Here is a 53,202-nt window from a genome sequence, read left to right as displayed (position 1 = left end):
GCCTCCTGTACCTAATAAAGTGGCCACTGTATTTCCACAAATAAAACAATGTGAGGTGTTTTACGTTTATGAAAAACGGTAACAATTCATGTATTGTACCCTAAAACACTGAACACAAAGTGCGGTGACAAAATTCCATGTAATATGTCATCACGTCAGAACAACCTCTTAAAGTGAATCCCAACTAATCGTCAGTAGTTGTGATTTCTGTATGTTTCCACCAATTACATTGTCGTACACAGTCCCCCTCAGAATTCACTAAAACTGGCATTGTGAGCCTGTCCGGAGATCGGATGAGCCGCCCGGCTCGGATCCCATGTTCCAGGGGTGGAGGAACCGCAGGTGTGTTGAGTATCGTAAGGGGGCCTCAGAAGATGTCGGTGGCCTCATGGAGGACAAAAACAAATGAGATGGAATGTGGGTCACCAGGAACCCAAGAGTGCTGTACACCATGAGGGAGGCAGGAATAGGTACAGAGGAATTGAATTTACTGTTGTTGAGAGTCTGACCAGACAGTCACTGTGTCAGGAATGAAATCACCAGGCACTCGTAATGGCTGCCCGGGTACCAACTCAGCAGAGGATGACTGCAGCTTCTCTTGTAGAGCTGTTCTGAGCCCCAGCAGGATCCACGGGAGATGATGATGCCAACACTCATCCATCGGGGAGGCCCTCAGAACAGCCTTTAAGCAGAGGTGAAACTGCTCGGGAAGGCCATTGGACTGCATTGATACACTGTGGTGTGATGTAACCTCACCCCGAGGTTCTGGGTCATTGCAGCCCAGAGGTTTGATATGAGTTGGGGATAGAGGTCAGAGGAAATATCAGACGGTGTACCAAACCGAGCGACCCAGGGTCTGACGAAAGCCTGAGCCACGTCTGTGGCCGTTGTCGATGCTGGAGAGATGACCCCTGTCTACCTCGTGGTGCGATCCACCGCGGTAAGGAGGGATGTGAAACCATGGGATGGGGAAAGCGGACCAACAAGGTCCACATTGACATGGTCAAATGTTGCTCAGGAACCTCAGACCATGCCAATGGCACTTGAACACGATGGTTAATTATTGCCCATGGGCTGCAGTCCAATCACGTACATCCTTCCGAAGGCCATGCCACACAAACTTTAGTGCAAACAGTTTCTGTGAGGCCTTCCGGCCCGTACATGAGAGGCCATGTATGAAGTCAAAAACAGTCCGTCTCTAGTTTGTCGGCACAGTGGGGCGAGGGTGACTGGTTGAGATATTGCACAGGAGAGAATCCTCTGCTTCCCCGAACCTAATGTCAGCAAACCACAGCCTGTGACTGTTGTTTACTAAGCCTAGAGCTTGGGGTCAGTAGCTTGTTTGGCTGCCATGCCGGCATAATCAACCCCTATGTGTATGGGCTCAATAGCTGACCATGACAGGCAATCAGCTACGGCATTATTTTTCCCCTTGATATGTTGTATATCAGTTGTGAACTCTGATATGTAGTCCAGGTGGTGTTGCTGACTTGCAGACCAAGGGTCTGATATTTTGGCCATCGCATGCACGAGGGGTTTGTGGTCAATGAACATTGTGAAATGGCGAACCCCTAGAAGAAAGTGAAAATGGCAGACAGCCAGATAGAGACTGAGAGGCTCATGGTCTAACATTCTGTACTTCCTTTCGGGCAGGAAGGAGCTGCTGACTGAAAAATGTGAGCAGCTGCCACACGCATCTGACCAACTGTTCGTGCCCAGCACCCACAGCATAGTCTGAATCAGAATGGGGAAACCCACAGGGACAATGTACAGACAGCAATGGAATTGAACTCTGAACTCTGTCACCCCGAGCTGTGATAGTGTTGTGTTACTGTGATGCCCCGGTCCAATCCAACACTGCAAACGCTGTTGATCGTTGCACTTTCTCACCATCAGGAAACTGCATTGAAAATCAGTTCCTCAAACCTGACCCACCATCAATGGGATCACGTCTGATCTGATTTTAACTGGAACTCCACAGGTGGCATAATGAGGGCAGAAAGTACAAAACTATTTCCCCATGGTGAAGCTGTCCACCAGTACGGGACCCACACTCAGTGGCCATTTTATTAGCTATACCTGTATACCTGCTCGTTAATGTCAATATCTAATCCACCAATCATGTGGCAGCAACTCAATGCATAAAAGCATGCAGACAGGGTCAAAAGGTGCAGAAGAGCATCTCTGAATGCAGAACACATTTTATGTGAAGTGAGTGTGCTACAGCAGCAGAAGACCAAGAACATACATTTCGTGGCCACTTTATTGTGTACAGGAGGTAACTCATAAAGTGGCCACTGGGTGTAGGTGATTGGACAAAAAATATAAACAAGATGGATCCAACACAACATCGCTCCTTGCTGTCCCCAGAGGCAAAATGCAGGCTGCAGATTTTCTCCACCACTTCCCCTCCATACATGGATGTTGGTGCATACGTGTAGTTTCCTGAGTGATAACAAACTTTTAGCAGCTAACAGTGTGAGAGTGGCACCTCCTGCCCTGGATGCAGTCATTTTCCAGCAAGCCCTCCCAGCAGCAGCTCTTTGAAGGGTAGGAGCAGTCAGTGGGAGATGTGGATGCTGTTAAAGTGTTTTCCACAGTACTCTAATGTCCTCACTCCCCATTCACACCATATCCTGTGTTCTCACTGTCCAGAACTGATCTAAACATCAGCCCAAGCCTTGAGCCCAGTTTCTGTAAATTTGTTGCTTATCTCTTCAACATCCTTCTCACAATGGTTTTAGAGTAGCAGGAACAAAATTAATTGCTTACTGTATGTTATTTGGACTGGGTGGTGACCATAGCCTTCATTTGTGGAAGGATGTTTTCTCGGTAAGCCCTCAATGTTATGGTCATTATAGCAGCATAAGGCCAAATGTCAGTCAAACAAATAAAACTCATTCAGGACTTCCATTTGGAAACTCCTCCCACAGTTTGAATCGTTCCAGCAGCTGGAACTCATTACTGAAACTCAGCAGGTCAGGTATGGAGGGGAATAGACAGTCGATATTTTGAGTTGAGACCCTCTCCTGGACTGGAAAGAAAAGGGGCATTACCAAGAATGTGGGGGAGGGGTGGGGATGGGAAACAAGCTGGCAGGTGATAGGTGAGACCAGGTGAAGGTGAAGGTGAGTAGTTGGGATGAAGTAAGAAGATGGGTGGGGGAATTGGTGGAAGAGGTAAGGGGCTGAAAAAGAAGAAAGAATCTGGTTGGAGAGGACAGTGGACCATGGAAGTAAGGGTTGGATGGAGGGGGATGAGAGGAAGGTGATGGGGAGGTGAGAAGAAAAAGGGTAAGAGAGAAACTATGGGAATGGAAGAAGAGTGAAAGAGGAAGGGGGAATTATATGAAGTTACCTATCCCCCTCCTCTTGCTTCCCATCCCTCCTTCTCTATTTTTCCATTCTGGTTACCCACTTGCCCCTTCTCCTCACCTGCACATCCCTCCCTCTTCTCCCTGTCTTCCTTCCCTTTCTTCCATGCTTTACCTTTCCCAGCTTGTGAGTTCATCCTCCTCCCCCACCTTCTTATTCTGGCTTCTTCCCCCTTCATTCCCAGACCTGATGAAGGATCTTGGGCCGATTGGGAGAGTTTTTCAATCTCCAATTGCTACAGTCAGAAGTTCCCACCTGTTTTAAAGGGCAACAATTATACCAGTGCCCAAGAAAATCAAGGTGAGCTGCGTTAACGACTATCGTCCAGTAGCACTCACACATATAGTGATGAAGTGCTTTGAGAGGTTAGTTATTGCTACAATGAACTCCCGTCCCAGCAACGCCCTGGACCCAGTGCAATTTGCCTATCGCCACAATAGTTCTACGGTGGATGTGATCTCATTGGCTCCTCATGCAGCCTTAGACCTACTGTTCAATACAAATACCTATGACAGGATGTTGTTTACTGACTACAGCTCAGTTTTTAACACAACTGCTCCCATTGTTCTGATCAAAAATCACCAGAACCCGGGCCTCTGTACCTCCCTCTGCAAATGGATCCTCGACTTCCTAACTGGAAGACCACAATCTGTGCAGATCAGAAATAACATCTCCAACTCGCTGACAATCAACACTGGCGCACCACGGGAATGAACGCTTAGCCGACTGGCCGACTCTCTCCACACCCATGTCTGTATAGCTGGGCACACCACAAATTCCATCTATAAATGGGCTGACGATACGACTTTTGTTCGCAGAATTTCAGATGGTGATGAGAAGGCGTACAAGAGTGAGTTTTATCAGCAATTTGAGTGGTGTCACAGCAACAACCTTGCTCTCAATGTCAGTAAGATCAAGGAACTGATTGTGGGCTTGAGAAAGGGTAAGGTGAGCTAACACACACGTCCTCATTGAGGGCTCAGAAATGAAAAGTGTGAATAATTTTAAGTTCCTGGTTGTCAATCTCTCTGAGGATCTGTCCTGGACCAAATATTTGGTATGTCATCAGAGACGTTCATAGATTGCTATAGCTGTACTGTGGAGAGCATTTTAACTGGGTTCATCACCATCAAGTATGGGGGTTGGGGAGCTAGTTCACAGGATCAAAATAACTGCAGGAAGTTATAAACTCAGTCAGCTCCAACATGAGCAATGGCCTCCGTAGTATCCATGACATCTCCCAAGAGAGATGCCTCAAAAAGGTGGCATCCATCATAATGACCCCCAGGTCATGCCTTGTTCTCATTGCTACCATCAGGAAGGAGGTACAGAAGCCTGAAGGCAAACAGTCAACAATTCAGAAATAGCTTCCTCCCTTCTGACATAGCTTTCAGAATGGCCATTGAACCATGAACATTACCTCACTACTGTTTTTATTTTTAATTTTGCTCTACTTATTTAATTTAACCATTCAATTATATACAGTATATGTACTTACTGTAATTCATGATTTTTTTTCTATTACTATGTATTGCATTGTACTGCTGCGGTAAAGACAACAAGTTTCATGACTTATACTGGTGATATGAAACCGGATTCTGATTTGAAACATCGGTTGTTTAGTCCCCTGCAAAGATGTTGCCTGACTTTCTAAATTCCTCCAGCATGCTTCGTGTCTTTGCTCAAGATCTCCAGCATTTGCCAAATCTCTTGTGTTTACTTGTTCTCACTTGTTCTGTTATTGTGAACCTCCACTCCTGAGTGACAGATAAATTCCTGTGGCTGCTAATTAACGAGTCCACCCTGCTCACACTGATCTATTCACTGGGACAGAGAGTGTTGACTTGGTGCACAGATCCTGAACAGGTGTTTGGAATTGACTGATAGTTGGGCCACAACTCCACAATGCCCAACTTTACACAAGAGATTCTGCAGGTGCTGAAAATGCAGTCAAACACACACACACACACACACACACAGGAGGAACTCAGCATTTATGGAGTGGAATAAGGAGTTAATGTTTTGGGCTGAGACTTTTATCAGGACTCTTGCTTTTAGACAATTTCAGGAAAAGAGTTTCATTTCCTTCTCCATTGTTGAGTCAGAGTGCTGGTGAGATTATACAGAGTATAAAACCCAGAGCTCACAGTGACAACTGACGAGGTGTGTAGAGAATGGGTCTCGGCAACATGAGCAGCTGCCTGCCTCTTCTGGGTAAGTGTTAGTTCTGGAATATTTCTCTTTCTGTCCCCGGTCCACTCTTTTCCATTCCTCTGCACTCTTCTCCCTCCCTGCCCTCCCCTCCCCCTTAACCTTCCTCATCATATTTCTGTTTCTTCTCCATTCCTTTCCATTTCCAATTCTACAACAGTACCGCCTTTTTTCAGCAGGGTTGCAAAAATCTATCCAACCTTGTCTTAAGTATATTTGAGCAGAGAATTCCACAGATTCACCACCTTCTGGGAAAAGCAGTTCTCCTCATCTCCGTCCTAAATCTACTCCCTCGAATCTTGAGGCTACGTACCCTAGTTCTAGTCCCACCTTTAAGTGGAAACAACTCTTCTGCCTCTATCTTATCTATCCTTTATTAATTTTATACGTTTCTATGAGATATCCTCTCATTCTGCTGAATTCCAGCGAGTACAGACCCAGGCGATTCGATTGGATTGGAAGTCAACTTGATCATAGAAGACAGTTAGTAGTGGTAGAGGGGTGTTATTCTGACTGGAGGTCTGTAGCCAGTGAATTCCACAGGGATCAAAGCTTGGACCTCAGTTGTTCATGATATATAGATATGACTTTGATACATACATGAAATTATGATGTAGTGGCTATTACAGAGACTTAGCGGGCACCAGGACAGGAATGGATTCTCAATATTCCTGGATTTCAATGCTTTAAAAGGGATAGAGCTGGGGAAAAAGGGGAGGGGTGTGGCATTACTGGTCAGGGATACTATTACATCTACAGAAAGGGTTGGTAATGTAGCAGAATCCTCCTTTGAGTCAGTATGGGTGGAAGTCAGGAACAGGAAAGGAGCAGTTAGACTATTGGGTGTATTCTATAGGCCCCCTGATAGCAGCAGAGATACCGAGCAGATTGGGAGGCAGATTTTGGTAAGGTGCAAAAATAACAGGGTTGTTAACATGGTTGACTTTAACTTCCCTAACATTCATTGCCAGCTGATTAGTTCCAAGGGTTTAGATGGGGCAGAGTTTGGTAAGTGTGTCCAGGACGGATTCCTGTCACAGTATGTTGACAGGCTGACTAGGGGAAATACCATGCTAGATCTAGTATTAGGTAACGAACCAGGTCAGGTCACAGATCACTCAGTGGGTGAGCATCTGGGGGACAGTGACCACCGCCACCTGGCCTTCAGCATTATCATGGAAAAAGACAGAATCAGAGAGGACAGGAAAATTTTTAATTAGGAAAGGGCAAATTATGAGGCTACAAGGCTAGAACTTGCAGGTGTGAATTGGGATGATGTTTATGCAGGGAAATGTACTATGGACATCTCGTCGATGTTTAGGGATCTCTTGCAGGATGTTAAGGATAAATTTGTCCCGGTGAGGAAGATAAAGAATGGCAGGGTGAAGGAACCATGGGTGACAAGTGAGATGGAAAATCTAGTCAGGTGGAAGAAGGCAGCATACATGAGGTTTAGGAAGCAAGGATCAGATGGGTCTATTGAGGAATATAGGGTTGCAAGAAAGGAGTTTAAGAAGGGGCTGAGAAGAGCAAGAAGGGGGCATGAGAAGGCCTTGGTGAGCAGGGTAAAGGAAAACCCCAAGGCATTTTTCAATTATGTGAAGAACAAAAGGATGACAGGAGTGAAGGTAGGACCGATTAGAGATAAAGGTGGGAAGATGTGGATGGAGGCTGTGGAAGTGAGCGAGGTCCTCAATGAATACTTCTCTTCAGTATCCTCCAATGAGAGGGAACTTGATGACCGTGAGGACAATATGAGTGAGGTTGACGTTCTGGAGCATGTTGATATTAAGGGAGAGGAGGTGCTGGAGTTGTTAAAATACATTAGGACAGATAAGTCCCCAGGCCTGATGGAATATTCTCCAGGCTGCTCCACGAGGCAAGGGAAGAGATTGCTGAGACTCTGGCTAGGATCTTTATGTCCTCATTGTCCAAGGGAATGGTACCAGAGGATTGGAGGGAGGCGAATGTTGTCCCCTTGTTCAAAAAAGGTAGTAGGGATAGTCCAGGTAATTATAGAGCAGTGAGCCTTATGTCAGTGGTGGGAAAGCTGTTGGAAAAGATCTGTAGAAATAGGATCTATGGGCATTTAGAGAATCATAGTCTGATCAGGGACAGTCAGCATGGCTTTGTGAAGGGCAGATCGTGTCTAACAAGCCTGATAGAGTTCTTTGAGGAGGTGACCAGGCATATAGATGAGGGTAGTGCAGTGGATGTGATCTATATGGATTTTAGTAAGGCATTTGACAAGGTTCCACATAGTAGGCTTATTCAGAAAGTCAGAAGGCATGGGATCCAGGGAAGTTTGGCCTGGTGGATTCAGAATTGGCTTGCCTGCAGAAGGCAGAGGGTCGTGGTGGAGGGAGTACATTTGGATTGGAGGATTGTGACTAGTGGTGTCCCACAAGGATCTGTTCTGGGACCTCTACTTTTCGTGATTTTTATTAACGACCTGGATGTTGGGGTAGAAGGGTGGGTTGACAAGTTTGCAGATGACACAAAGGTTGGTGGTGTTGTAGATAAGGTAGAGGATTGTCAAAGATTGCAGAGAGACATTGATAGGATGCAGAAGTGGGCTGAGAAGTGGCAGATGGAGTTCAACCCGGAGAAGTGTGAGGTGGTACACTTTGGAAGGACAAACTCCAAGGCAGAGTACAAAGTAAATGGCAGGATACTTGGTAGTGTGGAGGAGCAGAGGGATCTGGGGGTACATGTCCACAGGTCCCTGAAAGTTGCCTCACAGGTAGATAGGGTAGTTAAGAAAGCTTATCGGGTGTTAGCTTTCATAAATTGAGGGACAGAGTTTAAGAGTCGCGAGGTAATGATGCAGCTCTATAAATCTCTGGTTCGGCCACACTTGGAGTACTGTGCCCAGTTCTGGTTGCTTCATTATAGGAAGGATGTGGATACATTGGAAAGGGTACAGAGGAGATTTACCAGGAAGCTGCCTGGTTTAGAGATTATGGATTATGGTCAGAGTTTAAGGGTGCTAGGGCTTTACTCTTTGGAGAACAGGAGGATGAGAGGAGACACGATAGAGGAATACAAGATATTAAGAGGATCAGATAGAGTGGACAGCCAGCACCTCTTCCACAGGGCACCACTGCTCAATACAAGAGGACATGGCTTTAAGGTAAGGGGTGGGAAGTTCAAGGGGGATATTAGAGGAAGGTTTTTTACTCAGGGAGTGGTTGGTGCGTGGAATGCACTGCCTGAGTCAGTGGTGGAGGCAGACACACTAGTGAAATTTAAGAGACTACTAGGCAGGTTTATGGAGGAATTTAAGGTGGGGGATTATATGGGAGGCAGGGTTTGAGGGTCGGCACAACATTGTGGGCCGAAGGGCCTGTGCTGTACTGTACTGTTCTATGTTCTAAAACGTAGATGAGTGGGTTAGTAAGTTCGCAGATCATTCTAAAAAAGATTGGTATTGTTATGGATAGTGTAAAAGATTGCCAAAGTTTACACCAGAATATAAATGAAATTTCAAATTCAAACCCAAATTAAATTTATTATCAATGTACATATATGTCCTCATAAACAACCCTGAGATTTATTTTCTTACGGACATTAACAGCAAAAACAAAGAAACACAACACAATCAGTGAAAAAAACACACAAAACAAGATAGATAAATATTCAATGTGCAAAACCCAACAAATTGTTAATTGGTAGCAGATATGGACAGGACGATGTCAGGTGCAGTTTAATCCGGCGAAGTATGAGGCAAACAACAGGGATTCTGCAGATGCTGGAAATTCAAGTATGAGGCATTTCACTTTGGCACATCGAATGTAAATGGACAGCACACAGTTAATGGCAGGACCCTTAACAATGCCGATATTCAGAAGGATCTTGGGGTCTATGTCCATTGTTCCCTGAAAGAGTCTCCACGGGTTAATGGGGTGGTAAAGAAAGCAATTGGAGTGCTTGCCTTGCCTTTGAGGAATTGAGTTTAAGATTAAGGAAATTTTAACATGGAGTCTTGATCTGACGATCAACCTAATTTGACCTTGTGCTTTATTGTCTGCCGGTCAGTGCATGATATTTTTAATGTTATTCTGCAATCTGTTATTGTTTTCCCTCCCGTGACCTCAATGCACTGTTGTAGTGAAATGATCTGTAGGGTGACATGCATAACAAAGTTTTTTGTTGGAACTCAGTTAATGCGACATTAATACATCAACTGATCAGTTTACCAGCTGTGTAAAGTTCTGGTTCGGCTGCAACAGGAGTATTGCATTCAGCTCTGGTGGCTCTAGTCTGGGAATGATATGAGGCTTAGGAGAGGATGCTGAAGAGATTTGCCGTGCTGCTGCCTGGATTGGAGGGAGTGCGTGGCAGGGAGAGGTTGCACAAACTTTGGTTATTTTCTTTGGAGTGGCAGAGGCTGAGTGAAGGCCTGGTAAAAGTTGATAAGGTTAGAAGGGCATAGATAGAGCAGGGAGCTGGTATGTTTCTCCAGGGTCCAAATGTCTAATACAGGAAGGTGTGCATTTAATGTATTTATTGTGTGTGGGTGCGGGTAGGGAGGAGTTGAAAGAAGTTGTGCAGAGTTTTTAACACAAAGTAGGTGATGCCTGGAATATGGTAGGCACATGAGTAAGCAGAGAGGGATATGGACATTGTGTTGGCAGAAAGAAAGAGTTGATTTAATTGCTAGTTTAATTATTTCAGCAGAATACCGAGGGACCTGTTCGGTGGCAATGTATAGAAATAAATCCCGGGGCAGTTGAATGAGTCGAGAGTCCAGTAAAGGTATTCTTTGCCTACCCCTTTGAGCATCTTCTCCTGGTTGAAGGGGGAGAGGAAATCAGTGGACCAACCCTCTGAGGATGTTGGACCAGATCTCGGACGAAACGGACATCACTCTAAAAGGACCAGCCATGAATTCACGGTATTGTTCAGGGTAGATCACATGGGCCAGCATGTGGCCCAGGGGGTGAATGTTTTCTGGGTGAAGATGCTGGCATCTGTGCTGAGGGAGGAGACTAGACTTGAGCTTCTGAGGAAGTGAGAGTCAGCGGACCCAGGTTTATTCTTGATTTCAGGTACGGGAGTTTACAACGCTCGGCAGTATCTGAGCCAATGTTTGGAAGGTCGTCCCACAAACTGTGTGTGCATCCTGGCTGGATTGATTAGGCGAGAACAGTCTGTTAAAGGTACAGGCCAAGTCTCCTATTCCCTCTGGATCCTTGACTGGGGACAGAGCAGGAAGATGGTCAGAGATGGAGGGCCAGGTATAATTATCATACTGACAGCACAGGCTTGAAGGGCTGAATGGTCTCATTCTATCTTCTATGTTTCTATGAGCAGGAAGAACTATCATCGAGCATATCTTCCTGATCTGGTGATGAAGCCTCCACCATTTCCCCACCAGTCAGAAGAGCGAGTCACAGTCCAGATTATTGGGCACCTTGCACATTTTAGTACATTATGAGCTGCAGGTCTGTTAGTGGACTTTCAAACCCTGGTACCTTTGTCCCGGGACTGGCTCCTTCACAGCTTGAACCAGGCTGGACTCTCATATCCATGTCCCTCTGAAGGAATTCCATCCCAGAGCTCAGTCTGTGGTCTGCCCCCTCACATGCGTTTGACTGGATGTGGTAGAGGTAGCTTTACTCTGTATATAACTCATGTTGTTTCTGCCCACGATATACTTATGGGACAATGTGAAGGGAGCTTCATTCTGTACTTACCACATGATGTCCCTGCATCAGATGTGCTTGTGGTACATTGCAGAGGGAGATTTACCATGCATTTAACCCATGATATCCCTGCTTAGAATATGTTTGATGGGATGGCACAGAGGGAGTGTTACTCTGTATTTAACCCATGCCATCACTGCTCTGGAAGTATTTGATGGGGTAGTGTTGAGCAGGGATTCCAGACCCTTTTTTATGCTATGGAGCCTGACCTTTTCCCGAGGAGTCCATGGACCCCAGGTTGTGAACACCTGGTATAGAGGGAGATTTATATTGTGTTTAACCCTCTCCTGCCCTGTCTCCCTACATTTACTTTGTGACACTGAGTGGATGATCAAATCCCTGCCCTCATTTAGTTGCAGTTCTGAGCATATCCATTTGATCCTTGATCTGAATAAATGTCGGGAATGAGTATTATTCCAACTCTAACAATTGCTGGGTGAGTGGAATATGTTGTTGGGTTGGTGGTTCAAAGTTCAAAGTACATTTATTATAAAAGTACGCACACATTATAGAACCTTGAGATTATCTCCCAACAGGACAAAGAAACCCAAACACAAACCACATATATATATAAATAAAGGCTGCCTAACACCCAATGTGCATAAAAACCACATCATGCCCATAAAAAATAAAAGAATAAAAGCACCCATAAAAAGAAGACAACGTGCAATGAAAAGCAAACATCATGCAGACAGTAACCACAAACAAATAGCGTTTCTGAACTGAAATCTGTAAAGAGAGTCCCAGAGTCCAGCGCAGAGTCGAGTAAACGTTGTGGGGCAGCGATCAGAACCAGCTCATACCTCACCTTAGGCCTGAACTTCTCAATCCGTCCCGGTGCTGAACTCTCCATCCGAACAATGGGTTCTGCCATATGGATACACTGACTTTGCCTCCTTGATTCAGCCTTTAAATCTCCGTCCACACGTCATGTTCAGTCGTGTTGATACCGTCTGGTGCCTGGACCCTGTGGCTTCGATTCCCTATTCCTGACCTTTCACACTCTCTCACTGTCTTGCTGACGGGTCCGCCACCTCACCTCTCCTCAGTTCTGTCACATCGAATTGCCACCAAATCCAAAGGGAAGTTATAGACAATTACTTGTGATGATTGTTTTCCAGAACAAGTGTGGTTAACAATATTTAGTTGCTATCCTTGTTTCGTTAACCCCCAGACAGAGGTCACTGAGGTTCACCAGCACCATCTTAAACCGGAAGATACACTAAGATACACTCAGGAACACACATGGATGAAAGAAAAGTGGATGGTTATGTGGAAGGGAGGAGTTAGATAGTCCTTAGAATAAGTTAAAATGTCGGCACAACATTTTGGGCCGAAAGGCCTGTACTGTGCTATACGGTTCTTTATTTATGTCTAGCAATTCCTCGGTTGAGTTATCTTAGCATAAAAAGATTTTAAACTGTAAGGAGGGACTCAGAAACTCGGACAGCATCTTTGGAGGAAAGTAGACAGTCGATGTTTCAAGCCAAGACTGTCTTCATCAGGACTGTCTTGGCCCAAAATGTTGAGTGTTTGCTTCCTTCCATAGATGTGCCTGACTTGCTGAGTTCGTCCAGCATCTTGCGCGTGTTGCTCAATATTTCCAGCATCTCTTTTGTTTAATCTTTGAAGAGTTGAGCCAAGAACATAAGAATTGGTGTTTGCAGTTTTCCTGATGATGAGTTTGCTTCCTCCGACATCCCAAAATCGTGCAGGTTGGAGGTTAATTGGCCGTTGTAATTTACCCTGACTGTAGGTGTGTGGTAGGACAGAGTATGGGTGATTGGTCAATAGTTGGGATTGCTCTGAGAGCCAGCAGAGACTCCTTGACCCCTGTGCAAAAATAAGAGCTTTAAAGCTGCTGATTCTAGATATTTTCCCCACTCTTGTGAAACTCTCGGTCTGTCAGTAAACATTATTCATCAGCACATAGATAACAAACCACTTCTTCAAGTGAGGTTACTTGTAAAGGGGAACTACATATTTTTAAACTGAATATACTGTAAATATCTTATTTCATATTTTGAATGCAAGCATTCAAGCAAATTGTGTCCATGTACCCTCACTGATCTCCACCTCCTGTTAGACATTGGAGTATGAGATAGTACGAAGCAGACAACGTGGCCTTGGAATTACTCTGTGGGATATTGGGACTGATGGATTCCTCCTCAGCACATGCGAGCACATCAGAAAGAAGCTGGTGTACAGTTTTACTAAAGTTACTGGCAAATTAGTTTACATTTACATTTCGTATTGATCAATGCTTTATCACCTCACTGTCCCAACTCACTGCCTGTAATTCACCACTAAATGTCTCCAGCAGGAAGTGGAGAGCGGGCATTGCCACAAGAATTGTTTTCATGGGATACAGGGAACCACAATTCGGCGCTGCAGTGAGTAAATTGGGCTCTGATGGAATTTGGAAGCAAAGTCTGGGATTTCTTTTCACTTGGAGAGTCAAGAGCAAAGAGACTTAGTTACAAGAGATCCTGTCCAACAATCCTGAGCAAATTCAGAACCTAAATTCCTAAAACCTACAGGAGTCAGTAGTCATCCCTAGGCTAGAGGAGTCAGAACACTGGGTCACAGTCAAGAGAGGGAAGGGAAATGCCCGGATAATGGAGAGCACCCCTGTGGCTGTCCCCCTCAGCCACAAATCTTGTTCTGGATGCTGTTGAGGGGGATGACCTGACAGGGGACGCCCATGGTGACCGGGTCTCTGGCACTGAGCCTGGTGCTGTTGTGCAGGACAGAAGGAGGGTGAAGAGAAATGCGGTAGTTGTGGGGGATTCCATAGTCAGGGGAACAGACAGGAGATTCTGTGAGCCTGACAGAGATACCCACATGGTGTGTTGCCTCCCAGGTGCCAGGGTACGGGATGTCTTGGATCGGGTCCTGAATATTCTGAAGGGGGAGGGTGAGCAGCCAGTTGTCTTGGTACATGTTGGTACCAATGACATAGATAGGACAAAGGAGGAGGTCCTGAAGAGAGATTTCCAGGAGTTAGGAAGGAAGCTGAGAAGCAGGACCTCCAGGGTAGTAATCTCGGGATTGCTACCTGTGCCACGTGCTAACGAGGGCAAGAGTAGTCGGATCAGGCAAATGAATGCCTGGCTGAGAGACTGTTGTAGGGGGCAGGGCTTCAGATTCTTGGATAATTGGGATCTCTTCTGGGGGATGTATGACCTGTTCAAAAAGGACAGGTTCCACCTGAACCCGAAGGGGACCAATATCCTGGCGGGAAAGTTTAATAGAGCTGTTAGGGAGGGTTTAAACTAATTTGGCAGGGTGATGGGAACCAGAATGATAGAGCGGAGGAAGGGGAAAACAGAAATAAATCTAAGATAGTGAGCAGTAAAGATGTCAGGAAAGACAGGCAGGTGATGGGGCAAATGTGTAGCCATTGGGATGAGTTGCAGTGCAATAAAGTTGCAGTGAAATCAAAGCAAAAAGTATCAAATACTGGTCTTAAGGTGTTGTACTTAAATGCACGCAGCGTAAGGAATAAGGTGGATGATCTTGTTGTACAGCTACAGATTGGCAGGTATGATATTGTGGCCATCACTGAGACCTGGCTAAAGGATGCATGTCTCTGGGAGCTGAACGTCCAAGGATACACGGTGTATCGGAAGGATAGGAAGGTAGGCAGAGGGGGAGGCGTGGCTTTATTGGTAAGAAATGATATTAAATCATTAGAAAGAGGTGATATAGGATCGGAAGGTGCAGAATCTTTATGGGTTGAGCTAAGAAATCGCAGGGGTAAAAGGACCCTGATGGCAGTTATTTATAGGCCTCCAAACAGCTGCAGGGATGTGGACTACAAATTACAACAGGAAATAGAAAAGGCTTGTCAGAAGGGCAGTGTTATGATAATTGTGGGGGATTTTAACATGCGAGTAGTTTGGAAAAATCAGGTCGGCACTGGATCTCAAGAGAGAGAATTTGTAGAATGTCTGCGAGATGGCTTTTTAGAACAGCTTGTTGTTGAGCCCACTAGGGGATCAGCTGTACTGGATTGGGTATTGTGTAATGAACTGGAGGTGATTGGAGAGATTGAGGTGAAGGAACCCTTAGGAGGCAGTGATCATAACATGATTGAGTTCACTGTGAAATTAGAAAAAGAGAAGCTGAAATCTGATGTGTCGGTGTTTCAGTGGAGTAAAGGAAATTACAGTGGCATGAGAGAGGAACTGGCCAAAGTTGACTGGAAAGGGACACTGGCAGGAAAGACGGCAGAGCAGCAGTGGCTGGAGTTTATGCGAGAAATGAGGAATGTGCAAGACAGGTATATTCCAAAAAAAAAAGAAATTTTCGAGTGGAAAAAGGAGGCAACCGTGGTTGACAAGAGAAGTCAAAGCTGAAGTTAAAGCTAAGGAGAGGGCATACAAGGAAGCAAAAGTTAGTGGGAAGACAGAGGATTGGGAAGTCTTTAAAACCTTACAAAAGGAAACCAAGAAGGTCATTAAGAGAGAAAAGATTAACTATGAAAGGAAACTAGCAAATAATATCAAAGAGGATACTAAAAGCTTTTTCAAGTATATAAAGAGTAAAAGACAGGTGAGAGTAGATATAGGACTGATAGAAAATGATACTGGAGAAATTGTAATGGGAGATGAGGAGATGGCAGAGGAACTGAACAAGTATTTTGCATCAGTCTTCACTGAGGAAGACAGCAGGATGCCGAACACTCAAGGGTGGCAGGGAAGAGAAGTGTGCACAGTCACAATTACGACAGAGAAAGTACTCAGGAAGCTAAATAGGCTAAAGTTCGATAAATCTCCTGGACCAGATGGAATGCACCCTTGTATTCTGAAGGAAGTAGCTGTGGAGATTGCGGAGGCATTAGCGATGATCTTTCAAAAGTCGATAGATTCTGGCATGGTTCTGGAAGGCTGGAAGATTGCAAGTGTCACTCTGTTATTTAAGAATGGGGCAAGGAAGCAAAAAAGAAATTATAGACCTGTTAGCTTGATGTCGGTGGTTGGGAAGTTGTTGGAGTCGATTATCAAGGATGAGGTTACAGAGTACCTGGAGGCATATGACAAGATAGGCAGAACTCAGCATGGATTCCTTAAAGGAAAATCCTGCCTGACAAACCTATTACAATTTTTTGAGGAAATTACCTGTAGGCTAGACAAGGGAGATGCAGTGGATGTTGTATATTTGGATTTTCAGAAGGCCTTTGACAAGGTGCCACACATGAGGCTACTTAACAAGATAAGAACCCATGGAATTACAGGAAAGTTACATACGTGGATAGAGCGTTGGCTGATTGGCAGGAAACAGAGAGTGGGAATAAAGGGATCCTATTCTGGTTGGCTGTCGGTTACCAGTGGTGTTCCACAGGGGTCCGTGTTGGGGCTGCTTCTTTTTACATTGTACATCAACGATTTGGATTATGGAATAGATGGTTTTGTGGCTAAGTTTGCTGGCGATACGAAGATAGGTGGAGGGGCCGGTAGTGCTGAGGAAGTGGAGAGTCTGCAGAGAGACTTGGATAGATTGGAAGAATGGGCAGAGAAGTGGCAAATGAAGTACAATGTTGGAAAGTGTATGGTTATGCACTTTGGCAGAAAAAATAAACCGGCAGACTATTATTTAAATGGGGAAAGAATTCAAAGTTCTGAGATGCAACGGGACTTGGGAGTCCTCGTACAGGATTCCCTTAAAGTTAACCTCCAGGTTGAGTCGGTAGTGAAGAAGGCGAATGCAATGTTGGCATTCATTTCTAGAGGAATAGAGTATAGGAGTAGGGATGTGATGTTGAGGCTCTATAAGGGGCTGGTGAGACCTCACTTGGAGTACTGTGGGCAGTTTTGGTCTCCTTATTTAAGAAAGGATGTGCTGACGTTGGAGAGGGTGCAGAGAAGGTTCACTAGAATGATTCCGGGAATGAGAGGGTTAACATATGAGGAACGTTTGTCCGCTCTTGGACTGTATTCCTTGGAGTTTAGAAGAATGAGGGGAGACCTCATAGAAACATTTCGAATGTTAAAAGGCATAGACAGAGTGGATGTGGCAAAGTTGTTTCCCATGATGGGGGAGTCTAGTACGAGAGGGCATGACTTCAGGATTGAAGGGCGCCCTTTCAGAACAGAAATGCGAAAAAATTTTTTTAGTCAGAGGGTGGTGAATCTAAGGAATTTGTTGCCACGGGCAGCAGTGGAGGCCAAGTCATTGGGTGTATTTAAGGCAGAGATTGATAGGTATCTGAGTAGCCAGGGCATCAAAGGTTATGGTGAGAAGGCGGGGCAGTGGGACTAAATAGGATAAAAGGGATCAGCTCATGATAAAATGGCGGAGCAGACTCGATGGGCCGAATGGCCTACTTCTGCTCCTTTGTCTTATGGTCTTATGGTCTAAATTCCACCGCTGTCAAAGCTGGTTCCAACAACCCCGGACACCTTCAAATAGCTAATTGCGCAACCTCTCTTTCTAACTCCAGCCTGGACCTGAACTGACAGCACAACCAGGCTGAGACTTTACATGCTGCCGTTAGAACCCCAGTCTCTCATCTGCCCCCTCCCCACCAACCACCACCTCTCCCAACCCCGTGTCTCCTGGGTCCACGGAGCCTCCGTCTTCTTCCTTCTCACATCAGAATGCCTACTTTCTCCTTACTGCTAGAGACATTTAGTGGTGTCTTACAGGCCATGAGTTGGAACAGTGAGGTGATAACTGAACACCCCAACCCTCCTCCCTCCTCAGATACTACCAAACTTGTTCCCTTCTCTGATCACAGTTCTCATCCATACCGGACATTCTCAATTCTGTCTGACCTTCCCCTCTCTGAGGCGGAACGTCCTGCCCTCAGTAAGAGCCTCACCTTTGTGCCCCTGTACCTGCCATGCCCACAGTGAAGCTGAGCTCTTCTTCCATTGTCGCCATCACTGTCCCTACTTCTTTGGCAAGGACTCTTCAGCCTGCACCGATGACCCCTTCTCCTGTCTTCAACCCTCCTTCTCTTCCTGGACACTCTGCTCTGGGTCTTTTTATCACTAACTGACGATGAGACATAAACTATATCGACTAACACTCATCTCTACAATTCTAATCTCAGTCCCTCCGAATGTGTGGCTCTGCACTCTCTCCACACTGAACCCCACCTCACCATCAAGCCCGCAGATAAGTGGGGTGTTGTAGTAGTCTGGCAGATTGACCTCTACCTTGCTGAGGCCAGGCAGCAACTCTCAGAAACCTCCTCTTACTTGCCCCTTGAACAGGACCCCACTAAGGAGCACCAGGCCATTGTCTCATGCGCCATTGCTGACCTTATCGACTCTGAGGATCTCCGACTCACTGCCACCAACCTGAGAGTTCCCTTACCCCGCGCCCCCCGTTTCTATCTCCTTCCCAAAGTCCATAAACCTGACTGTCCAGGTAGACCCATTGTTTCTGCCTGCTCCTGTCCCACTGAACTTGTGGCTGCATACCTCAACTTTGTTTTGAGCCCCTGGTTCAGTCCCTTCCAACTTACGCCCGTGACACTTCACACACTCTTGATCTTTTCAATGACTTTAAGTTCCCCGACCCTGATAGTCTCATTTTCACTGTGAGTGTCTATTCCCAATACATCTCCATCACCCTTCAGGAGGACCTTAAAGCTCTCTGCTTCTTTCTGGACAACAGATCCAAACATTTCCCTTCCCGCCACTCTCTGTCTTCCAGAACTGGTTCTCACCCTAAATAATTTATTTTTTGGTTAATTCCACTTCCGTCAAACTAAAGATGTAGCCATGGGCGCTTGCAGGTGACCCATAAATGCCAGTCTTTTCATCGGCTGGGTGGAACATTCCATGTTCCAAGCCTACACTAGCATCACTCTCCAAATTCTGCCTACACTACATTGACAACTGCGTTGGTGCTGCATCCTGCACCCACTCTCAGGCTGAGGCTTTTCATTCCAGAACAACTGAGATGCCCTCCTTCTTCAGAGAAAGGGACCTCCCTTCCTTTACCATTTATGCTGCCCGCACCCTCATCTCTTTCATTTTGCACACATCTGCCCTCACCCCATCCTCCTCCCGCTACACCTGGGATAGGGTTCCTCACCTACCACCCCACGAGCCTCCACTTCCAGAATAATTCTCTGTAACTTCTGCCATCTCCAATGGGATCCCACCACCAAGCACATCCTTCCCTCCCACCCCACCCTCTTTCCACGGGGATTTCTTCTGACTTGACTCCCTTGTCCACTCATCCCCCTCCGTCCTGGTACTTATCCTTGTAAGTAGAACAAGCGTCACACCTTCCCCTACACCTCCTCTCTCACTATTATTCAGAGCCACTAACAGTCTTTCCAGGTGAGGTGATACTTCTCCTGTGAGTCTGCTGGGGTCATGTACTGTATCCAGTGCTCCCCGTGTCCTGTATATTGATGAGACCTGACGTAGACTGGGAGAACACTTCACTGAGCACCCTTGATCCATTTGCCACAAAATGGGATCTTCCGGTAGCCACCCAGTTCAGTTCTGGATTGCATGCCCAATCCCATTCTGACATGTCACTTCATGGTCTCCTCTACTGCCACGATGAGGCCACATTCAGGTTGGAAGAGCAACATCTTATATTCCATCGGGGTAACCCCCAACCTGATGGTGTGAACATTGATTTTTCGAACTTCCGGCAATTGTTCCCCCAACCCTGCCTTCACCATTCCCTATTCCTGTTTCCCTCTCTCTCCTTACCTGCCCATCACCTCCCTCTGGTGTTCCTCCTCCTTCTTTTTCTTCCATGGTCTTCTGTCCTCTCCTGTCAGATTCCCCTTCTGCAACCCTTTATCTCCTTCACCAATCAACTTCTCAGCTCTTTACTTCACCTCCTCCCCTTCTCATGGTTTCATCTATATCTGCCACCTTGTACTTCTTTCTCCCCTTCCCCCATCTTCTCACTCTGACTTCTCCCCTCCCGTTCCAATCCTATTGGAGAGTCTTGGCTCAAAACATTGACTGTTTACTCTTTTCCATAGATGCTGCCTGGCCCACTGAGTTCCTCCAGCATTTTGTGTGTGTTACTTGAATTTCCAGTATTTGCAGATTCTCTCGCGTTTTAGTTACAAGGGAAATGACTGACCCTTGTTTTGCGACTCTAACCCCTTGTCTGTTTCTGTCCCGGGGAGAAGAATTCCAAATCTTTCTTTCCAAATTCCAAGGTAAACTAATTTACCCCAGTGATGGTATGTTGTGATGCACAAAAATTTCTTCCCTAAGGACAATGAACCTCTGAAGCTCTGAATTCACCAAGGATGGTGAAGGCTGGATCATTAGGAATACTTAAGGTGCAAATAGATACTGTAAATATTTGCAAAGTCAAGGCATTGAGTCCTTGGGAAACTGGCACAGAAGAATCAGAACCAGATTCATTATCACTGTCTTCTATAACATGAAATTTGTGCTTTATGTCAGCATTACAGAGCAGACATAAAATTATGATAAATTATAAAATAGATGCATGGTACAAACAGAAGGACTAGTGAGGTAATGTTCATTGGTTCTTGGGCCATTCAGAAATCTGAAGATAGTGGAGAAGAGGCTGTTTGTAAAATGCTGAGTGTGCATCTTCACCATTTCCCTAATGGTAGTAATGAGAAGGGGGTGGGTCCCAAATGATGAATGCTGCCTTTTGAGGTGTTGTCTTTTGTAGATGTCCTTGATGATGGGAGGGTGGTGTCTGTGATGGACTGGCTGAGTCTGCTGACTCTTTTGATCCTGGGTGGTGATGCAACCCATCGGACCACTCTCCTCCATAGAAATTCCTAACAAGGTGTAGCGACTGATGTCCCTTCCTCATTACTGCATCAATGTATTGGGCCCAGGATATGTTGTGTTGATGTCGATGCCGTGGAATTTGCTGGGAATTCCAATGGTGCAGCACTCCAATCATTGGAGTTCATCTTTTGGAGGGATGGGATGGAAAATAATTTGTTCCTTTGTTGAGAGAAAATTACACTTAAACTGGAAATCTTAAGCTCAAAGTAAATTTATTATCAAAGTAAGTATATATCACCATATACTACCTTGGCAATCAGTTTCTTTCAGGCATAAACTGGAACATAAATAAACACAATAGAATTTATGAAACATTATAAATAATAGAGACAGACAAACAAGCAATCTGCAAAAGAGTTCAAATCATGTCAATAAAATAAGTAAATATATAATACAGAGAACATGAGACGTAGAGTTCCTGAAAGTGAGTCCATAGGTTGTGGAATCAGTTCATCGTTGAGGAGAGTGAAGTTGCCGATGGTAGTTTAGGAGCCTGATGGTTGTTGGGTAATAACTGTTCCTGAACCTGGTGTTGTGGGACCTAAGGCTCCTGTATCTCACGATCCAGGACTTGCCCTCTTCTCAATAGTCCCATCAGCAAAGCAGTACAGAGCCTGAAGACCCACACTCAATGTTTTCTAAACAGCTGCCATCAGCCCTGTCATCAGATTTCCGAAATGTCCATGAACTCACGAATACTATCCCATAACACCTTGTTTGGATATTAGTTAATATTTATCACTTCAAAGTTCAAAATAAATTTAATATCATATGGTAAGTTACCATGTACTATCCTGAGATTCATTTTTTGAAGACATTTACAAGGAAATAAAGCAATACAGTAAAATTTATATAAAACTCTACATAAACAAAGACTAACAAACAATCAAAGTACAAAAGAAGGCAAAACTTGGTTCTCACACCACTAGGTTCAGGAAGTTATTACCCTTAACCATCAGCCTCCTGAATCAGTGCAGATAACGTCAGCAGGTGATGTGGAGTTATGTGAGCTTTGGAGACCGGTGTCAGAAGTCAATACCGGTGGCTGGATTTTGGTCACTGAGAACAAAGCACAGACACTCCTGTGATCAATGCCATCAATCCAAAGTCTGGTTTTGCCCATCTCAGGAGGTGGGGCTATTAACTCTCTCACCGTCCCACAGTTGTCATCATCTCTGGCTATGTTCAGTATTGGGGTGTTGTGTTCCAGGAGGGAAGGAGTAAAAATGACAGAACCAAAGTCTAACAGCTTCATTTTCATTCTTCTAGTTATCTTGTGCTGTGGTATGTTCCAAGACATTCTGTCCCAAAATCACAAGTGTCAACCAGGTCATCGATTTGAACCATCACAAAACAAATGTTTCGGTGAGTTTTAAATTCCCTCAGGTGACTGAGTTTGGTTGAGGTTTAAATGGGTGATACAGTCCAATTAATGGTTTCAATGAATGTACATTTGGTGCCCACGTTATTAGGTACACATGTACCCCTGCTCATTAATGCAAATGTCCAATCAGCCAATCATGTGGCAGCAACTCAATGCACAAAAGCATGCAGACATGGTCAAAGGGTTCAATTGTTGTTCAGACCAAAGATCAGGATGGGGTAGAAATGTGATGTAAGTGACTTTGGCTGTGGAATGATTGTTGGTGCCAGACAGGGTGGGTTGAGTATCTCAGAACCTGCTGATCTCCTGGGATTTTCACACATGACAGACTCTAGAACATCCAGTGAGCAGCAGTTCTGTGAGTGAAAACACCTTGTAATGAGAAAGTGTTATGTTTTGTAACTCCAAAACACAAAACGAATTAAAAGCAAAACCACAGAGCCAGAGCCAGGGATAACTCATGTACATTTAGTTTTGTTTAAATGAACCAGAACACTTACTCAAACAATATATTTACAATATTACTCAAATATTTCTGAGCTATTAAATACACAACAGAAAGGTCAAAGGAGAATGGCCAGACTGGTTCAAGCTGATAGGAAGGCGACAGTAACTCAAATAACCATGTGTTACAACAATGGTGTGTAGAAGGGCATCTCTGAATGCACAGCACTGTATGTTGATCCCTCTGAAGGTCCCTCTGAGTTCCTCTCCGGTAATTAAATAGATTCCAGTATGGATAATTGTGAAATATGGTCTAACTAGAGTTTTATAGAGCTGCAATATTTCCTCACAGTTCTTGAACTGTGAGTTCACAACTAATGAAGGCCAACACACCAGAGGCCTTTTTAACCAGTTGATTTAATGTGACAGTAGTGCTGCACAATATTCAGGGGGGTGTCCCTGGTGTGAAGATGGGATCGAAATGTATGTGTCAAGCACATTGATGGGTCTGGACTTCACACATGGACCAGTGAGGACAGTGGGTGGCCTTCCATGAAGGGTATGTATGAACCAAATGGTTTTGAAGACAGTCTGGCACTTTTTAAAAATCACATCGCTACAAAAGTCAACTTTAATATTATTTATTTATTTAGTGATATAGTATGGAACAGGCCTTCTGATCCAACAAGCCACACTGCAGCAACCCACCTATCTAACTCTAGCCTAATCACTGGACAGTTTACAATAACCAATTAGCCTACCAACCAGTAAATCTTTGGACATTGGGAGGAAACCACAACACTTGGAGGAAATCCACACACTCGTGGGGAGAATGTACAAGCCCCTCACAGACAGTGTCGGAATTGATCTCTGAACTTCGGAATAGCCTGAGTTGTAATAACGTTGTGCTGACCGCTACATTACCGTGGCATCCCTGATGTTATTTTATAAATTCCATCAACTACAGTAGAATCCACTTGTAATGGAGAGCAAAATGTTCACTATTGTAAAGAACTTTTCCTCTTTACACAGATATCGATGAATGTGAAAATGTTGCTATATGTGGACCTCGCAAAAGCTGTTGGAACACAGCTGGTTCTTACAGGTGTCAATGCAAGCAAGGGTACAACGCAGTCAATCAGGACTGTGAAGGTGAGGACTTTAAATAACTATAAAATCAAGAATGATTTTCGAGATCTGAATTGTTAGTTGTGAATGTGTTAGGTCGCAATCAACCGGTTAGCGACCACTATGTTAGAGACCGTGAATGAAACAAAATTACGAGGGGTATATTGCAGATAGGGAAAATGCAAACAGGATTTTTCCACTGAGGTTGGATGGAACTGCAAACAGAGAAACATGAGGGGATCTTCATCACTCAGAGGGTTGTGAGAGTGTGGAAGGAGTTGTCAGCACCAGAAGTTTGGATAGGTACATGGATAGCAGGGGTATGGAGGGTTACCAGTGAAGGTTGATGGCATTGACGAGATGGGCTGATGCTTCTTCTGTGCTTTACTTTTCCATGACTCTAGGGGGCGCTACGGTAGAGTAGCGGTTAGTGTGACACTATTACAGTTCGGGGTTTCAGAGTTTGGAATTCATTTCCAGTGCATTCTGTAAGGAGTTTGTACAGAAGTCTGGGCAGGGTAGTGGTAGATGAAATTTAGCTCTGATAAGTGTGAGGGTGGAGATCTCAAAGATTGGGTATATACCATGAATGATAGGACACTAGGGAATATTGAAGAATGAAGGGACCCTAATGTGTAGTTGAAAGATCCCTGAAATGTTTCTCTGTCTGCACAGATATCGATGAATGTACTTCCACTCTGTGTGCCCATGAAGCAACTTGTCAGAACACAGATGGTTCATTCAAGTGTATTTGCAGCACAGGTTTTCAATCGACTGAGAAGGCTGGCTCCAGTGGAAGGAGGAGCTGTGAAGGTAATGACCATAAATAACTGTGACATAGAATAAAGATCAAATTGCCAATCTCTGGGGTGGTGAAGGTCAAAGTCAAAGTTCAGTTTATTGTAATATGCACAAATAGATGTATGCTCTAGTGCAATGTAAAACTTACCTGATGGGCCAAATGACGTAATTCTGCTCCTATATCTTTTGATCTTACAGTCTTACCTGCAGCAGCATCACAGGCACATAGCATCATGTAAGAGTCATTCATAACAATCTGATTAATTGGTCCATTGGTTAATTGGACAGATGCTTCTTTGGGAGAACTCTGAAAAAATAAAAACTAGTCGTGAACATTGCCAGTATTCCCTTTGGTTACCTGGGACAATATATGCCACTTAATTGATGCAACACACAACCATTAATACATGGCTCCAACAGAATCAAAAATCAAATTCCAGCTGACTATCACTGACATGTCATGAAATTTGTGCAGTACAATGCAATATAAAAAATATAAGTTGGAGTCAGAAATATATATTAGAAAATTAAATACACTTGTGCAAAAGTAGCGAGGTAATACTCATGGGTTCATTGTGTGACGAAAAACCAAGTTATCAGAAGATTGATGCTAATGAGAGAGAGATAAGTGAGACAATGGAGAAACATTCAAAATGCTAATAAGAGAGAAGAGAGAGATTAACGAGAAAGAAACACGTTTCACAATATTGACAGGCCGGTTGCTTTGAACCTGAACTGTTTGAAGTTTGATGGACAGGCGATACCCCAGCAGGGGGGTAAAAAGAACAGGTTCGCTAAGGCACGACACACCACGAGATCATGAGATAATGAGACCCTGGAAGAGCGGTGTTCCCCCACAAGTTGGTGGGAGTTTGGAGGTCTGAGCGCGGGAACCGACCATAGACGCACACGGTGAAAAGGGTACGATCGGTGGGAACCTGGTGTGTGTGTCCGCCCTTGCCTGGGTGCCGGTTCACCGCGGAAGAACGGTCGTATCCGGAACAGAGGGGTCACAGTCGGTGACCACAGAAGACATAAAAAGGGTTCACCCGAAAGCTAACTGCGAAGAACATCAAAGGTCTGTTTGAATCAGAATTTGCATTCTCTCTCTCTCTCCAACAGCACAACAGCGATTACTGCGAACTGTACTAAGCTGAACTGAACTCTGCGTCACTTAAGACTGATCATTTTACCCCTATACTGCGATAGAGCTTGATTGATTCCTATTACCCTAGTTCTGTGTACATGTGTGTTTTATCATTGCTAACCTGTTGCATTTATATCCGTACGATTAGAGTACTGTGTTACTTATTTCTTTAATAAAACTTTATTAGTTTCCAGTAATCCAGACTCCAACTAGTGGTCCATTTCTGCTGGTTTGGCAACCCAGTTACAGGGTACGTAACATAAGTGGGGATCTCGTCCGCGATTTTGAATGCCAAATTTGGGACTGGGTAAATTGACTGGGTAAAAATTCCCGAAAGAAAGAAAGGGCAAACAGCAGAAATGGAGATTGAGGAATTTCTAAAGGCGCCAACCTTGGAGGCATTAGAGGATGCCAGGAAATCAGAGTTGGCAACTGTTGCCAAACGGTTGAATCTTTTTAAGGGGGAGTCGACAATGAGGAGAGCAGGGATGCACAGAGCTATCATTGAGCATTATGTATCTAAAGGTGTGTTTCCCCAAGGGGAGCTGAAGGTGGTATCTATGGGCAAACCTGGTGGAGCAGCAGTACAGCTGCAGATGGAAAAATTGAGACTCGAGCACGAGTTCCGGGTAAAACAGCTGGAGCGAGAAGAGAGGGACAGGCAGTTAGAACGAGAAGAGAGAATAAAACAGCTAGAACAAGAAGAGAGGCAGTTAGAGAGAGAGAAACAGAGGGAAAGGGAATTTGAGCTGGAGAAGTTAAGGATGACGCTAGTTCAGGGGCCCATGCCGAACTAAGGTGGAGGGTTCAGGGCGACCCAGGAGGTTAGGCTGGTTCCCCCATTTGAGGAGGCCATTTTGAAAAAGTTGCTGCAAGTCAGGACTGACCGAGGGATAAGTGGGCTGTTTTGCTTCAGCGTGTACTTAAAGGAAAAGCCCAGCAAGCTTACTCGGCATTGTCCGCAGAAGATGCCCAGAGGTATGATGTGGTGAAAGAGGCGATACTCAGGATTTATGAGTTGGTCCCGGAGGCATACTGGCAGAGGTTCTGGAATGTGAGGAAGCAGTGGGGCCGCACGTATTTAGAGTTTGCCCGTGAAGTGTATTGTGAGCGTTGGTGCGCCTCGAAAGGGGTCACTGGGGATTATAACAGACTGCTACAGCTAATACTGATTGAGCAGTTTAAAGGTTGTGTCCCTGAAGGTATGAGGCCCTACCTAGATGAGAGAGAGGCAGAAACCTTAGCCACAACTGCTAAGTTAGCGGATGAGTACATGTTGACACACAAATCGAAGTTTACCCTGAGTAAAAGCTACCAGAAAAGTAGTCAAGAGGGCGGAGAGAGTCCGCCAGAAAAGTCAGAAAGTAAGCTGGGGACTAGTGAGAAGGATAAGGAAGACCAGGAGCAGTTTGGTAGGAAGTCTCCTGGGGTCGTATGCTATAATTGTGGGAAAGCCGGTCACTTTGCGTCCAGGTGCTTTGCCCCAAAAAAGGAGGCGGGGAAAGGAAAAACGACAGTTCCAACTGGCTGTATTGAGCTGGCAGACAAACCACTAGGGGAGAAGAGGTCCGATAAAGTTCAGGAAGGGCGCGAGAAATTTATTTCGGCCAGATTGGTGTCAGTGAAGGAGGGGTTAAACCTGGTTCCAGTACGGATCTGGAGAGACACTGGAGCTTGTCAGTCATTGATCTTAAGGAGTGTGTTAGACTTTAGTTCAGAGACACAGACTGGGGAGGTCAGGGTGATAAAAGGCATTGGGAAAGGGACTGAAGCAGTACCTTTGCACCAGATACACCTAAAAAGCGACTTGGTCTCCGGACCAGTCACGATTGGGGCGAGGCCCGAACTACTGATGGAAGACGTAGAGGTCTTACTCGGTAATAACCTCGCCGGTGGAAATGTTTTCTCAGCAGTTAAACTGACAGGCCAGCCTGCCAGCATTGAGGCCCCACCCATGGACTCACAAGTTTATCCCGTTTGCGCAGTGACTCGGCGCATGTCCAGAAAGGCTGCCGAAGCGAATATAGATTTAGCTGAGACGTTTTTACCAGCCTTGTACCAGGAGGGGTTAGAAAGTGAGAAGAAGGGGCGTAGTGAAACGGAAGTTGAGGTAGACTTATCATTAGCAAGGAAGGAATTTATACAGGCACAGGAATGAGACGAGGAGCTAATAGTTTTGACGGAGACAGCTCTCTCTGAAGCAGAATTAAAAAGGGAGCCAGTGGGCTATTATGTGAAGGAGGGAGTACTAAGGAGGAAATGGAGACCATGTACCGTGCCCGCAGATGAGGAATGGGAGGTGGTACACCAGGTGGTAGTGCCGAAAATTTATAGGAGCGAGATTTTTAACCTGGCCCACAAGATACCCCTTGGTCGACATTTTGGGGTGAAGAAGGCAGTCGATAGAATCATGAAAGAGTTTTACTGGCCGCACAGAAGAAAGTATGCTATTGACTATTGTAGACATGAGCTAACACAGTTACAAACTATTGATATGTTAACAGCTTGCCACGATAAGCGAGCAGACCTAGTCGGTGTTATCATGAAAATTAATGAGGCTAGGGTGCCACCTGATAAGGGGAAAACCCATTTTGAAAAGATAAGTATGGTGTCGACCAGATGGGAGAACTCTATTGTTTTGGCCAACTTTGCTGATGAGTTCTCTCACTTAACCCCCGAACAGAGCGAGCCGCTGATAAAGTTAATTAACTGGCACACACACGTATGTCCGGATGTCCCGAGGCGATGCAAAGAGCTGGGACATGGTGTTGTTGTCGCATCAGGTCAGCCTGGTAAGCAACACCCCTATAGGATGATTAATTCAGTGACAAAAGGGCTAAGGAACGCAGAAGCGTATATTGACGATTTAGTGGTCTGGAGTGACACGTGGGAGGAGCAGGTTGTAGCAGTAGAGGAACTGTTTAAAAAGCTGGCTGAAGCCAGCCTGACAGTGAACCTCGCAAAAAGTGAATTAGGCCACGCGAAGGTCACTTATCTGGGATTTGTGGTAGGACAGGGGCAGCTGGCACCGATGCAGGCTAAAGTGCGGGCTACCTCTGAAGTCCCCACCCCAACAGACAAGAGAGCCCTGAGAAGGTTCTTGGGGATGGTGGGGTACTATCGGAAGTTTTGCAAACCTTTGCGGATATTACCCTCCCTCTTACTAAGCTCTTGCCAAAGAATGCTAAGTTTGTGTGGGACGACCTTTGTTATATTTGTCCGGGACGGAAACCACCGAGAATTTACAGTGATCACAACCCATTAGTGTTTTTAGCCACTCTGAAGGATAAAAACAAAAGGTTGCTAAGTTGGAGCCTGGTCTTAGAGGATATTAAAATAACACATATAAAAGGAACGGAAAATGTGATTGCTGACTGTCTGTCAAGGTGTTGACAACTTAAAGTTCTCTGTATTAGCCGAATAGCTGATGACCATGTACATTAGTGTGTATCTAATAATGTATTCATGCCCATAATTTTTACCCCAGTAAAAATCCTTTGAAGGATAGGGGTGTGATGAAAAACCAAGATATCAGAAGACTGATGCTAATGAGAGAGAGATAAGTGAGACAATGGAGAAACATTCAAAATGCTAATAAGAGAGAAGAGAGAGATTAACGAGAAAGAAACATATTTCAGAATATTGACAGACCGGTTGCTTTGAACCTGAACTGCTTGAAGTTTGATGGACAGGCGATACCCCAGCAGGGGGATAAAAAGAACAGGTTCACTAAGGCACAACACACCACGAGATCACAAGATAACGAGACCCTGGAAGAGCGGTGTTCCCCCACAAGTTGGTGGGAGTTTGGAGGTCTGAGCGCGGGAACCGACCATAGATGCACAGGGTGAAAAGGGTACGATCGGTGGGAACCTGGTGTGTGTGTCCACCCTTGCCTGGGTGCGGGTTCACCGCGGAAGAAGGGTCATATCCGGAACGGAGGGGTCACAGTCGGTGACCACAGAAGACATAAAAAGGGTTCACCCGAAAGCTAACTGCAAAGAACATCAAAGGTCTGTTTGAATCAAAATTTGCATTCTATCTCTCTCTCCAACAGCACAACAGCGATTACTGCGAACTGTACTAAGCTGAACTGAACTCTGCGTCACTTAAGACTGATCATTTTACCCCTATACTGCGATAGAGCTTGATTGATTCCTATTTCCCTAGTTCTGTGTACATGTGTGTTTTATCATTGCTAACCGGTTGCATTTATATCCGTACAATTAGAGTACTGTGTTGCTTATTTCTTTAATAAAACTTTATTAGCTTCCAGTAATCCAGACTCCAACTAGTGGTCCATTTCTGCTGGTTTGGCAACCCAGTTACGGGGTACGTAACAATTGTCTGTTCAGGAGTCTGATGGCAGAGGAGAAGGTATTCCTAAAAAGTTGAATGTTGTCTTCAGGCTTCTGTACCTCCTGCATGATGGCAGTAATGAGAAGAGGGCATGTCCTGGGTGGTGGGGTTTCTTCATGATGTCCAACTTTTTGTCACGTGGTCCAACAACACCTTATCAGAGCCGGTTCAGTGAGGAGCTGAGAAATCCATGGGGATATGACTATGATCGTGAGATGGAGGAAAAAATTCAGAGATGGACCATGTAAAAATGAGAGCAGCTTGGAAATTGGCAGCAAATATGATGAAGTTTGTTAGTTCTGCATGGGTATTGAAAGCAGCACTAATACAGTCCCTGATGGACTGGAGAAAGTGTTGAGGGAGGTGGTCTTGGCTGGACTGAAGCAAGGTCTCTTCCTCATGTCCCACCAAAGGTCTGGGATACCTTCAATTACCACAGTGACACCTTTTTCCTGGAGGAAGTGAAACATGATGAAGAGGGAGCAAACAATGTTTATGATTGTGAAGGATTTTGTCTGTTCACTTAGATATCTATGAGTGTGAATACTTTCCGTGTCACCATCATGCAATTTGTCACAACACATTGGGTGCCTACCAGTGCAACTGTGTTGCAGGGTATCAGGCATCTACTGCGACCACCAGCCTCACTGCAGGGAAGGTTTGTGAAGGTATGGAATTTCTGTCACTGTCAAAATTGAGAATAAATCGCAATGAAGTGTTGGTGTCAAGTATCCTCCAGGATTGTTCTGAAGATATTCTTAGAATAAATGAATAATCTGACGGGGAGTGCACCATGCAAATCCCACAGATAAATTGTGTGTGTTGGTAAATGGCATGCTTTTATTTAAAATCGTTGTTTCCAAGTATTTTGAGCTACAGGGACAAGAATTCACTGACAAGGCAGATCCTTTGGAAACAAGAATCCAACATGCAACACAACCTTTAGGACCACATCCAAACTGCTTGGCAGATTGAGCCACCATGCGTATTACTGTTCAAGTCCTGCATCCCAAATTCCCATATGGACCAACATCAAAATCAAAGTCAAACTCAAAGTAAACTCAGGCATACTCAATAAATTTATAGAATAATAATCATAATGGAATCAATTAAAGACTGTAAGAACTTGGGTGTTCAACCAATGTGGAAAAGGCAACAAACCGTGCAAATAAAAACAAACAATAATAATAATAAATAAATAAGCAAATAAACAAGCATAAATATCGAGAACATGAGATGAAGACTCCTTGAAATTGAGTCAGTTGGTTGTGGGAACATTTCAATGATGGGGCAAGTTAAGTTGAGTGACTGTATTACTTTTGGTTCAAGAGCCTGATGGTTCTTCTTCTTGAACCCTTAGCTCCTAGTGGAGCATAGGCCATCGATGACCTCACAAAGTCAATGGAATGGTTGGAGTTCATCAACGTTTCTGTAATCCATTGTACCACCAGAGAAGGCGAGGCTACTGCTGACCTTCTCCATTGGGATCTTCAGGTGATGACAGACAGCTTCTGAATCCAGTGAGCTACCAACCATCTCAGACTTAAGCAGCTGGAAAGACAATGGTTCTCTGATTTGGTTCAATCTTCGGCTGTATGTTCCTTTACCCCATCCAGCTCTCTTTCTGTGTGAATCTTTAAGGCCTTTTACAAGAAAACCAGTAAATTGTTTGTTCCAACAAGTGCATTCTCTATGTTTAAGCAACATGTCAATGCTTTGCTTCATTTAGACCCACGAGTCCACGTGTAACAGGGAGGAAACAGTGTTTATCACTGTGAAGGAATTTGTCTGTTCACACAGATATTGATGAGTATGAATCCTTGGCCTGTAGCAAACACACAACTTCAAACAACATAGTGGATTCCTGTAAGTGCAACTGCATTGCAGGTTTTCAGGCATTGCCTGTGACCACCTGCCTCACTGTAAGAAAGGTTAGTGAAGCTAAAGACTTAATATAACCATGAAATGGAGAAGCAACCCCAGGTAGAGATTATCACTGACAATTCTACAGTTTGACCTGCAGATTCATGGGACTAAAGAAGAAAATCACTGCACTGCTCTGTGCACGTCCCACAGGAGAATTTTATATGTGATGGCTTTCGCGTTCATAACCTGTTGAGTTCCTCCAACATTTTGTATCTGCCTGTGTTTTTGTTTTGTTTGTTTTGACACAACTGATGATCAGCTCTGAATATTTTAGTTTGTCAAATGAATGTAATGGCAATTAACTAAGATTTGAATGTGACTAAAACTAGTTTTGTTGCAGTCACGTTAAAGGTCAATGGAGCCACGAGGTTTTCTTTTTTCCTTCCCTGTTCCCTCCCATGGAAAAGCAGCTCCAGATGTTCCACATAGCTATTGACAGGCTCATGGGATGGAGCTCAGGGCAGCAATCATCTCATCTTCCAGCAGTTAACTTAACATTTGGTTTTTTGAGTCAACTCCCAAACTCCACTTCATAGAAATGATGTGTTCTGGAGAGTAGATTGACTGGCTGCATCACAGCTTGGTAGGGAAACAACAATGCCCTTCAACAGAAAAATGCTATAAGTAGTAGTGGATACGGCCCAGTCCGTCATGGGTAAAGCACCCCCCACCACTGATCACATCTGCCGCAGAAAAGCAGCATCGATCATCAGGATACCCCATCAACCAGGACATGCTCTCTTCTCACTGCTGCCAGCAGTAAGAAGGTTCAAGAGCCTCAGGACTCACTCCACAGGGTTCAGGAACAGCTGCTACCACTCAACAAGCAGACTTTTGCACCAAAGAAGGTAACTTGCACCAAGAACAAGGAATGAAAGGGTTATCATACTAGGAACGTTTGATGGCTCTGAGTCTGTACTCGCTGGAATTCAGAAGGATGAGGGGGGGCTCATTAAAACCTTTCGAATGTTGAAAGGCCTATACAGAGTAGATGTGGTAAGGGAGTTCCCCATGGTGGGAGAGTCTAGGACAAGTGAGCACAGCCTCAGGATAGAAGGGCGCCCTTTCAAAACAGAGATGTGCAGAAATTTCCTGAGCCAAAGAATGGTGAATTTGTGGGACATGCAGCTGTGGAGGCCAGGTGATACGGTATATCTAAGGCAGAGATGGACGAGTTCACGGCGCTAGCCAGGCATCAGAGAACATTTCGGGAGTGCAGTGTTATGTGTTTTACTGGAACAGGGCTGCACGAGGACATACCCGATCAAAACTTTTCCATGGACAGCTTCCAGACCATTTGGGCTGACCGGAAGTGCACTGAGAGCAGTAAGCATAAAGGAGTTGGGGGCTTACTGTTCTGGTTAACAATGGATGGTGCAATCCGGGTCATATTATGATCGAGGAACGCATTTGTAGACCGGATATTGAACTTTTTGCAGTTGGACTCCGGCCATATTCCACCAAGATACAACACTGGGCATCACGGTTGTTCCTGCCCGTGGCCATCAAACTTTGCAGCTCCTCCTGTGGAGGATCAGACACCCTGAGCCAATAGGCTGGTTCTGGACTTATTTCCATTTGGCATAGTTGCATTTTGTTGTTCGATTGTTTGTGGTTTTTGTATTGCTATATTTATGCTCTATTCTTGGTTGGTGCAGCTGTAACGAAACCCAATTTCCCTCGGGATCAATAAAGTATATCTATCTATCTATCTAAATTGTTAGGTTCGTGATTAGACAAAGCATCAAAAGTTACGGGGAGAAGGCCAGGAACTGGGGTTGAGGAGGAGATAGAAACAACTGTAGGTCATGATTGAATGGTGCAATAGACTCGATGGGTCATATGGCCTATTTCTACTCATATGTCTTATGGTCTAACTTCACTAAACTTGAATTGCCCCATCACTGACATGTTCCAATAGCAATGGACTCACTTTCAAAAACACTTCCTCTCATGCTCTCGCTATTTATTGCTTATTGATTTATTATTATTATTTCTTCTTTTTTTATTAGCACAGTTTGTTGTCTTCTACACTCTGCTTGACCACCCTAGTTGGCCAACTTTCATTGATTCCGTTATGGTTATGATTCTAGAAACACACTGAGTATCCCCACAAGGTAATAAATCTTAGGGTTATATATGGTGATGTATCTGTATTTTGATAATAAAACTTACTTTGTAATTTGAACTGATATGCTGCCTCAACCCAGAAGGTCCTTCCCCAAGGACAGTCACTCTGTCCTTTGTTCCAGCGAGGAGTTCTGCTCTGTGTTTAAGTAACCGGGTGCTGAGTTATCCATCCAGACCCACAGAGCCCAGGTGTAACAAGGAACAATCTGTGAAATATACTCAGATGGCTGTGGAGGTCCACTCATCACATCTATTTCAAATGTAAGTTGATCTTTGATAGATTAGCAAGTACATCAAAGGTTGCAGGGGGAGCCAGGAGAATGGGGTTGAGAGGGTTTAATAAATCAGCCATGATGGAATGGTGGAACAGACTCGATCAGCCTCTGCTTATGGTCTTATGGCTTAAATACTGCAACCTCTGAAGTTAGAGAATGGAGAAGGTCAGAGGATCAGATAGCATCTGTGGAGAGAGAAACTGGAAAAGTGAGAAAATGAGGCAGGAAAGTGTGTCCCTGATAGGACGGAGAGACCAAGTTTGTAAACAGGACATAATGCATCCAGGTAATGGATGAATGCCCGCAGTTAGAGAGAAAGTAAAATAAAAATATAGGGTGCTGGGTATCTGAAACCAGGGATGTTGCTGGAATCTCCCAGCATTCTGTTTCTCACCCAGAGATCCTTCTTCATCTGCTGAGTATTTCCAATGCTGTACTTCCAATGCAGATTCAGAGAGGGAGTGGGCAATGAACTGAAATTTAAATGTGACTAAACCTGGTCTTGCCACAGTCATGTTAAAGATGAATGGAGCACTGAGAGTCCTCTTTCCTCCCTGCTCCCGTCCAATGAAAAGCAGCTCCAGTACAGAAGGCAGGGTTGCTGCCGACCTTCCACACTGTTGTCGATAATCTCATAAAATGGAGAGCAGGGTAGCAACCATCCCAGTTTCTCACAGGTGACTCACCATTTGGTTCCTTGAGTCAATTTTATCTGCTCCTTAACTCCAATCTCCTCATTTTCATTCTCAAACCATAAGTTCCCTTTCCTAAGAATAGTCACTCAATCCTCTGTTCCAGGGAGGTCTTCTCTGGATTAAACAACACAGTGCTGAGTTACTCCATCCTGACCCACAGAGCCCAGGTATAAATGGGAGGAATCCATGTTTACTGTTGAGAGAAATTTTCCCTGTTCACACAGATATCAATGAATGCAAGTTCTCACCTTGTCACAAACATGCAACTTGTATCAACGTAATGGGATCCTACCAGTGCATCTGCAATGCAGGGTATCGGGCATTACCTGCGACCGCCAACCTCACGGCAGGGAAAGTTTGTGAAGGTAAGAACTTTGTATCAACATGAAATTAGAGAATAAATCCCACTGACTGAGGATACCAGTCCTGTACAATTTTCCTGTAGAGTCCCACAACTAAAGTAGAATGTAACGTGGCAGCTCTAGCTGGCATCATGATTAATAATCGAATTCTGGTTCCCAAACTCTCACACAGTCTAATATCACTCATGGGGACAAGGATGTGATTATGAGTGGGAAAGGAAGAGTCATGATGGACAATGTAAAGATGAGAACATCTTTGAGATTGCCATCTAAAATAACATTTCTCAGTTCTGTATGACTGTAGGAAGCAGCATCAATGCAACTGTTGATGGACTGGAGAAAGGCTGAGGGAGATGGTCTGGACAGGATTGAAGCAAGTACTCTTCCTCGTGTCCCACCAAAGTTCAGGTGTAGCTTGGCCCACGTGAATTCCTACAGCCACATCGATGACCACGAGAAAGTGAGACTTGAGTAAGAGATATCAATGAGTGTGAAACCACTTCGTGTCACCTTCTCACAACTTCTTACGGCACAGTAGGATCCACCCTGTTTAAGTCCCACATTGGTGGGGTTACTTCCCCTGGTCATGGTCACTATCCTCACTCAGCTAAAGGTCTTATCCATTGAAATGGTGGGATTGTTTCTGCCTCCACTTGCCTTTTGCATGAGATCTGATGTCAGTTTGCTCCCCTTGCTGGGAGTGGTGTCTGCAGGGTCTTGACAAGGTATCTTGGCCTTGCCCCATCCTGTGTCCACCACACACAAGAAGGCACCAGCTTTCCAACAGACTGTTGTGGGCCAACACAGGTGATGAACACAGTGTGATTCTCATTCCCATTCAAGCCCTCCTGCTGACCATGAATCCCAAGGACCTTTGACTCTCCTGGCAGAACCCCCAGGGCAGTGAATAGATGAATTCTACCTCCTTAAAGTTGGTCTTAACTCGATTTTGTCTGTATCCAAGACAAATAATAGCTATCTCATTTTGTTTTATCTAGGCTTATAAAGTAATAAACAGATGCATTCAAGACCCAATGACAAGATTCTTCTCAGTAGAGTTTCTCTCTTTCATTTTCTTTCGCTCTCGCTGTGCGTCTGGCTCTGAAGATTGTGGGTTCAAGACCCACTCCCAAGAATGGAAAGCTACATTGCAGAAATGGTCACACCAACAGTATTATTTGGCTTGTACTGAGCTTGTAAAAAGACACGATCTAACTGGAATTCTAGAATCGTGTGTGTATGAAAGCGAGTCAGTGGAAGAATATGTGTGAGATTTGGCGTTATGATGAGTGTGATTACAAATTTTTGCAACATTTCCAAGTTTTGCACAGGTATCTTGTGAATTTGACTGTTGTTCCTTATGAGACATATGACTGTGGTGCCAACATTGTTGAGATCTTACCTGAAGTCAATGTGAGATACCAGATTTGAACTTGACCTTCACCTAACATGTTGCATCTGTACAGCTTCAACATAAAGATCAGGTACACAACGTGCACCAGACTCTAACGGATACAAAATCCATGTAGAAGATTGATACAGAACTCGGATATGTGCACAGTTCAGTTCACATGCAGGCACTCACTACACAGACCTAAAGCACAGGGATAGCAGAAACATACACACAAATACACATGTGCAGACACACACACACACACACGGCAAATGTGCACTCACATACACAGACCTGAAACATATGTGCAGCAGAGACAGACACACACACACACAGAAATACATGCTTGCACAGACGCATACCACACAGGTGTGTGCACATGTACAGGCGCGCACGCACACACACACCACTTCAAGTGCTGATTTTAGCCTGTGATGGGGTAGCTAAGCAACACTTAACCATCACGCCTGCTCCTCTTCTGCCTTTATAAATAGAGACTGACTGCCAGCCTTGCTTTCTGCATCTATTTTAAAACCATCTGTACAATATATATCATATGTTTTAATTGGAATAAAGCTCTTTATTTACCAATTTGTGCATGCTTGCTAATCACTACTGTTGATCAAAATTGATAAAATACAAGAAATAATTAAACCTTATTGCACTAACAGTACAATGTGTAATAAGTAAAAGTGAAAGAGATTTTGAACTGTAGAAAGAGGGTTCTACATGGATTATCTCATGCTGAGAGGAATGACCCCCTGTCATACCAGAGTGATGGATGTGGCAACAAGAGCCAGAGGTGTTACGTCAGGGGTCTATCCTCGACTGACCTAAAGACCCATGAGATGTGTTCTTGAGACAGCCCATGAGAACAGCCTTCTCCCTACCTAACTCTCCATCAAACCCCATCCTCATGACCTTCTCAGTCTGATTAACTTCTCTTCACTGCACCTGTGGTGCCTCCAACCCCAAACTCATCCTTCATAGATTCCTCCGCCTCCCACGGTCCCCCTCCACCCTCTCTGCTCTGGTGAAGTGGGAAACAGTGGAGACCACAAAGTGAAAATCTACCTCCTTTCGGACCTGGATCTTGGTGAGTTTATTGTTGTTCTCTGGGCCTTCAGTTACAATAAATGAATAAATCAGCAGTGCAAGAGAGGAATAGTGAGGTACTGTTCATGGATTCATAGATCATTCAGAAATCAGATGGTGGAGAAGAAGAAACATTTCCTAAAATGTAGGTGTGGGTCTTCATTTTGCAGACGTGGTACCTTAAGAAGGGAGAATCCATCATTAAGGACTCTCATCATCTGGGACATGCCCTTTTCACATTTTTGCCATCAGGAAGGAGGTACAGGAACCTAAAGCCCTACACCCATCATTTTAGGAATAGCTACTTCTCCATCATCAGATTTATGAATGGTCCATGAATTCTACCTCACTATTCCTCTTCTGCTCTATTTGCTTATTTTTTATAACATATAGTATTTTTTTTAAATTTTGCATTGTACTGCTGCCACAAAACAATCCATTTCATGATATGCTATATGTCGGTGCAATAATCCTGATTCTAATTCTGACCTTGCTGAGTTCATTGACGAGTCTCTGGTCCTTGAACCTATGATTGGGGTCTGTCTCGGTGCCCCTCTAATTCTCACAGTTCCACCAGAAGTTGCCGTCCTCCTCTCTGAACCTGGACCTCAGGAAGTTGTGGGCTGCAGACCCCCCACCTGAGAGCTGCATTGATATGAAACGGTTTTCTTTCCTTCCTCTCCTGAGGACCCACTCTGTATCAGTCTATTCGTTGTGGTGTAGAGAGCTGTCACACTCCTGCAGCTCCCAATGTCTCCCCCCACACACTCCTGTTCTCCTGTTGTCCATTCCTGCATCTACAGTCTCGTCCCATCCTTTCCTCCAGTTCAACAGCAGCCAGCAATTGCCAGTCACCTTGGATAAAGGTAAAGATATAGATCAGCTTTATTAATCACATGTACATTGAAACATACAATGAAATGTGTTGTTTCTGCTAATGTCCAACACAGCTCAAACATGTGCTGGGGGCAGCCCACCGGTGTTGCTACACATCTGGCAACAATGTGGCATGCCCACAGCTTACCAACCCTGACCCAAATGTCTTTTTGGAATGTGGGAGGAAATCAGAGCACCTGTAGGAAAACCACACGATCACAGGAAGAACTTATAAACTCCTTACAGACAGTGTCATGAACTGAACCCTGATCTTCTGTTCACTCGTGCTGTGAAGTGTTATGCTAACTACCTTACTGTGCTGCCCTCGATTCAGTTCCATGCCATTCTATTCCTCCAGGGATTGACCTCGACCTCAATCTCTGGGCGTATCCTGAAACTAAAGATCTCTCCGTGTATCATGTCTTTCACAGGCCCTGCTGTTTGTCACTTACCACCCTCTGGAATGACCCAGCAAGTGACTCGGTTGCAACTTTATTGTAAACAGAGGAAGAGTAGAATGGGTGAACCACCCAGCATCAGCCTGGACTCTGGATCGGAACCCGGTCAAGTTGTTCCAAGCCTGACCAACCTCGCAACATTCTCTGCACGAATACCCAGGGACAGAGAGAGCCATCCCCCTGTCTGACGGAATGTGGTAGCTCTATGCACATTGCCTGATGGACGGATACAGAGCCGATCCTCAGAAAAATCCGATTCACACAGAGGCTGCAACCGACTCCTTTCATTGACTCTCAGGTGGGGAGTCTGTTGTCCACACCTTCATGTGTGAGTTTAGGGAGGAGAAGGACAACTTCTGCTGGGCTTGTGAGGATTACAACGACATAGGGATAACACCAAGGATGGGAAAAGGTCAGGAAATTTAACAGTTATTTTCTCCAGCAATAGTTCTGCAGAAAATCTCTGAGGAATTATCCTGAGCTTCTAATTTCCCCAATGGCTTCCCACTCACATTTTTTCCCTCCAGGCACCTGGATCTGAAGAATTATGAGGAAAGGTAAGGGAATGTGAAGCATCCAGCGGCAAAAAGAATGTCCTCTCTCCCTGCCTCTGATGATAACTCTTTCATCAATGCTTCCCAGCAAATTCTTGTCCAAGCTTCCTGAGAATTCCACCTGAGGGATATTATTTGAGACTGAGTTTTCTTGGGTTGAGTTCGCTTAGTGTAGACAGAGAACATAATCAACCTCAGCATCCACAGAAATGAGAGAAAAAATACATCTGTCCTTCCCTGTCTGGAGGCTCTGATCAAAAGTAGAGAAAAGAATGATTCTGGCTCAAGTGTGTTAGCTCTCCAGGTCTAATAGCTACCAGTACTTGTTAGCCATGACACATAGTGATCTTGCCTCTTTTCTGGAGGTACTGTGGATTCCCAGTTGGGTGTGTGTCCATCATTGCTCTGGGATGTAGTTATATACTGGGTCTCTGTCCATCATAGGTCATGGTGTGGATGTAGGTGTCACGGTCCAGTCTGTGAAGTCTGTATTCTGGTTCACGGTCCAGTCTATCGACCCTTGCTCCAGGTTTTCCTGTCTGCCCTGTTTTTGTTCTTGTTGAGCTCTATTGAGGCAGCTGATGCTCGTTGGGGCTGGCTGAATAAGTATCTTCAGAGACCAGGGCATGGCTGCTGGATTGTTCTTGTCCTTATTCCTTGTATCCCTTCCTCTGCCTTCTGTTTCCTCGACTGAAGCCTTGCCGGTAACTCTCGCCTTGCCTGAAGTTCTCGTTTCGCCTTGCAATGCCTGAAGCCTTGCCTTGTCTTGCCGGTAACTCTCGCCTCACCTGAAGTTCTGTCTTGCCTTGCATTGCCTGAAGCCTTGCGTTGTCTTGCTGTCTTGTCCTGGAGCCACCCTGTACCTAGCTCCCTTCCTGTCCCTTGCCTCCGTCGTGTAAGCCAGACCATCTTGCCATTACCTGCGGTTGGTTCTGTCCTTTCCTGTCCCTTGCCTCCATCGGGTGGAGATTCGCGCCCTGCTCAGGAGGAGCTTCCAGTCTCCTGCCTCCAGCCTCCAGCCTCACCTCGCCTCAAGCCTCCTGGTTCCAGCCTCACCTCAAGTCTTCTGCCTCCAGCCTCGCCTCAAGTCTCCAGTCTCCAGCCTCCTGCCAAGCCTCGCCTCATGTCTCTAGCTTCCTGCCAAGCCTCGTCTTGTCCCTAGCCTCAAGCCTGAAGACTCCAGCCTCATCCTGCCTGCCTGCCAAGCCTCGTCCTCGCCTAGTTCTGAGGTCTGAGCCAGAGGCAAGACCCAGGTATTGGGTCCTTGTCCAGTCTCTGGCTCGGAGTCCAAGCTCGGGCTCCTAGCTCTCTGGTCCAGTCCTGTTCCGGGTTCCCGGTTTTCGTCTCCATGTCCTTGCCCTCACCCTGTATCCTAGTCCTGTCCCTAGTACTTCAGTGTCTGTGTCTTGCACTTGGGTCCGTTCCCAGCCACTGCCATATGACAGTAGGGTGATGTAATTGGTAGAAATGTACATAATTCACAGCCACCGCCATTCAGTTCGGGTTCACTTTAAAAGGCTGTTCTGACGTGATAATGTAATGATGTAAAGGACTCTTACTGCACTTTGTGTTCAATTTTTGGTGCTCAATAAATGAATTACTATGGCTTTTCTTAAACATAAAATGCCTCTGCCATTTTCTTTGTGAAAACCTACATTGGTGACCCTGATGCGCTAGGACGATTCCAGAGTTGAACATGTCGGACAATGCAGTCACTTTGAAACCGCCAGAGCTCAGAAACATAGAAACCCTACAGCACAGTACAGGCCCTTCGGCCCACAAAGCTGTGCCGCACATGTCGTTACCTTAGAATTTACCTAGGGTTATCCATAGCCGCTATTTTTCTAAGCTCCATATACCTATCCAGAAGTCTCTTAAACAACCCTATCGTATTCGCCTCCACTGTCGCTGGCAGTCCATTCCATGCATTCACCACTGTTTGCGTAAACAATTTACCCCTGACATCTCCTCTGTACCTCCTTGCAAGCACCCTAAAACTGTGCCCTCTCGTGTTAGACATTTCAGCCCTGGGAAAAAGCTTTTGACTATCCACATGATCAAGGCCTCTCATCATCTTATAAACCTCTATCAGGTCACATCTCATCCTCCGTAGCTCCAAGGAGAAAAGGCTGAGTTCACTCAACCTATTCTCATAAGGCACGCCCTCAAAACCAGGTAACATCCTTGTAAATCTCCTCTGCACTTTTTCTATGGTTTCCACATCCTTCCTGTAGTGAGGCAACCAGAACTGAGCACAGTACTCCAAGTGGGGTCTGACAGGGTCCTATATAGCTACAACATTACCTCTCGGCTCCAAAACTCAATCTCACGGTTGACAAAGGCCAATGCACTGTATGCCTTCTTAACCACAGAGTCAACCTGCGCAGCAGCTTTGAGTGTTCTACGGATTCGGACCTCAAGATCCCTCTGATCCTCCACACTGCCAAGATTCTTAACATCAATACTATATTCTGCCATCCTATTTGATATACCAAAATTAACCACCTCACACTTATCTGGGTTGAACTCCATCTGCCATTTTTCAGCCCAGTTTTGCATCCTATCAATGTCCCTCTGTAACCTCTGACAGCCATCCACACTATCCACAACACCTCCAATCTTTGTATCATCTGCAAATTTACTAACCCAACCCTGCACTTCCTCATCCAGGTCATTTATAAAAATCAGGAAGAGTAGGAGTCCCAGAAAAGATCCCTGAGGCACACCACTTGTCACCGGCCTCCAGGTAGAATATGACCCATCTACAACCACTCTTTGCCTTCTGTGGGCAAGCCAATTCTGGATCCACAAAGCAATGTCCACTTGCATCCCATGCCTCCTTACTTTCTCAATAAGCCTAGCATGGGGTACCTTATCAAATGCCTTGCTGAAATTCATATACACTACATCTACTGCCCTACATTCATCAACGCGTTTAGTCACATCTCAAAAAATTCAGTCAGGTTTGTAAGGCACGACCTGCCTTTGACAAAGCCATGTTGACTATCCCTAATCATATTATACATCTCCAAATGTTCATAAATCCTGCCTCTCAGGATCTTTTCCATCAACTTGCCAACCACTGAAGAAAGATTCACTTGTCTATAATTTCCTGGGCTATCTCTACTCCCTTTCTTGAATAAGGGAACAAAATCCGCAACCCTCTAATCTTCCAGAATCTCTCCCATCCCCATTGATGATGCAAAGATCATCTCCAGAGGCTCAGCAATCTCCACCCTCGCCTCCCACAGTAGCCTGGGGTACATCTCATCCGGTCCCAGTGACTTATCCAAATTGATGCTTTCCAAAATCACATCCTCTTTCTTAATAAAAGCTGAAGCTTTTCATCCCACTGCAAGTCATCCCTACAATCGCCATGAACCTTCTCCGTAGTGAATACTGAAGGAAAGTATTCATTACGTACCTCTGCTATCTCCTCCGGTTCCATACACACTTTTCCACTGTCACACTTGATTGGTCCTATTCTCCCTCATCTTATCCCCTTGCTCTTCACATACCTGTCGAATTCCTTGGGGGTTTCCTTAATCTTGTCCACCAAGTGCTTCTCATGGCCCCTTCGGGCTCCCCTAATTTCCTTCTTAAGCTCCTTCCTGCTAGCCTTAATATCTTCTAGATCTCTATCATTACCTAATGTTTGGAACCGCTGGTAAGCTTTTCTTTTCTTCTCGACTAGATTTACAACAGTCTTTGTACACCACGGTTCCTGTACCCTACCATCCTTTCCCTGTCTCAATGGAACGGAGATACCCCCAGAGCATTTGCCACATTTCTGCCGTACATTTCCCTGAGAACATCTGTTCCAAATTTATGCTTCCAAGTTCCTGCCTAATATCCTCATATTTCCCCTTACTCCAATTAAATGCTTTCCTAACTTGTCTGTTCCTATCCCTCTCCAATGTTATGGTAAAGGAGATAGAATTGTGATCACTATCTCCAAAATGCTCTCCCACTGAGGGATCTGACACTTGACCAAGTTCAGTTCCAAATATCAGATCAAGTACAGCCTCTCCTCTTGTAGGTTTATCTACATATTGTGTCAAGAACCGTTCCTGAACGCACCTAACAAACTCCACGCCATCTAAACCCCTTGCTCTACAGAGATGCCAATCAGTATTTGGGAAATTAAAATCTCCCATCAGGACAACACTGTTATTATTACTCCTTTCCAGAATCTGTCTCCCTATCTGCTGCTCGATGTCCCTGTTACTATCGTGTGGTCTATAAAAAACACCCAGTAGAGTTATTGACTCCTTCCTGTTCCTAACTTCCACCCACAGAGACTCTATAGACAATTCCTCCATGATTTCCTCCTTTTCTGCAGCCGTGACGCTATCACTGACCAACAGTGCCACGCCCCCACCTCTTTTGCCTCCCTCCCTGTCCTTTCCAAAACATCTAAAGCCTGGCACTTGAAGTAACCATTTTTGCCCCTGAGCCATCCAAGGCTCTGTAATGGGCACAACATCATAGCTCCAAGTACTGATCCACGCTCTAAGCTCATCCGCTTTGTTCATAATACTCCTTGCATTAAAATAGACACATCTCAAACCATCAGTCTGAGTGTGTCCCTTCTCTATCACCTGCCTACCCTCCTTCTTTCACTGTCTACGAGCTTTCTCCATTTTGTGAACCAACTGCCTCTTCCTTTGTCGCTTCAGTTCGGTTCCCACCCCCCAGCCGTTCTAGGTGAATTTCCATCACAGCTTCATTCCACTAGCTGTTGTAGTTATGCTTCCCTTGTAGAGTGCGCTTAAAGACAAAACCCCTATTCACATGCTTGACTGGTCAGCGGACATGACTATGGCACATGATGATACCAGACAAGCTCTTTCTAACGCGACTCTACTGGCACACCCGCTCCCCAATGCACCTATAGCATTCGTTCCACCCAAAAGGAAGTACAGCACATTTGACTGTGAGCTTCTCGGTCTCCATCAGGCTGTCTGCATTTTCATTTTCTTCTAAAGGGTTGCCATTTCACAGCGCTCATTGACCACATACGTCAAACCCTTGGTCTGCACGGCAGCAACACCCCCTGGCCTACATATCAGAGTTCACAACTGATATCTAACATATCAACAGGAAAAATAATGCCTCTCACGGCCAGCCGTTGAGGCCACACACACAGGGGTAGATTATTTTGTCTTTTGACGAGAGCCAAACCTTCTGCCCAGGCCGGTAATTTGGTGCAGGAATTCGATGGCATTTGGCAATCCTCCGATTGTGGATGGCTGAGCGGAACAGCGCTGCACGTCCATCCTTCCAGACCTTGCGGTACCGGCGGAGATGGGCCTGAATAGAAGGCACAGCAATGTTGTCTTCATGGGTAGGAAACAGAGGGGGTCGGTAACAGAGGGAGCATTCGAAGGGAGACATTGCGATGGTGGTGCTGACCAGGGAGTTGTGGACGTACTCAACCCAAACAAGATGGGTGCTCCAGGATGACGGGTTGTTGGCGGTTATGCAGCGCAATACTGTTTCCAAATCCTGGTTTGCTCATTCAGTTTGACCATTAGTCTGCGGTTGGAAGCCGGAAGACAGGTTTACTGAGGCTCCAAGGGCTTGACAAAAGGATCTCCAGAATTGAGAGATGAATTGGGGACCTCGCTCAGAAATAATGTCAGAGGGAATACCATGCATTTAAAGATCGCATGGATGAACTACAACAATTGTTCATCCCAGTTTGGCAAAAGAATAAATCAAGGAAGGTAGTGCACCCATGGCTGACAAGGGAAATTAGGGATAGTATCAATTCCAAAGAAGAAGCATAGAAATTAGCCAGAAAAAGTGGCTCACTTGAGGACTGGGAGAAATTCAGAGTTCAGCAGAGGAGGACAAAGGGCTTAATTAGGAAGGGGAAAAAAGATTATGAGAGAAAACTGGCAGGGAACATAAAAACTGACTATAAACACTTTTATAGATATGTGAAAAGAAAAAGATTGGTTAAGACAAATGTAGGTCCCCTACAGACAGAAACAGGTGAATTGATTATGGGGAGCAAGGACATGGCAGACCAATTGAATAATTACTTTGGTTCTGTCTTCACTAAGGAGGACATAAATAATCTTCCAGAAATAGTAGGGGACAGAGGGTCCAGTGAGATGGAGGAACTGAGGGAAATACATGTTAGTAGGGAAGTGGTGTTAGGTAAATTGAAAGGATTAAAGGCGGATAAGTCCCCAGGGCCAGATGGTCTGCATCACAGAGTGCTTAAGGAAGTAGCCCAAGAAATAGTGGATGCATTAGTGATAATTTTTCAAAACTCTTTAGATTCTGGATTAGTTCCTGAGGATTGGAGGGTGGCTAATGTAACCCCATTTTTTAAAAAAGGAGGGAGAGAGAAACCAGGAAATTATAGACCGGTTAGCCTTACACCGGTGGTGGGGAAACTGCTGGAGTCAGTTATCAAAGATGTGATAACAGCACATTTGGAAAGCGGTGAAATCATCAGACAAAGTCAGCATGGATTTGTGAAAGGAAAATCATGTCTGACAAATCTCATAGAATTTTTTGAGGATGTAACTAGTAGAGTGGATAGGGGAGAACCAGTGGACGTGGTATATCTGGATTTTCAAAAGGCTTTTGACAAGGTCCCACACAGGAGATAAGTGTGCAAACTTAAAGCACACAGTATTGGGGGTAAGGTATTGATATGGATAGAGAATTGGTTGGCAGACAGGAAACAAAGAGTGGGAATAAACTGGACCTTTTCAGAATGGCAGGCAGTGACTAGTGGGGTACCGCAAGGCTCAGTGCTGGGACCCCAGTTGTTTACAATATATATTAATGACTTGGATGAGGGAATTAAATGCAGCATCTCCAAGTTTGCAGATGACACGAAGCTGGGCGGCAGTGTTAGCTGTGAGGAGGATGCTAAGAGGATGCAGGGTGACTTGGATAGGTTAGGTGAGTGGGCAAATTCATGGCAGATGCAATTTAATGTGGATAAATGTGAAGTTATCCACTTTGGTGGCAAAAACAGGAAAACAGATTATTATCTGAATGGTGGCCAATTAGGAAAAGGGGAGGTGCAACGAGACCTGGGTGTCATTATACACCAGTCATTGAAAGTGGACATGCAGGTACAGCAGGCGGTGAAAAAGGCAAATGGTATGCTGGCATTTATAGCAAGAGAATTCGAGTACAGGAGCAGGGAGGTACTACTGCAGTTGTACAAGGCCTTGGTGAGACCACACCTGGAGTATTGTGTGCAGTTTTGGTCCCCTAATCTGAGGAAAGACATCTTTGCCATAGAGGGAGTACAAAGAAGGTTCACCAGATTGATTCCTGGGATGGCAGGACTTTCATATGATGAAAGACTGGATGAACTAGGCTTATACTCATTGGAATTTAGAAGATTGAGGGGGAATCTGATTGAAACATATAAAATCCTAAAGGGATTGGACAGGCTAGATGCAGGAAGATTGTTCCCGATGTTGGGGAAGTCCAGAACGAGGGGTCACAGTTTGAGGATAAAGGGGAAGCCTTTTTAGGACTGAGATGAGGAAAAACTTCTTCGCACAGAGAGTGGTGAATCTGTGGAATTCTCTGCCACAGGAAACAGTTGAGGCCAGTTCATTGGCTATATCTAAGAGGGAGTTAGATATGGCCCTTGTGGCTAAAGGGATCAGGGGGTATGGAGGGAAGGCTGGTGCAGGGTTCTAAGTTGGATGATCAGCCATGATCGTACTGAATGGTGGTGCAGGTTCAAAGGGCCGAATGGCCTACTCCTGCACCTATTTTCTATGTTTTCTATGAAGGTGGAAGACGTGATGACCAAGGAGGTCGGCTGCTCACGGGCTGTAGGGAGTTTGGAAAGGGCTACGAAGTGCACAGCTTTAGAGGAGCAGTCCACCATGGTGAGTACAGCAGTGTTCCCATGTGAAGGGGTTAAGGGGGTAGTCCAGTTACGAAATCCAGCGCAATATGAGACCAGGGGAGGCTAGGGACCGGTAAGGGACGAAGCAACCCAGCAGGTGGTCGGTGGGAGGTTTCTCTGCGGGCACAAACAGAACAGGCAGAGACAAAGGAACGGGTGTCAGCATTCATGGAGGCCACCAGAAACATCTCTTCAGAAGGGACAGAGTTTGATCGATTCTGGGATGGCAAGCGAAATGAGAAGTGTGCCCCCACTGGAGAACCTGAGACCGAACCAAGTCAGGCATGAAGAGGCAATTGGAGGGTCCATTGCCTGGGTCAGGTTGAGTCCATTGGGCCTCTTTCACCATGGATTCCTTCTCCTAGATGAGGGCAGCCTTCACCGGGAGGTGGAAGGATGGTCTCAGGGTGGGGAAGACCCTCCTCGGAGACGTATTGATGGGAGAGAGCATCGGGACTTCCCGTTCTTGAACCCCGGCCGATAGGTGAGTGTGAATCTGAAACGGCCAAAAAATAATGCCCAGCGGGCTTGGCGGGAACTCAGGCGTTGGGCGGTTTGGATGTATGCGAGATTCTTATGATCTGTCCAGACGATAAATGGATGTTCAGCTCCCTCCAGCCAGTGCCTCCACTCCTCCAAAGTGAGGTTGATGGCCAGTAACTCCCGGTTCCCTACGTCTTAGTTCAGTTCAGTGGGGGATAGCCGACGAGAAAAGAAGGCGCAGGGATCGAGTTTTTGGTCTGGACCGAAGCGTTGGCAGAGGACTGCTCCCACCCCAGAATCAGAGGCGTCGACTTCCACAATGAATTGATGAGACAGGTCTGGTTGGACAGGATGGGAGCGGAGGTGAAACGCCTCTTCAGTTCCAAGAAGGCTGAGTCCACTTCAGGGTCCCAGTGTAAATGGGTTGCAGGAGAGGTGAGTCGAGTGGGGAGAATTCCACCTGGCTGTAATCCCTGATGAAATGATGATAGAAGTTTGTGGACCCCAGAATTCACTCCAGTTGCTTGAGTGTCGTGGATTTTGGGTACGCCGCCACCACCCGGATCTTTTCGGGATCCACCCTCACTTGCCCGCTCTCGATGATGTACCCAAAGGAACCGACAGAAGGGTCATGAAACTCGCACTTCTCAGCCTTCACGAATAGTTTTTTCTCCCAAAACCTCTGCAGAACCTGACGGACATTGTGGGTGTGCTCCTTAAGGCTGCGGGAGAAGATCGAGATGTCGCCTAAATAAACAAAAATGAAATGGTTAATAAAGTCCCTAAGGATATCATTCATCTGGGCTTGGAAGACAGTGGGTCATTGGTGAGACCGAATGGCATGACCAGGTATTCGAAGTAACCAAGAGGGGTGTTAAACGCTGTTTTCCACTCATATCCCTCCCTTATCCTGACCAGGTGGTAGGCACTCCGTAGGTCCAACTTAGAGAAGATGGTGGCTCCATGAAGGGGTTGGAAGGCAGAGTTGATAAGGGGCAGTGGATACTTATTCTTTATGGTTATGCTACTCAGGCCCCGGTAGTCAATGCAGGGGTGCAGTGAGCTGTCTTTCTTCCCCACAAAGAAGAAACCTGCACCTACAGGGGAAGATGAGAGTCAGATGATGCCCGCCGCGAGAGAGTCATTTAGGTAAGCCTCCATTGCATCCCTTTCTGGCCGGGACAGGTTGTACAGCCGACTGGTGGGTAGAGGGGCTCCGGGGAGAAGGTCAATTGCGCAAACGTAAGGGTCGGGAAAGAGCCCATTGTTTGCTAAGCACTTCACCCAGATCGTGATACTCTGCTGGAACCTTGGATAAGTCGGGGGTTTCAGCGGCAGACGAGGTCACGGAGATTTTCACAGGGGAAAGGGCCGATTGTAGACAAACGGAGTTTCAGAATGGACTTCAGCTGACTATCTTCCCGGTGGACCAGTCAATATATGAATTATGGCGGCTTAATTGGGGTACCCAAGAACTATAGGCGCTTGAGGAGAGGAAATTAGGTTAAATCGTACCTGTTAAATCATTCTTGATGGTTCCCGGACAGAATAAGAGACAGGAGTGGCACGCAGTGTGTGACTCGGGCCAGGAGTCTACCGTCCAGGGCCCGGGCTTCCAGAGGCGTACTCAACAGCTCCCGAGGAATTCCGGCCCAGGAAGCTATGCTTTCATCCAAAAGCTTTCCCTCAGCACCGAAGTCCACTGGAGCTGACAGAGGCAAGGGACTGTTGGTTGTAACGGAAAGTAGCTTGGATCTGCATCCAGGTTTGGGGGACAGAAGGGAATGTTGTCCAGCTTACCAGGGTCCCCCTTTCTACTGGTGAGCCTTCCCTTTATGGCTGAAGTGGACAGGTAGCACAGAAGTGGCCGGCTGGGATTTCCTGGTGGCGGTGGATGGAATAACAGCATTTTAGTGCTGCTCCTAGTTTACTTTTCCTCTTTTCCAACCTGATCTGACACTGTGACTACGAGAACTGTTAAAGGCAAAAAAGAAGTAGATTCTTCTACATCTTTGGATTCTATTATTGAATTGATGCAAAACCACAGAAAGGAAGCGTCCAAGGAATTGCAGCGATTCAGAAAAGAATCCTCCGAAGAATTTCAGCGATTCAGAAAATAATCCACCGAAGAGTTTCAACAACTTGGCTTTGAAATTTAGCAATTAAGCACAAAACTGGGTTCTATTTAAGAAACCCTAACAGAGCAAGATAAACGAATAAAGAGAATGAAGAAATTCTGTCGATTCTGGATGGGAAAATGGACGACCTGATAAAGCATTTCGGAAAATTGCAATCCAAGGTTAATGATGAACTATACAGAAGATTATTGATTTAGAAAACAGACGTAGAAGAAATAACGTATGAATTCATGGTTTGGAAGAGTTAACTGAAGGTGATCGTCCTATGGAATTTTTCGTAAACCTTCTAGTTCAACTATTTCCTGACATTTTAAAATCAACATCAATGATTGACCGAGTGCATAGAATACCTGCGAACAGAATGTTTACAAGCAAACCTCGTTCAGTGCTAATCGCTTTTCATGAGTTTCAAACAAAGGACCGTATAATTCGTGAATCTCGTCGGAAAGGTATGATTGACTTTAATGGAAAAAAGATTAGAATTGTTGAAGATTTCTCAGCAGATACTATGAGGGAATGTGCTAAGTTCAAAAACGTCATGTCAAAATTCTACAAAAAAGATTTTAAAACTTCCCTACGGTCCCCGGCGAAGCTCAAAATTACACTGCAAGATGGATCGCAAAGATGGATCGCAAAAATAGTTCCGTTCCAGTCTCCAGGCTCAGGAATATTTAGATTCAGTAAAATGACTGCTTATTAGTTGCTACATGAATAACTGTTCATTTCACCTTTGCTAAACTTTGTACTTAACTTTTTCCTTTTGGACTTTTCAAGGATTTATTTTGAGAATAAAATTTTAATGTGCTATTAGTAAGTGTCATGTTAGAGCTGTTTAACAAAACTTACATGAATAATTGTGTATTTTGACTCTGGTGAATCTTGTAGTCAATTTTCTTTTAGAACCTCTTAAGGTCTTACTTTGAAATTAAGATTTCAATGAGTCAACATCTTATTATTGTCTATATCGTCCATATTATTGTCTATATTATACTTACCTTTCGAGAGTTTTTTTTTGATACCAGAATTAATAGTCTCTTTACTATCTGTTGTTTTGACTAGGTTGGAATATTCTAACTTTGTAATTTATCTGGAGCTAAGCCAACAGGATTTGTTGGGGGGGGGGGTGTCATTAATTGTAGGTGTCGACTTTCTATCTTTGGGAGGGGGAGGGTGTTAGGTTTTTTTTTCTTGGATGCTGCTTGGGATTTTTAGCCAAACCTGTTGTTTGGTTTTCTTATCTCATAGGTCATTGCTTAGTTTTATTAATCTTCTTAAGGATTACCTTTTTAATTTCTTTTTAAAATAACAAAATAGATTATAATACTAAATGACTTAGTCTTAACGTGAAAGGATTAAATCATCCTTTGAAACGAAATAAGATTTTTGCCTATATTGAAAATCTTAAGGTCCCAATTACTTTCTTACAAGAAGCACACATATGTAATTCTGATAATTCACGTTTTGTTAGCGGATGACGAGGTTTGCACTTTCAGTCAAGTTTTCAGGCCAAAGCTAGAGGTGTCTCGATTTTTATAGAAAATACAGTTCCTTTTGTTCAACACATGGTTGTTTCTGATACTAATGGACGATTTGTTATAGTATCAGGGAAACAAGAGGATAAATTGTTGGTATTTGCCAATATTTATGCCCCAAGTATAGATGATCCAGGATTCTTTGCGCGATTGTTTTCGTTTTTGTCTGCTCTGAGTGTGTATTCATTGGTGTTGGCAGGAGACTTTAATTGCTGGTTAGACCCAGTTTTAGATCGGTCTTCTTCTAAACCAGCGACACTTAATAAATCAGCTTCGTTTATCCATTCATTTTTAACGAAATGTGGTATTGTTGATATATGGTGTTTCTTACATCCAACAGATAGAGAATACTCGTTTTCTCCCATGTTCATCATACGTATTCCAGAATTGACTATTTTTTATTGATAACCAAATGATTCCATCATTTTGATTTTGTGAATACAAAGAGATTGCTATTTCTGACCATACTCCTGTGCTCTTATCCATAAATCCTCCTGGTTTTCCTCAGACAAACAGATTCTGGCGTTTTAATTTAACTCTGTTATCTGACAAGGATTTTTTAAAGTTTTTGGAGAGGCAAATCACTCTCCTTTTTTGAAGAGAATATGGTGGAGGAGACTTCTAGCCTTGTCATATGGGGTGCCTTTAAAGCATATATTAGAGGACAAACCATTTCTTATACTGCAAGTGTTAAGAAAAAGCTAATAAAGAGAGAATTAAATTAGTCAATCAGCTGAAATAATTAGATGAAGAACATGCTTTGACCTCAGATCCTGCTGTATATACAAGACGGGTTGAAATATAAGCCAAATATGACTTTTTTATTAACATGCCCTATTGAATCTCAACTTTTAAAGGATAAAAGTCAATTTTATATCCATGGGGATAAAACAGGTAAATTATAGGCTAATCAAATTAAAACTTCCAGTGCTAAACGACAGATTAAAGAAATTTATAAAGCTAACAGTATTAGGACAACTGATCATTTAGAAATAAATGATACTTTAAGAGAATATTATTCTAAACTTTATAGCTCTGATCTTCTTAAAGATAATACTGTAA

The 53,202-nt window shown here is 44.8% G+C and overlaps 1 protein-coding gene across 4 annotated transcripts; it reads left to right on the top strand.

Annotated features, from left to right (window-relative positions):
* Window positions 1–5,508: 5,508 nt before the first annotated feature.
* LOC140191228 (uncharacterized) lies at window positions 5,509–37,695 on the top strand. Of its 4 annotated transcripts, none has more exons than XR_011883794.1 (8): window positions 5,524–5,588; window positions 20,262–20,444; window positions 22,330–22,425; window positions 23,921–24,040; window positions 24,692–24,829; window positions 34,502–34,640; window positions 35,574–35,714; window positions 36,710–37,695. XR_011883794.1 is itself a non-coding variant. In XM_072248417.1 (7 exons), exons 2-7 carry the CDS (start codon window positions 20,357–20,359, stop codon window positions 36,715–36,717), a joined length of 591 nt encoding a protein of 196 aa, XP_072104518.1. In that variant the 5' UTR covers window positions 5,546–5,588; window positions 20,262–20,356; the 3' UTR covers window positions 36,718–37,695. The 4 variants fall into 4 exon arrangements, 1 of the variants encoding a protein (XP_072104518.1); XR_011883793.1 differs by having other exon boundaries at window positions 34,460–34,640; XR_011883795.1 differs by lacking the exon at window positions 20,262–20,444 and having other exon boundaries at window positions 5,509–5,588; window positions 34,460–34,640.
* Window positions 37,696–53,202: the final 15,507 nt, after the last annotated feature.

The sequence above is a fragment of the Mobula birostris genome, chromosome 32, assembly GCF_030028105.1.
Source record: "Mobula birostris isolate sMobBir1 chromosome 32, sMobBir1.hap1, whole genome shotgun sequence".
Lineage (NCBI taxonomy): Eukaryota > Metazoa > Chordata > Chondrichthyes > Myliobatiformes > Myliobatidae > Mobula > Mobula birostris.
The sequence above is the reverse complement of the archived record's forward strand: the minus strand, read 5'-3'. Positions and strand labels throughout refer to the sequence as shown.

Bases quoted from the DNA above. Each gene is read 5' to 3' on its own strand.
- LOC140191228 (XM_072248417.1), top strand. From the start codon at position 20,357: ATGACTGACCCTTGTTTTGCGACTCTAACCCCTTGTCTGTTTCTGTCC. The intron at 22,426-23,920 runs GTGAGTTTTAAA...CTCTTTACACAG, and splicing joins ATCACAAAACAAATGTTTCG to ATATCGATGAATGTGAAAAT. The intron at 24,041-24,691 runs GTGAGGACTTTA...CTGTCTGCACAG, and splicing joins AGTCAATCAGGACTGTGAAG to ATATCGATGAATGTACTTCC.